Source organism: Phalacrocorax carbo, chromosome 1, assembly GCF_963921805.1.
Source record: "Phalacrocorax carbo chromosome 1, bPhaCar2.1, whole genome shotgun sequence".
Classification (NCBI taxonomy): Eukaryota; Metazoa; Chordata; class Aves; order Suliformes; family Phalacrocoracidae; genus Phalacrocorax; species Phalacrocorax carbo.
The window spans coordinates 213,016,147-213,088,235 of record NC_087513.1 but is presented as its reverse complement, the minus strand read 5'-3'; positions in this window follow the sequence as shown (position 1 = coordinate 213,088,235).

Below are 72,089 nucleotides of genomic sequence, written 5' to 3'. Positions count from 1 at the left end.
GCTTTCCAGGGAAGGGAAAAACAGGCAGTGACATAGTGAGGTTTTGTTATTGTCCACACTTGTGCGTACCTGTGTGATCTCCAAGAAGACCTTGGTAACTTGCCTGAGAGGTGTAAAGGTAGTGGGCTTCATGAGGTATCTACACAGGTTATGTTCTGGTCCAGGTGAGGAGCCAGCAATCTTCTCTTGTACAAGTACGTACTCTATAGGCACATAATTATACCTACTGCTCTTAATACTCTGACGACTTAATTTTTTTAAAGGTCTTTGATGAGGAAACTTGATGAATGACAGGTGATACTGAATTTCTATGCTTGCCAAGCACCTGCAATCACTATACTAGTGGAGTTGGAAGGTATATCTGTGCTTATTCCCCTTAATGTCTGTTCATGGACCTCATGCCAATTTGTCCAGTCCCTTTTTGATCCTGCTGACGCTATCTTCCTCCACAACCTGCCATGAAGAAAGTTACAGCAATTTCCTGAGTGGGGGCCCAAGAAGGGCTTTTATCTGTGCTAAACCCATCGTCTTCATGTCCTGGTTAAGTGTTCCCTGGTTCCTGTATTGCTAGATTGCAGCACGTCTAAATTCACTGTACCCACTGTCTTCATGACTTCAAGCAGTCACTTGATCCCCATGATCATTTTAGTTGCCCTTTTCTGTTTCTAGTCCACATCCATTATACCCTTCCTGACCTGGGGAAATGAGACCTGCACATAATATTCACAACGTGGGTGCACACCAACTTTATAAAGCAGTGAAGTAATGCCCTCTGCCTTCTCTTCTGTCCCCTTCCTGATGACACAAAAAATTTCATTGACTGTTTTGAGTGTCACTGCCTGGTGAAATGATTATTTCAGGGAAACGTCAATAGTGACTCCAAGATCTCCTTCCTGCAACCGTTTTTTCTGACTTCACATCATGTCTCTGTGCTTTAGATTATTTTCTCTAGATTTGTTCGTTACCTTGTACTTTTTACAAAGATCATCTGCCAACTTTCAGGCCCTTTGCTTAGTTTTGTTAGGTTCTTCTGCAGTTCCTCATTAAAGCTGCAGCATTTTTCTACCTGGTAGAGCTTAATATAATTTTTAAGCATAAAGATTTTACTGTTCTTTGCTTTCTCAAGGGCATTGATGACAACATCAAATAAAACTGACGCTTACACCAGTCCTGGGGGCATCTCAGTGCTGGCACTTCTCCATCCTGAAAAGCAACTAATAACCCTTTAATTCCTATCTTTTACTTAGCTTTCAGAAATTCTTTCCTCCATTCCCATAGCAATTTTCTTTAATAATGTTTGGCACAAAGATTAGCCAAATGCTTTTTCTTTTTTCAAAATCTGAATACATTATGACCACTCTATTCTTTCTACTGAGGTGCCTACAAATTCATTGTAAAACTCCAGTACTGAGACAAGATTTCCCTTTACAAAAGCTATGCTAAGTCTTTCCCAACAGGTGATGCTTATCTGTACGCTCAGTGTTTTTATTCTTTATTTCAAATTAACATCTTACTAGGGATGGTGGTCAGACTTATCAGCCTGTAGCTTTCAGGATCTCCTCTAGAGCTGTTTTTATAGATGGGTGATATGTTTGCAACTCAGCAGTCGGCTCTCACAGTGGTTACTTGTAAAGAGACATGGTGTACTTGTATGTGGTCAGCAGCTGGAAGATGGACTCTGGAAGAGAGGTGATTGAGATGAAAAGTGGTATAGAACTGTGTAAAATATAGAGTGTCATGGAGAAGGTATGAACACCTATAATGTTTAATAATTCAAGATAAACAGGACATCACATAAAATGTATTCTTAAACTGCAGTGTCTCCCCAGCCAGACAGTCCCAGGAGTGCACTCAAGATATCTGCTACTCCAGGAAGAGCTACTGGTCTAAGGTGCCCCCCTTTTTCCTAATTGATTCAATATATGTTTATTTCTTTATGTGGGTGACAGAGGGAACACTCTCAGAGGGACAAAGATATATGGAATAGGGGAAAGAGGGAAAAAAAAAAAAGGTAAAACAAGGGCAAAAATCCCTTTATTTTCCCAGAGAATCATTAAGACTTGCTGCACTAGGCAGGAAATCTGCACCATAAAAGCATCCCTGGGACTCCAACCCAGGGACAACGCTGAGACTCCAGGCTAAAAGTTTATGGTTACCAGGAAACATGCAATCTAGAGAGTGTTCAAAACAAAGTACAGAGAAAGATCCACCTCAGGTTGTTATGACATGAGGAAACAACAGAACTGGTGATAAACTAGTCAGCCAGCTAAACTACGATATGAAAGAAATAACAGCTGTACTGAAAGAATGGTAGTATTATTATTTGCTTAGTATAGTTTTGGATCTTTTAGTAATTTAGATGGAAAAAACTCCAAACTTGCTACTGAAAATCAATTAATTTCAGATTTATTAGATACAAAACGTAGCTCTGCTATTTCAAACCATTTCAGATTAAAAGTATGGCTGTTAATGAGTAATAAAACATGACCTTTATTTTATCCCCTTAGGAGTAGGTGAAAACTCCTTGATTGGATAAAGACTGAGATGTTTTTTTATGACTTTATGACAACCAAACCAGTCCTAAATCTGAAGTAGTTTGTTTATCATTATTTAGTGCACCTGTGAAATTTCCTTGTCAACAGTTTCTGCTTTAAAAGATGATACTACATCTTAGTTGTGAATTTAGATATAGCTCATCTCAGAGGAAGATTATATTCAGAACTGAGGACACTTTACATCTGAATAAGAGTTTCCACATGGGGTTTTAAGATACTTGAACTGCGATGCTCTAAGTTCACACCTCCAATTAATTTGAATTAATTTTCCTAAGTGTGTAGATGTCAGCTGGCTCCAGAACTCTAGATATAAACAACTTCACACTCTGGCAAAGCCTAGATGTAAACTTGACAGCTTGGATGCATTTCTATTGACTTGAAGCCAGGACTTGAAGCAGACAGAACAAATTAACGTGTGAAATACCCTTAACCAGTATTTCAGAATTCTGAGAAATAAGTTTTACCAAAAACTGCTTGAGAAAGTCTGAACACTATTTCAACAGCTATTATGTTTTAATAAGGTTTATCTAAGCTCAGCCTCTGGAAACTCTGAAGTTTGCTGTGTCTTGATAAAACTTGTTTCATTCCGTATCTACACATTCTGTGCTTATATGGGCTTGGCACACTTCACATCAGTTAATGCTGCATTAAAGAGCAGTATATGGCACAAAAATGTCAAAGGCAGCTTTAAAATGTAATGAAAATGGTCTGAATGGAGACTTGGAAAAAGATTCTTTTGCCGTTACATATTGGTACATGTATTACTGCACCAAGAGATATCAGAGCTTTGATCTTACACGCACCTAAAAATATCCAACTTCAATAGAGCGCTCAAACAATTCTTCTCCCTCACAATGAACCCATATGTTCTTTCAGCACCAAAGAAAATTAGCTTTTACTGATCAAAATTAAATCCTGGAGAACAAGCCAAATATAGGTCATTCCTAGCAGGGTTGTGATCCTGTTAGATAACATACAGCTAAGAAGGCTCAGGTCCAGGCAGCATATGCATGGACGACAGCCAGAGGGTTAAAGAAAGCTGTAATTTGGTAAATAAATTGGAAATGAACCAAGCATTGTAATGCAGTATTGGACTGGGGCCTTCCAGTTGTGAAAGTCAACTTCTCAGTACGCAGGCAGGAGAGACTGTCATGACAGTTCATGGTCATTAATGATGCCATAGCACTTGTCCAAGAAGAGTTTTATTAGCCCTGGTGTCCCAGATAAATTTCAATTTCAGTAATGATATTCCACTGACCTACATTTCCCTTTCAGTATGAGCTGAATGAGGCTCTTCTCTCCGCTTGCGTCTCTGTGACAGTTCATTATTGCTGTGTTGACAAACAGATGTTATGCTCTACCCAGGAGATGGGTGTGCACCGTACATACCGTACAAAAGCTGTGATAGCTGTACGTGACACCCCACACCATTGTGGGCTGAATGTGTGACTCTGCACCTCTCTCAGCCACGGTGTCTTTTGTTAAGTTTGTACAGCACAATGTGGCCAAAACCCGTGTAAGGCTCTCTGGGTCCTGCTGGGACAGTGTGTTATGGGGACAATCCTGTTACTGACACATTTAAAATGACGGTAGGAAGAGCTTGTGTTGTTTGCTATAATTTATTTTGTATAAGAATTCCTGCACATACCTTAAAAAAAAAATTGCAAGGCAACATTTTGTTGGTAAGAATAATACTTTCACCCTTATTTTCTACACAGGTAAACAAACATCTTCCAACATCAGCTCACTGTTACACTCTGCTACCTTTCAAGCCAGCCCAGCAGTTAGGGTTAGACATGACAGACCATAACCCCCAGTGGTTATTGCCTGTGAAAGTGGTTTGAAATGGGCAACAAACCGATTGCCAAGGCAAAGGCGAAGCAAGGTACCCTCGGTGGCTTGAGAGCAATGAAGCATTACCAGGTAGGAAAAAGTGAGAATATAAAAGAGAACAGGAGACAAGAAAGATGAAAAAAAGGGCAAGGGGGTCTAATGAAAACTTAATGGGCTTGTGCTGGTGAGTGGTGTTTCTCTGTCACAGCAATCCTCGGTGTGAAGCAGCAAGACTTTTCTCTCTGCATGTCATCCTGCCAGGGAGAGCATGTAAGAAATAGGAAGAGACAAGGCTGTATGCCCTCACAATAAAGTCTCATTGTTTAATTTTCCCTTTGTGGAAAATATTAACTCAGAAGCTAAACTAAACTTATGGTAGGGCTGAGTTCAAACACCACGTGTAGCACTTGGCAGTGAGGAGCATGGAGCCACGGGGGCTTGGGTGGCTCAGCAAAATGATTCAGAAACTTTTACCTTTCTGTCAAGAGTTAAATGCTTTTCTACACTGGTTGAGGTGGTCCCAGGTGATTACTGTTAACAGGCTGTTTGGGGGCTGACATGAAATTAATTTGTCATCCTAAGCCAAGAGCAGGTCAATCGAATGTCTCCTTCCCATGGTGAATGATGCAAGACATTAGAGAAAGGAAAAATAAAAGGAATATGGAGCACCTGTCCCCACTACAGAAACGATGTCTCTTGTGGGACGTTTTCAGTGCCAAACGACTACATTTTCCACACATGCATACTTGGAAAGAGGCTTCAGTTTACAATGCTGCCATAACCAAGTAACTTCTAAAAGTACAGGGAAAGAAGGGAGGAAGAAATAACATAGGGTAAAAAATAAATATGGAGGTAACTCAGGATTATGCAGAAAACAGACTAGTTATCACCAGACCCTTGGTTTAGTTGAGGTATGTTTTCACTTGGGCTGCACTCTGGAGTATGACCTGCCTGCTCCTATTACATTGGTTTCTTCTAGGGAAATGAAATATTAGCCTATTTTCTTAACTTCTGTATTAAGAAGACAAGTTAATTTTTCACCCCTCTGGTGAATTATTGCATGATCGGTTTATATGAGTGATGTCCCAGGAGTGAGAAAATGAGTCATAACTCACGGGAGGTGAAGCTACAAGTGAGTAATGAAGAATATGAAGATCATTCTTTCCCCTCAGTGCCTGCGCAGGCTTGTTCTGCAATTAGAAGGGCAGGGGAATAGGTAAATACACAGCCGAGCCACGAGTCATCTCTATAAGCTGTGATCTTTGGGAAAAAGTCTTACGAAGTTTATTTTTGTTGGAAATGAGCATGTGCAGCTATAAAATACATTAAAAGCCCTTCACTTCCTACCTAAGATCTTCATTAAAGTGCCACGCTATGGAGCAGCTCTTAGAGGCAAGTTTCCTGAGGACATGACGGTAACTCAGCCCAGAGCTCTGTTCCTCCCCATTGCTGCATGCCCACCACCTCTTCCTTGCAAGGTTCAGAAAAAGTTTGCTCTGCAAAACCAGCTAAACAAGAAGCGAAGTGGAAAAGGCCTCTAAGCCCTCACCGTTACAGGTGTGATCTCTGTGATACACAAGGAGACTGCGGACTGGAGGGAAATATGTTTTTAAATGCCCTGACCTGCCTTAGTTCTCCACCACCTGCCCGCAGGCTGCCTATTTTCACTGCCTCAAACACCTTCCTTACCGATCTAGTTGCTCACAGCACATAGCAGTCAGGATCTGACCAGTTCTCGCTGAAAGTTTAATTCCACGAGATGCAAAGAGCCATTTGCTAGCTGCTAGTTGCAATGCTGTAAAGAAGAGCCTTCATCATCTTCTCAGCATGTCATTTTGTCATTTTTTTAGCATGGATAGAGGTATGCCAGCTTGTGCACCAAACCTGGTCTCTCATGGAAAAAGAGCGTAAGTGTCATGAATCTGCTTTTAGTGGAAAGCACACCTGAAGTGAATTTTGGCACCCGGGGATGAAGTGGGAAGCCCCTGGGTGGACAGTGGCTCATGCTGGTGAGCAGATAGTATTTGGAAGCCCTCAAAGCCTCAGAACTGCAGATATAAGGTGTATTCCCCTTGTTCATCAGGCATCTGCAAGATTTTTTTTTTTAATGTAACAAACTTGATGTTTTTTTTGCAGTCACATTGTCTTCGGGTGAAATTATCTTCTGACTAGGCCAAGGTAACCTCAAGGGCATCTATTTTTCTTGCTTTTACAGTGTTTGGGGTGAAAAAGTTGTGCTTTCTGAAATTCAGATATCGCTGAACCCTTGGAGAAATGTGCCTCCAGTTATCTTCAATTTCCACTTTGCCGAAGCTGTGTTTCTTAATAGACTTCTTGCTACCCGCATTGCTGTACTGGCTGTAAAGTTTACCATAAATATCAAGGAAAGATGTAGATGCAAATGGCCACTGAAAACTTATCTGCAGACTTAGACTGTCTTCAAAACTGAATCCAGTTCACTGAATATTCAGTAGAAGTCCATTTGCTCAGCCCATTTGATGACCTTTTATGTTCTGTGCCACGGTGTGACTGTGGGGGCAGGAGGAGGAAAAGGAGAAGTAATAAGACCTTCTGAAAGATAAGACCCTGATTGGCAGCAAATCTCAAGAAAGCTAGAAACCTCACATCTGCTAACGTCACCACCTAAATACACAGTTTGGTCCTTCATGCTGTGAAAGCCAGCAGCAGCTGCCCCCCCACTGTGAGTATGGAATGAAACAATTTATTAGAAAAGGGACCTCTCTGAATCAATCTAAAAATCGCTACCAGAGGCCTGGAAACAAACGTGACATGCAAAACTCAACACCATCAGGTGTACAAGGATTTGTTTGTTCTAACAATGCCTGGTGGATTCTTCCTCAACGTTTGTAAAGGTGCCCGAACACACTTTAAATGGCAACATTCAAAATCACCAGTCACACAAGGCAGTTTCCTTCTCTTCCTTTAATATGTTGGGCGCTTGGCAAGTCTTTGAGACACAAGCAAGTAATACGTTAAAGTATTTTCCCTTGTTCTGCAGACTTGGACTAACTCTACGCTAATACATCTACATGTGCACTTGGATGTTTTGTCTTCTGCCCACTCACACAGAGGGTGCCTGAAGGTCATATATGGACCCCCTGATTTCACAGATGCCTACTGTTTGCTAAACATATTTTTGCTATTATATGCTACTGATTTCAATTGTATTCCACAACAATTGCCCCTTGAGGTTAACACATACAATAAAAACCACCTACTTAAATCAACCTGAATTTTGAAGGCTCCTAGCAGCACTTTCCTCCTGACTATATGTTCCTATCTGTATGATTGCATCCTCTCAAAGGCATGCTTTTCCCTTTCAAACAGACATATTTTAACCTTGCATTTGAAGATAATGCAAACAAAAAGGTAGGGAACAAGCAGCCCTCCACCTGTTCTTCAGTAGGGTCATCATACCCATCTCAGAGGCCTCATGCAGTGACATCTGTAGTTCTAGTTTATGCTGGGGGAAGGGTTGTATTAAAATATTAAACAATATAAGCAAGAATATTCCAATCATTCAAAATAAAAGATGGGATACAGAACTCCAAAGTATCAGTCTTCTGAAATGAATACATGTTATCGGGAAATGATATATATTTAATTGAAGGAAAAATTACAGTTCCTCTAAGAACATTATACATACAGATTTTTTTTTTAGGGTACAATCCAGCTAAAATCTGTAATGACTACTCACATTTTGTGGCATTCCTTGTAATTGTGGAGGCTGGTTGTTTTATGGGGCGATGTGAATGACAAGTTTGTTACCAGGCAGCACCCTGGAAGTGGAGCCTTGCAAAGTCAGAGCAAAACAAGGCACTCTGACTGGGGAACAACTCATCCAGCTTTAGCAGCCAGGCACAGGCATGGCTATGATGCAGCAGGGCTGTAGCTCAGGTTAGATAGCATCATGGGTAACAAAAATTTTGCCAGAAAATCTGGTAATTCTGTTTGACATCATGCATTGGGACTATGCTCCTAGTGACATGGGCGTTTCAAACTTTTTACATTGTCAAGCATAATACGGTCAAAATCTTGCTTGCACACTCCCTGATGATCATGTGCCATCTAAGTCCGGTCAGGGAGCGCTAGCAAACCACACCAAGCCACAGCGTGAAACCTCCCGTCATGTTAGTTATTAAACAATCTAAATGGGAAAAAGCTATTCTGAAGGTCTCACTACTACAAAAGTTCTGCTCATATTTTTGTGCTGTCTCAAGCATGAGATCAGATTCCATATATTCACTGACAAGTAATAAGATGCAAATTCTGCTAAGTCTTTCCCTATCAGATCATTTGTAACACACTTGTGGATTTTCTAGTTTCTAATATGAGGTTGACCTAAAAGCACAGCCTTCCTCTCAGCAGGGGGATTTTTAGGGCATCTCTCCATTACATAGCTATTTATTTGCATGAATCTTATTAAAAAAATAAGGCTTATCCTTTATCTCTGTGCCAAACTTGTCTCAGTTAAGCCAGTCTGTTCAGAAGCTACTAGAAAGCAGACTGAAGGAAGGAGGAGCTGACATGCACTGTAACTACGGCGGGCCCTTTCCTGAAAAACCAGACTAATACTCCCCCCTAACTTGCAGACACTGTCTGGTTTACATCACGATGCTCTGAATTAGCTCATTAGTGTGTGGGACGCCGTGACACAGAGCTCAGCGCTGCAGCTGAGATGGTGCTTCCTGCCCCAGAGAGATTACTGGGGGTCCAGTACAAGAGCAACTCGTTGAAATTTTATGGCTTGTATTATAAAGGAGGCAAGGCTTATGGCTTTGGCACAGGACGGAGTTATAGGAGCCTAATAGGTTACTGTCTCTTAGATGAGATGTATTTTTGCATGGTAACTGCCCTTGTGCACGCTCATAATCCATCCCAATTGGAAGGTAATGTGACTTAGCTTAAACCTCTTTCAATGAAGTTTAAACTTCAGTGCATTACATCACTTTTGGGGTGGGCCAAGAGCATGCCCCACAACCATTCCTGTGGCTCACAGTCAGGGATAATTTGTTAAACCATGGTAATTTGGCTGCGGAGCTGCGAGTCCGCAGCCTGTGATCTAACAGTTCCTTCCAGCAACAAAGCCCATGAATCAAGTCTCCAACAGACAATGTAAAGGGAAAGGGATAATAGAAAAACAGGGTGAACAGCAATGGCTTGCCAGTATTACAGCTCTAACCTTTTATTTTTAATTTTTTATGGATGATTGAAGTAATTTTTTGCAGCAGGAGTCGGTTTTTAGAACACTCTTACTAGGCAGTGCAAGCTCCTGATTTAACTACCATTAGCATCAGTTTTCCTCAGTTGAAGCTGTTGCTTACCTTTGCCAAGGCAATTCAAGCAAGGGTTAAAATGTACCTAAATGCGCCTGGTCTGCACTACTGGGCTAGCTCAGTTTCAAATTGATTTAGTTAAACCAAAGCAAGTTTTCTGGTCTTCACAGGCTCTTAACTAATTGAATATACATGTAACTGAGACTGTACAGTCTTACTTCTACCTAACCTTTTTGCAAATTAGAGCCACACTTTCGATAGCCAAAGGACTCTATATTGTAAGATGATATTTAGCATTTTCCTTTATTTTTGGTTCTTCTAAATGGAAAGTCACCTTGGGACATGAAGGAGGCAAATATACTCTGAACACTAATAAATTCTAATTCAGTCCATTCATTTTTTTAAGCACTCAGAGCATCCATTCTGGCATCAGAGGGTTGCAGACACAGCTAAAACCTTCATGGGAGGATAGGTGTTGTCTAGGTGGACTGTCAAGAGATTCGGCTTCAACATGGGAATAGCTTAGATCTGCTCAGATGAATCATTCTTGGAGTTAACCTTTGTACACACCTTTTCCCCTCCTTACAAACACTACTTTTTATGAAAAGAGTAGTTTATTTCATAACCACTGTTGCTCATGCAAGTGGTTCTTTACTGGATAAAAAGAGTTGTGCCTAATCCGTATAGACCGCAAAAGCTTTAAAGTTTGTAAAGTTTTATTTTAAAAAAATAAATCCAGATGTGTGGAAGAATTTACTGAGGACACTGCAATGATAATTCACTGTAAAACATAATGAACATAACAAGATCATCCTCTGTGTTTTATTCAGAACATCTACAAATGCTCATCAGAAGATAAGGTAACTGTCTTCTACCCAATTATACTAGCCATACACAGAGAAAAAAAAAAAGAGAGAAAAAAAAAAAGAAAGAAAAAACAGAAATCCCATTATTAGACATTTCCAAATCAACGAAGGCAAAGTTAATCAGGATTCATTAATCCTGCAGTTCTGTGCCTCATTCCCGTGCAGATAAGAGAAAGACAATGTGTCTGACTGATGATGCAGACTCAGATGTGATCAACCATGCAGAGAGGAGAAGAATGGGAAGTGCTTGGTGAACCTTACTAATGTGGGGCTTTTTGGGGAACAATGTGAAATTAAAGGAACGGATAGAATCCGGAAAGTGGTATCCTACTGAGCAACATTTCAACAGGAGGAAATTTGCACAACGAGCACCTAACTGTCTATGCAGGTCATTCTGCCATGAAAAGAAAAAAAAAGTCCCATAAAATTTAATAGGGCTAGAATGAATAGAAATGTCTAGAAGAGATTAAGACAAAATTAAGACAGAAGACTTTAAGACAAAAAAGATGGAATAATCCCCTTTACATGGAATACTTAATGAGTGAGATCCTTTCTGTGCAATTTTAAGTTGGTCAAAGGAATTTAATAAAGATTACATCCTTCAAATAAGATTTCTGTAAGGAAGCTTAATTTTCCATAAGAAAGTTAACATTCTCTTGTTACAGTCCATACTGCATTTCCAGAGGGGTTATCAGAACCCCATTGTTAAAGTAACAGAAAATGTCATTGTTTGGCTTTGCAAAGTGATTAGATGTAGCTCACATATACAACGTAGTTAAGCTGAGTAAGCAAAGCCTTGTATATAAGGCTTTTACAGAACACACAGAGAGAAACCAAAATTGCATTCTAGGCCTTTAACACCCCACCAGGCAAACGTAGGTAACTACAGTAAAGAGGGCAAAGTCAAAAGTTTGGCCGGTGAGGAAATTAGGCCGGGGAGGTTGCAAGTTTAAGTACAATGAATATTGCTGCAGTCACCTATTTCATTAAGCCAGATAAATCAGCTCCCCATAATCTCTCCTGGAGCCCATCAGCTGGTGATTTTGGTAATCTTTTGGGTTTATTTTGGCACCAGGTGTGTTGGCTTCCTAAAATTTTGCCCAACTGCAGGAAGGATGTGGAAAAACACCCACCACATTTATGATTAAAAAAAAAATATATTCTTAGGGAAACTGTTCTTATTCTCTGTTTGTTCTAATTGTACTTAGAGTGTAGAATTGTTGAATTAGGAAATCAAAATAATTCAGAAGATATCACGTCTCTCATATTGTAGCTCGTATCTTTATTTCCTTTGTTGTAATATCAGTAACTTCTCTGTTTTACTACTTCATGTTACACTAGAGTCACTCATAAGGAGAAAAAGCAGCACAACAAAACAAGTAGATACCAATAATCTACAGACTTTGTAGGTCTAATGCCTACCAAATGTAGGAGTTTGAAAACACTGATAGGAAAAAGAAACGTTAGGAGAAGTAGCAATGTGGCTTTTTTATTCCTGAATGGACTTCATACCAGCTCATGGCAATCGGACTTATCAGCTGTGTAAGTTAAAATATCTACAATATTAGTTTCCAGCTGAGAAGACAGAAGAGACAGGTGCAAAATTAGTGAGGCCTGATAATATGAGTGGTGCCAGAAATGAATGGCAGCGCGCACACTTTGCGTGATTTGCCCAAATAATTATATTGGCGTTCAATAACACTATCTAGTTAAGGACCTGTCAACATTTCCCCCAGAAAAAACTTATTTGCAGGTTTTTATAACATAGCTGTAAGGAAATCAATCCTAGGCTGAGTCTTGACACACACGGCTAAGTACTTAAGAAGTATTGGCTTCTATCAAACAACAGACAAATTGCACTCAGCATTTAAAGAGTCAACACTGGCCAACACAGCAAGATTAGAATAACGGAGCATTTTGTTCTGTTTAGGGCAGGAGATAACTGCATTAACTTAGCTATCCTATTGTGATTTTTAATGGAGGAAAGCATCAGGTAAATAAAAGAGTTTTTATAGGCCATTTTTCATTCATATGATAAGTAAATATCCTTTATATCTTTTTTTTATTTATTTATTTTTCCTGGATGCAGGAATTAATCTAGATCATTTTTCATTTTCCTGCCCTTTCCCTTCTCCTCATATCCTCCCTTATCATGGCTTTAAATTTTCAAATCTAATAACAAAACACGCTATGTAAAATGCTGGTTAATGTGCTGGCAAAACGATACTGAAGTTAGGCTCACAAAGTTAAATTTCGAAATTCATGCCTGCTGATAAAAAAGGCTTAGCCTGGAAGAAAACACCAAGTGCAGACCGTATCGTCCTCTTGTTGCTACCAATCTGTTCAAATCTACATCTATAAGCACTTAAGGCAAATGCCAAACATAGGAAAAAGCAAGTGAAAACAGCAATGTTTCAAACACGTGATAATGAAGAACCACGAGAGAAAATGTTAGCTAGTTTAGTAACAGGTGCTGTCCCTGTTCTGTTTTACATTTCAGAAGCTTAACTCTTAATTGTCTCTCACTGGTACTTATGCTATTTATTGAACAAATTCATATTTCTGTATGCTTAGAAAATATATTAGTTGCATTATTCATGGCAAGCAAAGCAAGAGAGCCTTGTTACTCTGGTGTTCAGTATCAATCACCAGAAGAAAAATGATATTTTTCACATGATTTTGAAGTGACAGTCAGTGATATCTGCTTATCTATATTCATGCTTGTTCCTAACAATGTATTTTTCAGTGATTTCTATTATTTACTTTCATTATTTTTTTGAGTTTAAGTGCATTCCTTTTTAATTTTCTGTGGCAGTTATTTCCAGTGCCATGAATTTATTCACTTCACTACGAAATGAATCCAAGATATCATGCTTTGAACTCTTGCTTTGGAGAGGCAGCAAGACCCCTTTCCATCTGGACTACTTGCTGTATGTGGAACACATTCTTACTGTAGCAAAGAAAAACAGTGTTAATTTTTACATACAGCTTCATGCAATGGCAGAAATGGAAACACACCCCAGGTAGCAATGCTCACAACAGCATTTACAAGTTACCTTTCTCAGTAGATGGTAATTGCTAGAGCTAGATGAAAGTATTACATGTTTTTGACAAATCGTATTTGAAATATTTCTTTTTCATGGACTCACTGACTTTTCAATGACAGGAAATCCAAAATAGCCTTCACTTTTCAAAGCTGAAGAAGTATTTCCTTATTTATCTTTTTTCTTCCCCTTGCTTGTTGTCTTACAAAGGAAGTATGGGGAAGGATTCGCAGACACAAGCAGGGAGTCAAAACTTTGACCCTGAACAGTGTCGCCTTTAAGAAAGCAAAGCTACCACCTTAAATTAATAACATGTTCATTCCAGGGTCTGAATGTAACCTTTTCTCTTAGATTCTAAAACTGGAACCAACAATATAGATGTCTCATTCTTGCAAATTTCCTTAAGGTTTTTGAATGATTTTATCTCTTCAGGAAGCGTTTCTCAGACGTTCCATCAGTTTTACCCCCTGGCTCCCTGGAGATTGAAGAGCTAATTGCTATATGCACTTTCAGCAAGGCTTGTGCTGTTCTCCTGGCATCACGGTTGTGAAGTCTTATTACAATTCTTGTTCTTTTCTCTGAGACTATCCCAATGGTCCCCAATGGGCAGGTAATGAATGATAATACACCCAGGTTACAGCCAGCCTGCGCGTGTATATATACATAAATAGAAGACAGCTTGCGGTACAGACGATTTAATAACATTCACATTGCTCTGACTTCTCCTTTGACCCATGACCTTGAGAAGAAGTTACCTTCAAAATTGCATTCCTAATTCTTCCTGTCTCTGTTGTTTGGCAACTTCTGCTCTAACATGCAGAAACATGATGCGTTCAAAGTCAAGGTTGATGGAAATGTTGGAGATTTTCAGTCAAAGTGGCTGTAATGTCTCAAAGAATGTTCCCACCTATAAAGGTCTTTAACACTATTTCAGGGAGTGAAGCACATTTACATAAAAATTTGAAGGAATTTTGCCTAGAGTTTCTGCAGAATACATATGATTTAGTGTCTAGGCTCTAGTCTAGCTGAAGAGAAAGTTATGTTGATACCTTTAATTTTCTTAATCCCTGATATTAATAAATAAAATATTTTTACAAATAAGTAAATAATCTGGAATAAATACTAACAATACTAGACAATTTAAATGACTGTATTCTCTGCGTTAGGTATGTCCAAAATTGCCAAACAGCTAAAGCTGTGATACAGAGATTGATGGTTTTGCCCCCTTCTTTCTGCACAGTTCTGTTTCCACCGTTAAAGTGTGTTTTATCATTCCCACAGCTGTGCTTAAAGGACTGCTAGAGGAAATGAACACCATTTTTGCTTGAGTGGGAGGTCCCTGAGCTGCTGCCTACTGTCTCTTGCCAGAGACGGGTTACAGGGCTAAAGGGACAGGTGGTTTGACCCTGTATGACCATTCTTACAATGACATAACTTGGCTGGAAATGTATTCAGTAAACCGTTCTGGATACTGGAGGCTCACTTTTGACCTGGGTCATGCGAGGGATGTGGTTTATAGTGCTCTGCTGATGCAGCTGCGTTAGCAGAAGCACAGGGTGGGGTGGATAAGCAGAGATGAAGGGAAGAGGAGGAATCTGTATGGGTGTGAGGGTAGAGAAATGTCATAACTTTTTTGTGGTCTCGATGACGATATCTCACATACCTTCAACATTAATTCATGGCTTCATCATAAAAAATGCTTCATGGCAAAAAAAGTATAACCTTGCTCCCTCCCATCTCTGCTATACCTTTGTGTTTCTCTACCATGGTAAAGCACTTCTCTCCCATACACCACCACCTCTGATGGTAACTGGGATGGGTAAGTGATTCTGCTTTTAGAAAACAAACTAATGAAAATCAGTTTTGCTGGACTTTTCTTTTTTTTTTAATTTAACTGAATAAGAAGCATGCTTGGGTTCCCACTTAGAGCAGCCCCACAGTGGTTCTGACACAGCTGAGAGGATAATATGCTTCAATGTGTGCATGGGAAATATTTTAAGATCATATTGAGACAAAACCTTTTGCAAGGTGAAACCATGGCTCCTGCCGTATACATCTAACCTTGAACAGTCCCATTTACTTCTGTAACCAATAATGGAAATAAAAATGGAAAATCATATACTTCTGATTACTAAAAAGGCTAGATAAATTTTACTTGATACCTGCCTGCCCCTCCAACTTCTGAATCCATACTGGCTGCCTCCTTGCATTCACTCAGCACCCTGTGATCACCACAGCTGAAGAGCAAAAAATAAAGTAGCATCTGGCAAATTCCAGTTATTCTTTAATGGAATCCCAATAACGTCTGTTACCCAGAGCCTTGTGGTTTGGCTTGTATGTGCTCTGTTTGAATTCAGACCTAACCTACAAGCCCAATCTTGGAGAAAAAACAGGGAAATCACCTCATCCAACACTGAGTACACTGTTCGGTACTCGGTGAAGGTGTAGAGCTGAAGTAGGTCACCCAAGATTTCTTGTGCCATTTCACATGTCCTAGGGCATCCAAAGTGTACACCGAATTTTGGTGGACATGACACAGACCTTGTGGAAGAGTTGTGTCTGCTGGAGGTGTAGCTGGAAGCCCAATGAGACTCTCAGGGATATCACAGCCAGTGTGAGATCTCTACGCATGGAGCTGAATGAAGCCTCTAATGTACACATGGATACCTACAAGCAGCAATATAAGTATGTTTATTTTAATCTGGAGCTGGGTCACACCCTAGATGTCTGCAAGGGAAATATCTATGTATGAAATAAAGCATACACTGAGACTTGTCTAGGTCCCAACTTCAAAAAACAGAGAACAACATACCAGTAGACTTCACCAAGGTGAAGCTCCAGGCTGAAAACTAGGTCACGCTCAAAGTATAAATACAATCTATTTCATATGTGGTACGGAATTTGTCTCAGAAATTTTCTACATTTGATAAACTTGTGACTATTTTTATCCTGTTATGTGTCAGAAGCAGATCAAAATCATTCCTCTGCAAGAAGGGTGAAAACTATTTCCTGTGCACAGAGTCAGAAAAAGGCCTGTGCACTACTATCTCATCCCACTAAAAACTTTGAATTGGGGATTTCAAATGTGAAAATATTTCCTGGGTCTTGTTCTGGCTTTCGCATGGAGTTGAGCAGTCAAACAGGAAGGAGGAAAGCTCCATCTGTGAAGAGTGCCTTCTTAAGCACTAGGATTCTTGGCTACTCTTAGACAATAAAAACTGACTTAAAATCCTTATAACGGATGTCTTATTTGTTCACTGCTCCCATAAAACAATACCTCCTTAAAAGCAGTTCATAGCCTTTCTTTTTCACACAGTCATTCTCCATTCCACTAAGATCAATGACAAAATTTCTGCAGCTTTTAAAAGTGGAATTAGCACAATCTAAAGATATCTCCTCTCATTTCTGTCTGGTCAAGCAACACAAATCTATTACAAAGCTTTTTCAAAACATTTTTCATCCTGGTCTAAATACTTTAGCTATGATATCACAGCTCTTAAAACAGAACAGGCTCAACATTACTCCCTCCTCACACATAAAAGCTCAAGTATATTCATCATTGCATTTGAGCCATTTCTTGGTACCTATTATTTAAACATTCTGTTCTTTGGCCACTCTATTCTTCATGCAATCAAGAAACCTTTTCCTAGCACAATATCCGTGGTTTTATATAACCAAGCCCTATTCAGACAAGCCAACATATTAGACCCCTTTTACTGCAGCTGCAGTAAACTGGATACGATACAGAATATAAAACACTAGCCAAGGCACTGAAAAAAAAAAGCTATTTTGAGTGTCCAACTTGACACAAGGATCCAAAATTGAGAGGATGGGTGGATGCTCTATTGTTTTTTTGAAAGATGGACAGTCTTTAAGGTATCCCAGGCTGAATGTCAGATGTGAATTGTCAGATACTTTTTGTATTTCATGATAGTTATTGTGCTCTCTGAACTCTAGAGCATTTGGGTAATAACTGAACATCTCCTATATTCAAGTACATTTCAACTGATAAAGCAGTTTGCCAATGCAAACTCAGTGCTTCATCTAGTAAGACATGCCTTTACTAAAGCTAAGTCTAATTTCAGACTTCGCACAAAATGAAGGGCTCATATAGAAGTCGGGGCTGAGCAGTGGTGGGAGAAGGAATGGGGACGGATCATATACAAAGGATCCAATGGTAATAACCTTTCTGGTTGTGTAAGAGTTAATCATCTGCTTGTTTTGTCTGAATTCTATTTTGGGGCAACTGACCCAATTACCCTCCCTAAGTACAGACCTCTTGTTGTGCATGTGAAAATGGGGACAGGAACTGATTCAGTCACAGTGGGAGACATCTAGGTTTCTGATAGCAAATGATTAGGTTTTTTTCCCTGTTTTATTTATACAGTATGTATGCTATTCTTCCTTTTCCTGCATGGGTGGGGAGGACTTGCAATGGGTGTACAAACTCCTACCATGAGCACTTGAAGGATTACATATGGTGACATCAAGAAATATAGTTTACAGTTTCCCTACTCTCTCTGTAATCTTTTCAGCAAAATCCCAGGAAAACAGTTGCTCCAGGGGCAATATGGAAGCATCAATCCTCCAATTACTGTTTTTGATCAAAGGGATATATCAGATTCCTTGTGGTTTGTGGGTTTGATTTACTGTCTTGAGGACTGTGGTCTAGAGACTTTTTTATACCTTACACAGTATTTTTTCCTAGTCACATAATCCTTAAAAAGCTAATGGCTAGTTTACTCCTAAGATAAATATGGTAGGTGAATAAGCTTAGTTTTGTATTGTGTCAAAAATGTAAGTCTCATCTGGTTATGGCAGTGAATGGAGCTAATTAAAACAGTGATAGACCATGCATGACTAAGCTGACTAAAAGCCAGGATATTAGGCTGGAAAATGAATAAGAGAATTAGAGAAAGACGATCTCTATGACCAAGGAAGAAAAGATGATCTTCTTTTATGCAGTGGAAGCTATGTGTGCCCACAAGTTGTACCATATTTGACTGATCCTGTCTTGATGCAATGTTGGAACATTTGCTGTGCAGGAGGCTCTTGTTAATGGCTGTGTCTCAGCACTGCCCCAGTGGGTGAGATGCTGTACACAAAGACTCAATTCCTGCCTCAAAATGTAGTTAAAGAGAGAATGAACAAGGAGTACAACAGGTATGCACTGAAGGCAAATTTTGGTGCCCTATTCCCTGATCCATTTTTCTTCCCCGCTCGTGTTAGAAGCCCAGCATCATCTGTTTGGATAAAGACTGCACTAATAGCTGTCTTTACATGTCACATGAGAAGCAGGAGGTGTTAGGTAATGAGTTTCCTTGGGCTGTCTGTCCCAGAGTTCAAAGCCCGTCTGTGAAGAGGATGTCCACCATGCTTTCTCACAATCAAGCTGCCAGGAGATGGCATTTTGTTCCTGGCCATGACATGCCCACCCAGCTGCTCCCTTCCAGTAGAAAGCTGACTGCACGCGACAGAGGAAATGAGAGCTGTATTCAGGAAATACCGAGACAAGCTCTGAGTGACTCAACTAGACTCATTTTTTTGGTATTTTAGTTAGAAAGCAATAAAACACAGTTTCCTTTAGTCTCTCTCCTCTGGCTTCTCACCAAAGAAACAAAGTCAGTTCAAAATGGTTTCCGGATCTTAACTCCATTTTGACCTCGATGCACAGTGAACAGCACTAGTGCAGGTCTCCAGCAGCTTCTAACCCACTGCAGTACTGACATGCTGAGAGGAAGAAGCCACACGGTGACACAATTGCTCCAGTATAACGTGACCTACAGCTCACACTGCACCACGCAGTAGCCACTAACTTGTGTCTTACTGGTAGGTGTTACTTTGTGAAGTGTATCATGTCTAGCAGAACTAGGCTTCAGCCTTGTGCTTTGCTGTGGGCTCTTATGGGTTCAGTTGTCTCGGGACAGTTAGTACAGAATACTTTTTTTTCTTCCACTTCACATAAGCAAATTTAGGCTGCTTTTTCTCCTGGTTACCACTTTCTCCTGCTCTGTCAGGGTCTTCACCATAACACAGTCTGTGTTTCCAGCCTATTCAGCAAGCCTTGAGAGCATCTTTACTACCATAAAACAAGCCTTTTGGGCTTTTGTGAAAATCTAAGATGGTATCCAGTGCAAAGAAAAGACATACCCACTAGTCTGTTGACCAAAAGCTTTCAGACTAGCTGTGATTGTCTGTTATAATGTTCACTACTTCAAGGAATAGGTGTGTTCTCTTTGTGTCTGTAGGGGTGACGTAGAAGTGGTGGCCACTAATGTACAAAGATATGTTGCTTATCCTTTCTGTTCATGTGTTTGACTCATGCCAAAGCACCTTGGAACCCTTGGCAATAAAGTACAATCTTTCAGAAGATCACATTTCATAAAGAAAAATACCTTGAGTACCTCAGAAAACCCATATGGCATTTTGGGGAAAGCATGTGTCCTATAGAGAATGTTGAATTTACACAGACATGAAGTCTGTTTTTCTAAGAACGCCTGCTGAGTCCTAATAAACATAACAGGTCAAACAAAGGAATAATATTTTTATTATTATTTTAATTCTTTTAGTGAGGCACAGGTTTTCCTCCCTCTGAAGTAACAGGTGCACCTTTCCTCTTCAGCCATTCTTAGTGCAAACAAGCCTAAGTATCTCCTTTTTTAACTCTCACTTTTTATATAAGGACAACTCACCACACGGCATGAAGATTAGGCCCTTTTAGCTACATTTATCATGCTAACGGCCTACCTATTCCCAGAAATACACGTTTTAAAACTCTTCTCAATTCTAATCTTCAACAAAGGTAGTTTTATTGAGAACATCAGTAGGATGCACTTTCAACCCAAAATGATTTTCCTCTATTCTAGTACTATTACAGATTGCATCTTTTCTGGTTTTTATGTACACATACAGCTAAGACACATATGCCTTTAAGGAATAGAAGCTTTCACTCACATTTGACTTATTTACCCTTCTAATATCTGTAGCTTTTCTATTAAAGTTTCCAGAATGCTTCTATCAACAGAATGGCTTCTATATTAACATCCATCTTAAAAGTTTAAATGTCCCATTTAATTTCTGGCAGTTGATTCAGCTTGTGTCACAGCTCTACCTCCTTACAGGGCACTACCTTAACATTGTGCTATCCACAGCCAAATACAACATGGTGACTGAAACTTTTGAAAAGTGGCAAAATCTTATTGCAGCTTCTTCCATTTTCCCAATACACCTGACGTTGTCTCAGCTCGTGCTGGTCCTCAGCATTTTCTCCATGTTCTGTTCTTGTTTTTCTCTAAATTTCCCAAGATTTTCCAGCTCTCAGCAATATGGATTCTCATCCACTTTTATGCAACTATTGTCAATAACCTTCATATGCTTCCTTCTGAACTGAGTCACTTCTTTTTCTTGGAAAATTAACTCAGTCTCTTGTAGCAGTTTCTGAGTGTTTTTGTTCCAGCCATAATCCAATTTCTTATCAGAAACCAATCAAAAAACTGCAAGACAGGTTCTTCAGCTTCATATTTAACAGGTTTGTTCAAGTAAGCTCACAGTCCTTTTTAAATCCTTTGAAAATATTACATGTTTACATAGAGTACGATGCATTCTATTCACTTCTGAAGTACATTTTCGTAGTTAATAGTTGAGTTAGAAGGATGCCAGAAAACTCAATTTGGAAAAACAAAACCTTTGAATTGCTTTTACTGTGGCCAGTGATTGCTTGCAGCAAATGTTTGCAGACGAAATATTTCATGTATTTCTATCAGTTTCCATATTTCTAGACAGTTTTAATTCAGGTTCATGCAGTTATAGAAGACTTTGAAGATAGGTCAGTTTGCTCAGGTCTTACTGAGCTTTAAATACCTCAAATGTTGGAGATTCTGCAAGAGTTCTGGGACCTTTTCCAATATTTTTCTATCCTCACAGTGCAAAACTTTTTCTATATATCTAATCATGATTTGCCATGTTGTGACTTGCTTCCATAGGCTCTGATCCTGTCCCTGTACATCTCCCAGAAGAGTCTCTCTCTGTCTCCTATACGTCTTCCTATTAAGTACTTCTAGATAGATATGAGATGTCCCCTTTATCTCCTCTTTTTAAGGCTGAAGAACCTCAGTTCTCTTAAGATCTTCTTGTGTCTCATGTCCTCTAGCACTCTAAACATCTATGTGGCCTCCACTGGAATCACTCTACTATGTCCATGTCTTTCTTGTACTGCAGAGCCACAAACTGGACACACTCCAAAAGGAGTCCTGCAAGTGTTGAATAGAGAGAACTTTCCTCAACCTGCTGACCACACTGTTGTTAATACATCTCAATACACTGTCAATTTTCTTCACTACAAGAACATATCATTGGCTCACACTCAATGTGTTGTCCACCAGGACCCCCAGGCCCTTTTCTGAAAAATTTCTTTCTATCCAGTCAGCCCCAAAAGTCTGTTGTGTTTTGTCCTGGTCCCCTCTGAAATTCAGGGCAGCCTCCCATGGGATCCTGTCAACTAGTCCCCCAAACAAGCTCAAATCTGTTGTCCTGAAGTTTAGAGCTGTAATTCTGCCATCTGTCTTGTTCACTTATCTGTTACGATAATTTTAGCAAAAGCTGATGTCAGCTTTCATGTCCTGTGAGAATTCTTGCTTTTTGGTGAAAAGCACACCCAGCAGAGTGTCTCCGCTAGTCAGATCACTGATCTCCCATGTCAAAAGATTTTCTTTGATGCTCTCTGAAAACACCCTACGTTGCAAATGGTTTCTAGGCAATGTCAGGATGGCCGACTAGGGCCAGTGATGCTTTTTCTGTTTGTCTAAAGGAAGCTTTATCTATGCGCTCTTCTTGATCAGGTGATCTGGAGTAGGAGTCCTCCATGGTATTACCCTTGTTGGTCTCTCCTCTGATCCTTACCCATAAGCCCCTAATCATCTTGTCATAAATTCGAAGGCAAAACACATGCATTCGAGGTGCTTTTCACATGGAGGTGGGCATGATGTCTTTTTCACAGAACCACAGAATCACAGAATGGCAGGGGTTGGAAGGGCCCTCTGGAGATCATCCCGTCCCACCCCCTGCTGGAGCAGGCACACCCAGAGCAGGGGCACAGGGCTGCGTCCAGGCGGGGGGTGAATGTCTCCAGGGAAGGGACCCCACAGCCTCCCTGGGCAGCCTGTGCCCCTGCTCTGGCACCCGCACAGGAAAGGGGTTTCTCCTCGTGTTCAGGTGGAACTTCCCATGTTCCAGCTTGTGCCCGTGGCCCCTTGGCCTGGCGTTGGGCACCACTGAAAAGAGCCCGGCCCCATCCTCCTGACACCCACCCTTCAGATATTTATAGGCATTGATGAGATCCCCCCTCAGTCTTCTCTTGTCCAGGCTGAACAAACCCAAGTCTTTTTTCTTCTTGGCTTTCTGCCTGTCCATTTAGGAAGGTGTTACCCAGCCATTTCAGTTTTCCAGCCATGAGACCTATCCCCCCACATTTGTGATGCCACAGACCTGCAGCCTGCAGCCTAGCAACTTCTATTATTTCCCATGCTGCATGTGTTCATGTACAGGCAATTGAGATAGATCCATCATGGGTCTTTTTCAAGGGAATTGTAAGACCCATGACTCCTGCCATCAGGCTGTCCCTTTGCGGTTCCCTATACCTTTATTTCTGTGGTCATCATTCCCTGATATATTCCTCCTGAAGCCCTCCTCACTGCGTCAGCAAGCAGACTTGCAAAGATGCTTTTGCCTGATTTTGTCATAGAATCATAGAATTATTAAAGTTGGAAAAGACGTCTAGGATCAAGTCCAACTGTCAATCCAACACTACCCTGTCTCCTAAACCATGCCCTGGGGTCCCACATCTACACATTTTTTTAATACCTCCAGGGACGGTGACTCCCCCACCTCTCTGGGCAGCCTGTTCCAATGTCTGACTGCTCTTGCAGTGAAGACATTTTTCCTAATATCCAATCAAAACCTCCCCTGATGCAGCTTGAGGCCATTTCCGCTCGTCAGATGGATGTCATCTCTCCCCAGAAGTCCTTTTTCCTCCCAGTGCATCCCATGGTAATTAGGCTAAGGTCCTTCCTGAAACACCAGCTATACAACCAGGTGTTTTTCTGAAAGATAACATCCGCTCCTACCTGTCTTGCCTCTTGACTGACATGACTAAATAGAACAGCCCTGGGCCCCTATGCTCCCTTCTAGAGGCTTGTAGTTACTCTTTATATACTCAAGGTCACTTGATACTCAGCAGTATCAGCCCACAAGGACGAGCAGCAACAGGTAATCATCTAAAGTCTGGATGGATTTCAGCAGTCTGTGCAACATCCCAGATTCAAGCCTCAACAAGCGACGAACCCCCTGAGATAGCAAGCCTGGTTGGCAGATGAGTGTTTCTGTCTTCTGCAGAAGTTTGTAGCCATGACCATTCACTCTTTCCTCTGGGTGCCAACATGTAGATCAGTGTCTGCTGGCCCAGATGCCTCCCCCGAGGGAGTTTGCTCCTTCTCACTTGTTACAGGCACATCTGTAAGTGCACATTGACATCTGCAGGCAGAGAAAAAGCCTTCTCTCCTTTACTAAAAGTCACAAAGTTCCATCCTTCAACCTGGCAGTCTCAGTCCTCCTCTCATTTAGGCATAGCCTCTAACTATTCCTCCTTCCATGCAATATGGGGTTTGGATCCTGTCTCTCCACAGTCTTTGCAAACAATCGGTTATTCTTTTTTCATTCTACTTGATACTGCACAGTTTGATCTGCTCACCTCCTCCAACAACCCTTTCACCTGGTAGCTCAGCACCTCACCGGAGATCACCTCTTACCTGCTATACTGAGACCCTGTAAAGTGCTGGGGCAGTCAGACCAGACCCTGTGACATCTCATCACCTTGTTTCACCAGCTGGCAGTTCAGCACACTCCTGAGCGGCACCTCTGGGCCATCTTTCACAGCTTTGTCCATGTAAACTACTGGGACATTTCCATACCTAAATTTATGTGTATACGGCAATTTAAAACTTTGCGGTACAGGAGCCACCTCCTCATCAGCTATATTGGCTTTTCTTATAGAAAGGAGTTTGTTCTGATTTTTGTTATCTAGTGATATCCGGGAAGCCACAACTGCTCTACCGGGATATGGGTATTCTTCACATTTTACAACTTCTTAGCTGTAGTCCAGAAGCAACTGATGTGGTCTGTCTGGGGGTAACTCTCATAAACTTCAAAAGAGTGCAGAATACAGCTGATCACCTCTTGCAGTTACTTGGTGACAGTGTGCTGTGCTCTGCTCTGATGATAAAACCAGGTGATAGTACCAGCCCCTTAAACATAAAATAGTCTGGAGTCCAACCAGCATAGGTTCCCCCCTCCCCACTGTGTATTGGGAGAGCATTTAAGATTTTTTACTTTTCCTTTGATGACTAAAATTTCACTCAACAATAGGAGCAGATGAAAATTCCCACAGCCCACAATTGTCCATATTTGCAAGACTTTAAGCACAATACAGAGCATACATGATGAATTGCTTGATACTGACAGTGTTAGATAGCATCTTATAGTTTGGATCATGAGCTGATGAGCTATGACTGCAGTTTATCTCACTGATTATAATTTCACTACTACCTTCTGCTTCCCCAGCTGTTGTATTCACTGGTTGCTGCTTACCTTGGACTGTAAGATCCTTGGGGCATGAAGCACCTTTCAGGTACTGCTGTATAATGTGGGATCAATCTGTGCTATGAGTTACCCACTCGGTAGGGGTAACTAGCAGAATGTAGCAGAAGATAAGTGATCATATTAGCACCTAACATTCCATGTTAGCTGTCCTCAAAATCTAAATTTATTATTTACTGAAGGACCTTTCTCCTGAAAGCATGGATCTTGCAGAGAGTAAGACCCTGATCTTACAAAGTCCATCACAAGTTCCAGACCGCAGGTATAACAGGTTGAAGTGGAATGGCCCAAAAGCCCAACAAGTTTAAAGAAGTGAGAGGAGCCCAAGGAATTCAGATAATCTCAAACGGATTCTTTCAAATGAGGTTCAACACTATGCATAACATGCAAAAATCTCAAGCACATTCATGCATAGACCAGTTTCAAAAGTCAGGATTTCAAAATACCACAAGAATTTCTCTAATACATCTTTGAGTGCACTTTTCTAAATACGCAGCGTATATTTCCGTTTTCTTTTCACCCTTCCAGGACTATGAACATTTTTCCCTCTCGTCTTTCTTTCCCTCATCCATACATACGTCAAGATCTTTAAAATTTCTTGGGCATTACTGTGGATCCCTACTTCAGAAACTTTACATGTCGTTGCCATAGTTTAACCCCAGCCAGCAACCAAGCATCACACAGCCCCTCACTCACGCTTCCCCCCTCCCATGGGATGAGGAGAGAATTGGAAGGGGGCAAAAGTAAGAAAGTTCATGGATTGAGATAAGAACAATCTAATGATTGAAATAAAATAATAATGATGATGATGATGATGATGATGATGATGATGATGATGATGATGATGATGATGATGATGATGATGATGATGATGATGATGCAGTGAAAATGAAAACAACAAAAAGAGAGAGAGAAACAAAACCCAGGAAAAACAAATGATGCAACTGCTCACCACCTGCGGACTGACACCCAACCGGTCCCTGAGCAGCGACTGCTGACCCCTGACCAATTCCCTCCAGTGTATGTAATGGTTATGACATCATATGGTGTAGAATATCCTTTTGGCCAGTTTGGGTCAGCTGTCCTGGCTATGATCTCTCCCAATTTCTTGTGCACCCGGCAGAGCATGGGAAGCTGAAAAAATCCTTGACTTAGTATAAGCACTACTTAGCAACAAATATAACATCAGTGTGTTATCAACACTGTTGTCACACTAAATCCAAAACACAGTACCATACTGGCTACCAGGAAGAAAATTAACTCCATCCCAGCTGAAACTAGGACAGTAATTTTTCTAAAATTGTCTTTTTCTCTGGCTGATTTAAAGCTTCATTTCTACTCTCATCTCTTGTAAGAATCCATAATGTACAATAACTTTCTATGCCTCAAGGCTTTTAAGACTTCTATTTAAATAACTTTCTGGTGATGGACTTGGTTATTGAAAGTTCTGGAATTAAAAAGATGCACTTTCCTGTCAGAGAAGCAAGGTTGGGCACAACTCGCTGAAGCTCTTAGCGCTCTAAAACCGGTCTCACTAATTGATGACCTAATATACCATCAGATTTTCCAGAGCATGTTTCTATTTGAATTTCAGACACAGTCAAAGTTCATTTTAGGCGTATCAAGCTGAAACATGCCCTACTAGAATCAAATTCTGCAGGCAAGGAAATTGCTTACTGAAGTTCTCATCAGCACATGTTGCAGATATCTACAGGGTCATCAGTAATATAAATAAAGGTTATATGGAATATGCTCAGTGGCCACAAATATTCATATTTCAGTGATATTATACTGTTTATGACAATATTCACAGTTACAATAGAGACATTTAACCTAGAAGAGGGATATATACTAAATGTAAGCCAACAGATAACTGGTGGGAATTCGGATTAAATTTGCTTAATAGTTTATTACATGATTGCAGATTATACATTGTTGATATTTTTAATGTCCAGTATTAGCTATGAAAACAGCTGGTACTAGCCACTGTTGCAGAAAAAATATAAAATATTGCGTTAAATAGATTAATCATCTGATCCAATGTATTTGTCCTTATATCCCTATATCTTCTGACTTAAACTGCGTCACTCTTCTGAGTCATGTTAAAAAGGGATGGGGTTGCCTGGTCTTATAATGGCAGACTTAGAGTGAAATATTTTGTAATGGACAAAATCTTGTTGCTATCCAGCATTTTACAGAACATTATGAAAGAATAAACTGTTGCAGGAATTACTGGGTTTTTTTTTAGTTAAAATTGTAACACTGGCTTGGAGTGACAATCTGCCTTCCTAAATTCCATCTGGAGTTTCCCCTGAATAAATATTCCTTTCTTCTCAAATTTGTGATCTAAATTATTCAATGATATTGCTTTGTGATGTTAAACAGCTGTTGTGTTTCACCCCTAAAAGCTCATTTCATTGATGGGTGAAGCAATTCTTTCATTTAAGTTTTATTTTAAAAATGTCTTAGGTATCTTGGATTAAATGCAATATATGTATACAAGAAAATACTATATATTTTATCACCTGTAATGAAAGTAAGGTCTTTGTAGATGACAGATATTATTAATCCCATAGAATGCCGCTGAAAAGGTTTTTAATATAGCAGTGTTCTGGAAAAGATTAAACCGAAAACGACTATACTAGGATCCCAGAGATATAAATAAAGTTGTTTTTCTGGGAAAGCACCTGCTTTTATATATTGATGAGAAATTTCTCAGGGGCATATTTTGCCCTCAGACACTCATGCATAAATCAAATTGATTTCAATAGAAATTGTGAGTTCTTCTTTGGTTGCTTTTACTGGAGCAGCAGTATTGCAGAGGCTTCTGTAGAGATTCCACAGCTAGATTTGCCTTTAACCTTAAAATCCCCATTTTACACTTGAATTGGCAATTTTAGCTTCCAGATCTGACAAAATCATCCAGAGGGAAATATAATCTCCCATGAAGAGCTGGAGCCTGGCAGAGTGTCCTAGAAAGAGTATCAGCTTGCTCTGTTCCTATACCCTTCCCCAGGCATCTGCTCCAGGCCGCTTTCAGAGCCAGGATGCTGGGACAGAGGGACTTTTGTTTTAACCTGATACAGTCATTCTTATTTCAGCATGCAACGAAGATTTTTTAAAATGAGTATATTCTTTTAAACTTTTATGGATAAAACATCGTGCTCTCCTTCCTTTTTTAAACTTTGTTTTGTCACTCTCAATTTCTTGTTTTCTGGACTGTGAGACACCACAGTCTATAGGTACCTCCTTTAACAAGTAACACACAGATCTTTATACCACGGCCAGACCTCGTCCACTGCTGTTTTTGTACTGTGCTGTCCCTAACTTTCCTCCTTCTGCATACAGACCCTCGCCACTTCACACTGTCTGATGTATCCATTATCAAATTAGAGAGTGTGGGTATAACTTCTCACCTCAGCACACTCTTCAGCTTGCCCTCTCCAAGCTTACAGCTGAGGTCATCACAGTGAAGTCACGTACAGGACTTAATTACAGCAATTGTACAAAAAATTTTAAAAAGGCTGAAAAAAACCCAAAACGTAACTTTACATATCTCAGTTTAAACTACTCTTACAGCAATTTTGGCTTAGTACAAAGGTTAAAAAGAAAACTGAAAGACTTATCTGTTCCTGCTGTTTGATGATCTCTCAGTTCTATTTTCTTTGAACAAGATCAGTTAAAACCACCTAGTCTGACTTTCTTCACACACCCTGGCCTTGGATACTATCCCCCAGACCCCACTCCACTCCCGGTGTATTCTTTGGAATGGTGCCTGCTTTAGGCATATTCAAAATCTTGACTGTAAGCTGAACACAGTGGTTCAGCGAGACCACACCACCTGAGTACTTCTTTGGTAGCACTCTTCTCAACAGAATCAAACTACCCACTGTGACCCCCATCCCCCAGCAACTGCACCTCAAATTCAATGCACTGCAGAACACAACAGGTCATTTGAGGTGGAATATTGACAGCCCGTGGCTTAACGCGCTCATTTGGCTCTGCAAAACTAAAGACGAAGACTGTAATAACACTTTGTTTCTATGAGCTCTTCATATAAAACAATCAAGAATGCTCTGAGGGTGCTGCTTGTCCCTCGCTTTATGCCTCTTGATAGTGTAACTAGCATGATTTTTAACACACTAATTTTTATCAGTGACCAATCCATTGCAGCCAAGAACTGACCTCTGGAGAATCCTTATCTTTCTAAAATATCCCATTGAAGGCTACCACATATTAAAAAAAAAAAAGTCAAATCCATCATTTGACTAGATTTAAATTCACTTTTATATGTGTATTTTTCAATGTGGAGTTACTTAGACCTTTACAGAAATCTGAGTAAGTTCACCAATTCAAATTCATCAGTTTGTGTATTTTTTTGTAGTGTTCACTGACCTCTCACTTACTGAAGTATCATCTTAGATAATAAAGACTGTTTAAAGACTATAATCACCTCTTTATTGTGTGGATCTAGACATTTTGCTCCAAAACCTGTCCTTACAAGATCATTTTTTCTATCAGCCATTGACGGATGTCTCAGCTCACTCCGCCGTTGGACTCGATTTTAAAGGTCTTCTCCAACTCAAACGATTCTATGACTGAATCCATTCACCTTCTCAACTTCAAGAAATTATTGGCTGACATTCAAACTAGGTTAAATTTTAAGCTCTTCCGTGCTTTGTACACTCCCTCCTGGTAATGATGGTGGATTAAATTTGTCAATCAGTTTGTACAGGGAGTATTCTACCTACTTGACTTCCCTAGCTGCATCAGCAGACGCGCTGGAACTTTACTGGCAAAGGTCAAATGTCTTGTTACAGTCATCTGCTGTATCTTGGCTCTCATGGGCTACTTTGATGGAATTTGAACAGAAAAAGATCTAGCCTGAAATATATCCATGGTGAGAGTGAATTACTGACATTTACTATAATTGATCTTAGCTTCAGGATTAGTGAGTCAGAGAACAATGAAGGGAACCATCAGTTTCCTCCTTTTGCTTATAGTTATTATTCCTCATAAGATACTGACATTGTAAAGTCCTAGTATTAGATCTTACTCCTCCTAAATACAAGAACTTCAGTGATGAGAAGGACAAGGCCAGTGTTAAGATCTGTCCATATAAAACTTTCAGTCAATGATCATACCAGATGATTTGACCTCCATCAAGTATCTGGTTAGGAAAAATAAGCTAGATGTGAGGCATGACTCCCGTGTTCTCCTAGTCACTGTGAGCTATTGTTTTGCTCCAATTGTTTCTGCTTTAAGAAAGGAGATTAACCTGTGCACTTTCCTGGATTTTTCTTTAGTATTCTGGCACTGTTTCAGTGGCAGGAATTACCTTTTACCTAAAACTATGTACTCTTGGACTCACAATATCCTTTCCTACTTCTCCCTAACTTTTACAGCAGCATCATCGCATGCCTGTACCTAGCTGCCATCTTTGGAGCCAAGCACCACCAATGTGAGCAGGACCCCAAAATTATTCGAGACAGGAAATGAGACTCCCCTTTATATCAAATTGGAAAGGGAAGAAAATGAAATGTTCTACAGTTTTGTGTCTAGACACCATTACTTTACATTCAAGAAGTTTCACACAGTGAATGCAATGTACTATCTAGCAGGTGAGTAAAAGGAACGGAAATGAGGTTTACTGTGTTCTCTGCTGTTTCCAATAGCACTGATGTTGAAGGTATTGATGAGAACTTTGTTAAGACTCTCTGTGCCATGGTCTATCCATACTAGTGTTTGCAAATATCTCTGAAAACTTCATATGTAAGCCCCAGGATCGTAACCAGGGGACTATTATTACAGCGACTGTTGCTTAGACACATCACTGTGGTCCCCAAGCAGCTCCAAGCTGAATTCCCCTTCACATACTACTGAGTCTTTCTTTTCAACTTCTAATGACTCTGAAAGAGTCATGCATAATAAATACATGATTCACAGACAGCTACTTAGCCTGCTGTCTAACAAATCTCTAATTTGTTATCTAGTAAATATAGTAACACTTAAAATACAGAGACTCAATCAATGAATCTCTCTCCCTGTATCTGGAATACACAAAATGCAGTACACTGCTGCTACCCATGGGCCAGCCACCTCTGATTACAGTATATATACATGAACCATCATTAAAAAAATGTAGCAAGAGCACTAAAATGCTAAGCACACAGCCATTTAAACAGGTTGTTAGCTTTCCTCTTCCTGCATCCTCTCCTGTGATGTGCTCTTATGACTGTCCCCAAAAAGGGAAAAAATGAGAGTTATTTATCTGCAGAAAAACATGGATTTAGGCCAGATTTCAGTGTGTGATCCTTTCGTTTATTACAATAAGACCAGGTAACCCTGCTTCAGATTGGCAGGACACAGTGCCACGCAACATGTATAAATATTGTAGATCTCTGTGACAGACATTGTCAGCTACAAGTTAAAAGCGAGAAGCTACAAAAGCTAGTAATCCCAAATGGGGATATGTGAAGATTATTCAGTCTGTGTATGGAATTCAGCAGAAATGTTCTTCTATATTCCTCAGAGTATTAGAAAACCCAAAATATGTTCATTTTGGGGACTGGACAAAGCAACCTCTAGTGGTACCTTTCAGCATCAACCATTCTGTGATCTGTGTGGTAGCATCTGCCTTGAGTTTCCAGTGATAGACTGAGACTACAGTAATTTTTTATGTAACTGGGACACCAAAATCAAGAAATCTGAATCTTGCAGGTGCTGACTACCCCTATCAATGAGTTTCTTCTGTAGGAGTTGTGCTGTTCTCTGCTTGTGGCAAAGAAGACACTGTACAGTACCTGTTAAAGCAGGGTAAAGTTAGAACATGCTGCCTTAAGTCCATTGCAGAGATGTTCTTAGGGCTGATAGTTTTATCTCACTATTTAGTTTCATTACATTGAACCAGTTTTCTCCAGGGGGTTGGTTTTAGACAGCTCAGAAATTTCTGCTTTCAGGAGTACATGTGAATATTTCGCAGGGTTTTAATCTGCATGGGTCCGTGACCCTTTCCCTCTGTTTTGTTTGAGTTTTGGAACTGAAAATAAGAAAGCTTGTCAAAGCCTTTGTTTTGCCTGGCTTCATGTCAAAACCATGTAGAATTGTGCATTCAGCATATATTTTCATAAGATGACCTGGGTTTCATGAAATTAAAAAGATTTGTCTGCTTTCGGAAGATGTGCAGCTGAGCTACAGTTTGTAATTATATCTGAAACGTGGTAGTCAGTTGAGCTCACGTTTCATTGAAAATATTTTTCTCAGCATTGTGCTTTTAAAACAGTATGTTTTGCCAAAGAATGCTGCAAATGGTCTGTTTCAGATTAAAAAGCAAACCAAAACAAATTAAATGAAAAATCCAACACAACTACCCAGCCTAATCAAACTTTTCTCAGTGCTGTTTTTACCATGATTCTCTAAATATTCAACAGCTTTCTGCAATGACACCAGTCACCTCTTCAGTGGTCAGTTCTTCACAATTGTCTTTCAAACCACTGGAAAGGACTAACTATAAAGAGGAAAAATGTAATTGAGAATAATAATTAAAAAAATAGCCCCAAACCGGGCATGCCTTTCAGGTGCTTGGTTGTTGGGATTTGGGATAAAGAATAATTATAGATCGGGTAGACAACTTGGAAACACTATGTTCACTTGCTGTCAACTCTCAGAGAAGAGATTTCTTTTTTCAAAAGGACACCAATCCTACTGATAATGAATAAAGTTCAGTTCCAAAATTCTTTAGCTGTTCTGTTTTGTTTTGTTTTTTTTTTTCTTCCATTTTTGTTTGGGTTTCTTTTAAGCTCTTCAGAGAAGCTAGAGAGAGAAATCTTCTCTGATGATTCTGTTATAAATAAATCATTAAATGATAAAAGCATGATTACAAAGAAATATTTAAGATAGCAATGAGATCCAGAGGGTGGATGGTGGCTAAAACATTTCTGAAGCTCTGAAGTGAGACCACAAATTTTTGAGGCGGTAAGGAGAAGGTTTGTGTTTGTCATATGCTACCAAAGAGCAAAGGGCTGTTTGCTTGGCTGCAACAGTTTTTCCAGGGTTTATATAAGTGTCTTTGCATCAAATCCAGATCCACCTATAAATGACACGACTCAGAATTTCTACATTTGGAGAAGTTCATTAGTTATATTTAACAGGAAGTAAGCTTAGCGGGATTGTTGTTTCCACGGGCAGAAAGGATTTTCCCCAAAGCAGAGCACAGCTATAAACAATGAAGTGTTTTAATGCTGATGTGATGAGATTAGAGAGTTGTTAGTGAAATCCCCACTTTAGAGTACTTTGTGCATGAATTCTGTGTGGTGGGAATCTCTGTACCTCAGAGAAAACTAGTTAGCATAGAGTTAAATACACACATATATATAGTTGTGATACAAGCACACACACTCACACACACACATATATATATATGGATCAGTTCTCTGATAGACAAAATGAAGCCAAACTAGAATGCAAATGTAACTTTTGGCACAGAGACCATGTCAACCCAAACAGACTAAAATTAGTTGATGATTTTCCAAGTACAAATTTACATATAAAAAGAACAAAGCAGTTCAATTCTACATTTGCCGACTGGAGACCAATTTACCCCAGAGAGAAGAGAAATTCATGAGTATGGCTGTTGTCCAAATTATTATGATTAGGAGAAACTAAATGAGATTTTACTTTGGTCATGCAAAAAGAGCTATTTTTCTGTTAGGTTTTTACCTGATGAGTAAGTTGCAAATTCTGTATCCAGTCGACTTAAAAGAGTAAGGATCCATTAACAAGATTTAAAGTGACAAAGCCATGCTGTTTCTTATCAGAAAACGTGTTTGGGGTTGATTTAAATTCTATTTTAGCCATTAAGTTTATGCTGGCTAGCAACCATGATAGAGAGTTGTGTTTGACATCCGTGCTGTTCTTTATTGCCACTAAAGAGACCTTTCTTCATCAACGGCTGTGTGATACAACCCTGAAGGTTGTATGCTTTGGTCAGGTATATGGCAAGGTACAGCGTTTTCAGTGTTCGGACTTTTCTTCTTTTTGTGAAAACCAGTTTACAGGGGAAAAAAAAAACCCAAACAAAAAACAAACTCCAAAAATTACTTCCCCTGGATTAGACAAAAGCAAAATAAAGAATGAGAGAAAGGGTCATATTCTTTTTTCTTTTAAAAGGTTTCATGTGGTTTCAGGCAATTGCTTCCCACTACAGAAATGGATCAGGAAATTCTGTTAGGAGTGATTTTTAAGGATCAGCCTGTTTTCTTCAGCACCCTTGAATCAAAAGATGAAAACATCATATGACTTGCAATGAGAAGGAATAATTGTGGATGTGGATGTTCCACTTTATCCACACTAGATATTAATTGTAAATCCTCTCTGATCTAACATTGACTGAAGTCTATGAAAGAGCTGCCATTGACTTCAGAAATTATTAAGGCAACATGTAATTGCAGCACACGATAAGGAAAGAGTATACTTCAAATACCAGTTTTTTATTAACCTTGGGGAGACAATTAGACTTCTCATGCCCATGTCTGCAATGGCGAAAAACAAAGGATTTGAATCAGTCTTCCCGTGCTAGAAATGACATTTCTTCTATTCCTAATTACAGTTAGGAGAGGAAACATGCTCTCCTGTTCTCAGCTTCTGTCTCTAATTTACTACATTTTCTTGCGAAAGTACTTCAGCGTGTCTCACCTTGGTTTATTTGTTATTTAAGAAACGAAGCACCATACTCTTATGCACCTTCTGTGTAAGTGTCATGAAATCTTTCACTGAAAATCCTACTTAATGTAAAACAAGAAAACAAGCCTCCTTGGAATTGTCCCAGCAATATGTCAAAAGCAGAGGACAGCTGAGGAGAAGGGTGTTGTGTATGTGAAGGAGAAGCTACAGTTTTGGCTTTTTTTCCTCTATATTACTTACACAAAAACACACACGCACAAGCACAGACTTGGGAGGGCATCACAGAGGAAGTGAGAGAACTTACGTTTGACATGACTGCCTCAGAAGAATATAACTGGGCAAATCAAAGTAATTTAAAATTGAAAAAAAAAATTCCAAAACATAAACAGTAACCCCTTTGATAGGTCCATTCTAGTGCACAGCTAAAATCAAGTCAAGGGAAAAAATGTTAGGCAGCAAACCCCTAAATACAAATTGGCTGATAATGAGTTACTTAAATAGAGCTTCTAAAGTACTTCCTTTTGCTTTTTAACGGAAATTTCACTCAGAAGCACTGTACATATAGAGAATTCTTCCTGACCTCAGTGTTAGAAATAAAACAAATTATTTTACTGCAGAGAGTAATTAGACAGAGAATCATTAGTAAAATCCTGCTATAAACTGTATGCTTGCTGGAGGAACAGTCAGAGTCTCTACAGTGTTTTGCAGAATTGCTTTTTCCTGTCCTTTTTAAATAGGCATTACCCATTTTCTTCATCCATCTATCAGAAAGATTCCCATGAACATACTGAGTGGATGTTTACTCTAGTCTGTCAAACCTCAGAGCTCAGCTCATGGGAAGTGCACATCTGCTTGCTGAATATGAGGATGCTCAAGCGATGATGGGGTTCTTGACACAGGGAAATAAAATAGTGATCTGCTTTGTCAAAGCATCCCATAAATACCATGCTACAAGCAACTGAGCACTAACTTAATAAGAGAATCAAGGAACGGCCCTACACAAATTTTCCCTGATTCCAGCCTTTGAGTGCAAATATGTAATTTTGGCTGTATCACACAACAAAAATACATTGATTTATGCAGACTTTTACTTTCCAAACCCCAAAGCACTTTATGAGCTGTGCAACATACACAGGAGCAGTTTCACTTATGACTAAATGTAGCAATCTCTGCAGCGGAGCTCTGCATCTGTTAATTAAGGTACATGTGTAGCCCAAATTTGTTTTTACAATACCCTTGTGTGCCATCTCCATATCTCAGACTGGGAACTAAGGCAGTGAGGTTGCCATTAATCTCCACAGGCTCAGGATTTCTCCCAGAGATATTGTGAAACTAGATTAAATCTATATAGAGATCTCATGGCAGTGCAAATAGTAGACACAGGTCAAAGTCCTGTACTGGGAAGCCTCCCCTTCCCTATGAGGACACCAAAAATGGTGCTGGTGAGTGGTATTAAACCTCGAACCTGCAACAACGATTTCCTGTATTCTTCTAGGAGACAAGAGTGGCATTTGGCCTCTAAAAATGTTCATTGAGTACTAGGGAGGTAGGGCTTTTCAAGCATCATAATTGATAGATTTGTAATTAACAAGCTATGCAGCAGGAAGAAAATCATTGCGTGATGACTAGATTACAAACCCAGTCCTTTCATCCTGCTGCTTGTGATTTTGCAATGGCTCTGATTGTAGCTTCTCTTCCATTTGCATATCTCCCTAAGTGTTTGAGGTGCATGCTGATTTTATATTTTATCTCATTTTGATGTGTTGCAGGTGCTTGTCAGTGACTACCAGAATTTCTATTACAGTCAGCTTTTATTTTATTGAAATATTTGTGCAGAATAATACAACACTGAAGCATGACATGATTCCATCTTAATCCTAATATGTGGAAAGACTTACAGAAGGCATTGAATGCACTATACAAGGGAGGAGTTTTGGTCTGATGGTTACAGGTAGATGGGTGGGGAAATTTTTTACTGCAGCTAGTGTATGGGAGAGAATTTAAGAGTGGTTTGCATCCATTTGTATTCAGCAGGCTATTTATGCATATGATTAATGTTGCCTCCTTTTCTCCCTTGGTTGCTGCCTTTTCCTCGTGATTAACACCAATCTTGTATCTTGTCACCACTGAGGCATCAGTGGGACTTCGATATGACAGATGCCCTCGTGGCAAACACGCTCAAGACTGGAACTAACAGCCCTGCAAAGTTAGGAAGTGTTGACAGCTGTGGAAAGGTATCATGGGGTACCATGTGCTATTAGGTTATTTGATCTTGTGCTTCGAGGCAACATTTTGGTCTGATGACTTAGGACTATTACTCCAACTCATTATTCATCAGGTTTCTTCACTTTCTGGAACCTGGGTTTCTTCACCAACACTGACGATAAGATCAAAATATCCAACCATTTGACGTATGAAGCTTTATTAATTCAAGTGTTTGTAGAAATTTAGGATCTTTCCATGAGGATACTTGTAGAAAATGACTAGCAGGTGTGTAAGTATTTTCACATAACTGTAAGTACAGCAAGCATCACATACTATTTATTAATGGTGCTTTCAGCTTGGATTCCCTTCACTCATTTCTATTTGTTATTTTAGGGCTCAGTTCTGCAGTGACAAATAGATAGCCAATTCACTCAGACAGAAATCATACAGAATGGCCTGTTTAGATCTTTTGGGACAGAACTTGGCACAGAGTGCTGATAAGTGGGAATTGATGTAGTATAAAAGAACCTGTGTAAAAGAAATGCTACACTATGACTGAAAAAGTGATCAAGTATGCTCAGAATTTTGACTGTCCAGCTTGCACCATGTTAATAAAAAACGTTGCTAGCATATTCTTCAGGTTAAAGGAGTCATGAAAGCACTCCTATTCCCTTTCTTTTTTTCCCTTTTGACTAATATCATGGAACAAAATGTGAATTATCAACCCTTAGTACTATAATTTGTAGTCTTGCTCAGCCCTAGAGGGTCTTTGGATAGCAACAGGGCGGTGACTTCAAGAAGGAACAAGATTCAAGTCACCTTCAGCCATCTCAAACTCTAGGATGTGGTTAGTGCATACAGGAGGATCGCAATAACGAATTCGACACAGATTATGCTACTGTGTGCAGTAACCAGTGGTATGCTACCACTGTTTTTTTTACTTTTTCACTATTTTTTGAGGCTGGGAGAGGGTTGTAGTTATTTTTCCGTGTGCAATAACTACCTACAAAGCCACTGCTTCCACACACAGGCATACTTGGAAATTTTATGGGCTTTTTTACTTTTTTAAAGTATCAGTTCAGTTTGGTTATCCCAGTAAGGACACTTGCTTTACAAAAACTGGCATTATCTGATTAATTTTAAGATAAAAAAAATCTTTCAGGATTTTAAAATTTTTTTCTTGTGTGTCAATAAAAAGTTACATTCAAATCAGCAGTTCAAATTGCCAATCACTTTTAGGAATATTACTCTTTTTTTTTTTTTTCTATTTTATTGTGTTTCCTCACCATAGCAGAGTGAATTTAATTATAATTATACCATTTTTATTATTAACTAAGTAGAAGACATTGAATATTCATATTTCAAATGCAAAGCCAATCTCAGGAAACTATAAATAATGCTTAAATCTTTTTATTTCAGTAATGATAACAAATATCTCAGAAATATGGCTTCTTTATAAGAAATGGCTACATTTGAAAGGACAGGATTATATGTTTTTCCTGAAGAAACTTTCTGTGATATAAAAATAAACCCTTGCTTTTTTTTATGCTCTACATTAATAACTGTACCTCGAAATAATACAGGCAGTTGTGGTAGAATATATATCATGCAAACTCATTTATAAACAAATCTAACTTTATATATGGGAATTATGACAAAAGGGAGGTCTTTTGCAAGATAACTCATTTTTATAGAGGAAATGGCTCAGATGCACTTGACAGTTTTTTGAAAACAACAGAATCAAGCTTTGTCCACTGGCTCAACAGGGATTTTTGGCAAGCCTGGTTTTATAATTTGCCAGGACCAGCTACTCCCTCTGCCACATGCACTGCACAAGGAACAGTGAATGAGTTGGGGAGGACCTTTGTTTGCAGGAAGCAATGGCAGTGCCAGGACGACTGCATTTTTATACAGAAGAAGAAAAGTGTGCCTTCTTTGCCCCTGCTTTATCGTGCTGATGTGCCAGCATCACTTTAACAGATTAACAAAATAGGGTTCGCAGATACTGAAGCTGCCTTTTATATGCTCAGCGATACATTTTCAGTCACCCGCTCCTAGCATTCCTCTTCATTTGCCTGCAGAATTTAATCTCACACACATACAGTAAATTTGATGGGCAACTTATGCTGGATTCTCTCCCTAACAGGGCATTGCGTTAGCCAGCGAAATTCAGAGAATTATGATTTGTTGTCCTGCATCTCACAAGGAATTGTTATACCCGCAGAGACACTTTCACAGGTGATGCTCCCCATAACGTCTTGGTGCAACCTTTCTGTCCTTCCTCTTCATTTGACTGACACATACTTATAATTTCCTTGCCATCTTCCTCCTGAAATCTTCCATTCCCTTTTGTTTCCCTGTAGGTACTTCCCTCTGGAGCTAACGTCCCTTTGAAAATATCCCTGTCTTCATATTTTGAGTCTAAAATGGTGTGTATGAAGGGGATCATGGTCATCTTCAAGTGTGCATTCATAGACTGCCTTATTGTTGACAACCACAATACGTTATTTCTCCCCTTCCTATTCTCACTCTTTGGCTGTATTTTCCAGAAGGTTCATCCTTTTAGGGAACCAGTTTCTATTACTAACTTTGGCCACAGTCCTCTGAGGCAGGAAAGCATCATAGTACCGTTGAATTATGAACTTCAGGCACCAAGTTTGAGTGTCTTGTTGAATGTCACAGAAATGATCCCTGCAAGAACATGGTTAATACTCAGACGTGTGTGACCTTTTTGCAGTCAGAAAAAGCTTGACTTCTTTTTTTCCTGTCTAAGATTATAAAGGTAAGGAAATAAGAAGATGAGGTAAATTGCATATTTATGCTCATTTCCATCTCCCACAAGGAATCTGAGAGGTACTTAAAATGCAATTATTTGGTTCAGATATTCTGTCCAGGAAAATGTTTCCACAAGCATTTTACAAACTTACTGTAAATAATACAATCACACGCTTCAATCATAAATAAGCAAGAAGGAGCAGGAGAGAGAGAAGTGAGGCATAAGCAGAGATTTGAAGCCTGCTGCTGAGTCTACAAGACAGAAGAATGCAGAGTGGCTGCTCCAGGTGACAGAGGGGAAACCAGGTCTACCAGCGATGACTAGGCTGGGTGAAAGAGGGAGTGGAGAAGCTTGAAGCGAGACAAAGCCCATGAAGAAACCTCTAGCAGCTCTAATTATTTTGCTTTATTTTTAATTGTTTTTTTTGGTGGTGGTGGTAATTCTGCACTTTGTGTCCTACTTTTTAGCAATGTCTTAAAGGAATATGCAAGACAACAATGTCTTTTTTGTCATTGATTGCATGATGAAGTGAAGCTGAGTCATTTTATAGCAACAACAAAAAATTATTTTGAGTATTCTCGAGTGCCATGAACATGTTTCTTGTTACGCAGAAGGAAGACAAGGATCAGCAGGCCACAGATGGAGAAATAGGGACAAATGTTCATGGCTTTGTTAGAGTCAGAGGATCCTGAATGGTGATCTCCAGGGTGCTGCCACTTATTGTGGTCCTAGTGATGGAGATGGGTGAGAAGTCTTTGGAGAACAAGATGGAGAAAATGGGTGGCTGTTCTAGGGTGACACCTAAGGGAAGCATGAAGACTTGTTTAGAGAAAGTATAGGTGTGCATAAATACACAACAGTAACTCCTGATGAAACTATGCACTTTAAAGAGGAGATAAATGCTGTTCCATTATTATCTTCCTTGTGCTGACTCAAACCTAATGATCACTGGAAAAAAAAAAAAGCTGTGGAGATACATGCATTGCCACCATTGCACATCAAGACTCATCTAGATTTGTCCAGGAGTGACCCTTGGTTCGGACGCCAACTGGAACATAAGAGCACATGTTTGTGTTGTTAGGTCTTCTCAGCCTCCAGAAAAGGATAGCTGTATGCAATCTGCCTGTGGCCCCAGATGCATAATAAATCCTGAACCATGCCCAGAAACAGTTTGGGGAAACAACAGTGTGCTTAGATCCCAGTCTAACTGTTGTATAATAGGACAGCTGAAGTCCAGTGCCCAAGAATATTTTTCCTTTACAGTTTGTTGGTATACATGTGGCTATCATGATCTGCCCTAGTGCAAGGCAGCTCAAGAGCACCAGATGACTTTTGAAAGCATGTACTATATTAGCTCCAAACCAACCATCTACATGCATTTCCATAGCCTTATAGGATTTTCTATGTCATATCTGAGCAAGATATTATCTACCAATCTCAGACCAAGACACTGAGAATTACAGGCTTCAATCCTCTGTGTGACACCAATAATTTTCTAACCTCTGACAAGCCTCTGACTCAGCTTCTCTCTTTATGGCTGTTTGTAAAAATTAAGTCATTACAGCAAAGCTCTTTGAAGATAAGAATCCTTTGTAATGGTTATATACAATTATCCTTTCTTATTTTAAGCAGAGTTGATGACATCCTGTCTGTATGTCTGCTAAGTGAACCTGGTTACAGCAAGCAACGTTTTGGCCCAATGTCACCCTTTTGCCTAACTGTAAAATACGCCAAAAAAATGTGCCAAATGGAATTTTGGTGACTATTACATGTAATGATTTTGAGTCTTATGTCATAATTAAGCCTTCATAAAAATATGAAATATTAAGAACTAGGTTTGATATTTGATTAACTACTGAAAAGGCTCCAGATAATATATCCTGAAAATTTCATTAAAGTATCTTATAGGCTTCTGGCCACAGATGGCTTACATAGGCATCAGTTTTCCTCATATGACACCCATTTCTATACCTTCCTTACTTACTCTTCCATCCTTCAGTTTCCCATTTATCTGCCTGTCTCGGCTCTGTCATCTCTTGGCTACACCATAACTTTTTCCTACTGAATCCTTCAAAGCCTGAGGACATAATATGGATAAAGACTTATTGCTGTCTGATGTCTGTAGCCCTGCGACTGTCATTCTTCACTTTGCTTTCAGGGATGGAAATTCCAGGATTTGCCCTTGACTCTGAGGTTATTTTTTCCTCTTACAGCTTTTCAGCCTGTTCCATGCACAGAGCTTTCTCTGGAGTTCTGCCAGAAGTTATCTTTATCCCATCACCCTTCTGCTGTTGCCAAAACCCTTACTCATATGCCAACTGCAATTCAATCATTTATAATCTCTCTTAATTTCTTGTACATGCATTTTACAAGGTAATGCCAAGCTACTGTCAAAGAACATCCATTTCCAATCCATAAGCACCATGAATGCTATCCTCATGATCTTAAAGCCACCCTCTTGCTGTCATACAATAACCAGAATGCCCACTGACTGAAATGCAGGAACCAGGCACAAGTGTTAAACAGAGGAAATGAAAGGAACTTTTTGATCAAATACTAAATGAATGGACTTTCAGACTTCAGGCTCCATGATTACTTCATAACTATAAGTTTCTACCTTATCCACAAGCCAATTTTCTTGGAGATCACCAGGTCTTAACCAGTTAGGTTCCCCACCTCCTTCTAAAAGCCATTTTCAGTTCAATTGTATACAGAGCAGTTTAAAACCACAACAAAAGTATTCCACAAGTTGAAAATATGAGACTTAAAAATAGCAATGCCTGATGCTGAAACCATCCTAGTGTCTGATACTTCCTGCCACCTGGTAGAAAGGTTTGTTAGCTGCACTTTTCTCTTGGTTGAGCTCATTAAAGTGAGGATTTCTGGGAGAATTCCCAGTTTTTTAATGTGCAGTGCTGCCCAGAAAGGCTAGATATACCCAACTGACTAGCTGAGTTACCTTCCAGTCCATAACAATGAGATCCCAGCAGAGCACAGACTGGGAAATCTGCCCAAGGTCCAGGAAATCTGATGGTTACTCACAGTAGGCTTCATGGTGCCATCACTACTCTGAAGCTTGGGTCGTCTTAGGGCTGGCTTGAGCCTGTTTCCATGAGTCAGTGACCACATTTTAGACTTACTATAAGATCTGTCATGTGCTAATTTAAAAGAGATTGTCCTGTGGCTGTTTAAATTATGACAACAGTGAGTGTAATGTCCTTATTGAATTTAGCACTGTCATTTGCCCTGTTTGTGCTCTATTGCATAAAATAGGCAGGATGGCAAGGAAAGTGAAGGTCTTTTTCAGTCTACACTGTATATTCTCTTCTGTGCTTGCTCCACAGTGAATACCATGGTGAACAATTGCCACTGCTATGTAAAGATGCTACATAAAGATGAAGGTCTATTGAGAATGAAGGTCATGCTCCATCTTGAAAAGTTGACTTCAGGCCTCAAGGCAGATGAGGGGCTTAGAGATTTCAGGCTCTAGTTACTATGTTCCATTATGTCTAAAAAAAGGTTTTATAGCTGATTGTGAGCCATACAGATATGAGAGAGATACAGCTTGAGGCAAGGGCGTTTTTAGTTTCTGGATTGTGGTAAGGACATTTTTAGAAACACACTAAATATACAAATTCTGCATTACATCCAGTGACTCCTGAAGCTAAAACATAGATGCTGTTATGAGAGCAGACACCAAAACTCAAGACTGACATTTTCCAGGCAAGTATTTCCTATCTTTGGGATTTAAAACTATGCTTCATCTTGTCTTCTCATATTTGACCTATTGCATTCCTGATGGCACTGTGGTACAGATTAAACAGCAGAGATAGAAGATGTTCCTCTTTTCCTACCTCGGTCCCAATCTCAGTTTTATCTCTAACCTAAAATTAATGCTTCCTTTTGGACTGTAAGGACCTGAGATTTATTTTGGAAAGGAACTAGCTAAGCTGTGATGAAAAAGATGAGATACACCTCCTCTTCTTGATCTTACCCTACTAATACTACTGACACCAATGATAGTGACATTACTACTACCAAAAGTTTCTTGTTCATGTGCCTAAATCACTAGAAAACTTGGTACTTTCAATTCGCAGTGGCTGGAGAAAGCTGTTGTACTGCATAAACTTCAGATATTTAGACAAATAGGTGGAGGTAGGACTCCTTACAGAGTAGGTCCAGGTAGCTACCGAACTTCACTGGAGTCCAGAATTTTATTTGAGATAATGTCAAGGGCAGTCTAAATCAACTTGCTGGAGCCAGAAACCAAGTTTGTAGGCATTAAAACAATTGACAGACTTCAGAATCTTAAAAAAATGTGTTTCCACTAAGACCTATGAATCCAAAAGAAAATTATGCACCTAAATCCTATGTAAGATCAGGGTTGAAAGTGGTGGGAATGCAGTGCTGAAGAGCAGAATTGGATCTTGGCCCAAGTTTCAGGCCAGAGACATAGCAAGATACCTCCCTCCCCAGATACATTCTGAGGTGAAGACATCCAAAGTCTGTCACAACACTGCAACCCATAAGTTAAAAGCAAGGGTTTTTTTTATGTTGCACCCACTCAAATGTCAATCAGGAAGCTTCTTGTGAAACAGCTCTACCATCCTACACTGAAAAGAGGTGTCATGCAGCAGTGCTTTGCTATATAGGGTTGTTCATTTTTTCAGCAGTTTTCCTTGATTGTGAACAAACAAAAAACCCCTTTTTAACTTCCTGATTTGTTGCAAATATACTACAACTAAAACAAAAATTGTCTTCTTCAGCCATTGAATGTTGAAATATTTGTGAGGTTATTTATGCTACAAAGCGACACTCTCCAGCCTTGAATGCTCCTCAGCTGAGATATATGTCATCTATCTTTATTTTGGTTTTTAATTTTAGGTAGGGAAAAAAGGGAGAAAAAACCCTATATATGAAAAAGAAAAATCCGAAACTAATTTACAATGTTACCTAGAACTGCCTCATCCTGGCTAACCTTATCAATAAATATCTATCAGCTAAAGAGAACTATTGTTTATTTATCAACACAAAGGGATAAACATCTATATGCATGAAGAGTCTAACCGTGAAGAGTAAGATTTGCTTCCCAATGTCAGTTGGTTTCACTTAGTCTAAACTGTCCCTACAACTTAAATTATAATTTTTATTGATGTTTAAGATTCCTATTAGAAAAGAGTTGAAAGGAAAGCAGGAACACTCAAATAAATTCATTCTGATACAAGTTCCATCAAGCGTTTTTTATTGGTGAATCTGACCCTTTGTTTGATTGGCTCTTTACTCAGCCTTACAGAGAGGATAGTCAAAATTATTCCTCTATTGAGAAGATGGTTTAAATTTATCAGTTACATGCTACATTTGTTTGTTTGTTTGTTTCAACAGAGTGAGAATTTTTAGGGAAAGTGAAATGGGAAACTCTGCATACCTGAAAATGTCTGTGAATGGCAAGACCTATAGATCAGTAACTGCAGGTAACTCAAACTGTGTTCAGTTCAATCTCTCAGTCACTGACAACAGAAAAGTGCCTTGCTTCCTTGTGTTCTCTTGAAATAAGATTCTTCAAAAGCTGGGATAATTTGGTGTTATTTTTCCATGTTAATTATATATTGAGGAAACCACCTGATAGTGCAGCATGGGCATTTCTCTGTCATGGATGCAAACAGAGGCCTTGGGAGTGCAAGATTTCACCTTCATCCTTTCTGGATGGGCAGTTTCCCTATAGAAAGAGCTGTGTGTACCATTGCCGGAAAAATCAAAAGCGTCAGGTAAACACAGAGAGATTTTCCCTCGTCTTTATCATGGTTGTGAAGGTACAAATTTACAGCAAGATTTTCACAGCAGTGTACCTTCAGTATACAAATGGAAAACTCTCCAGAAAATGAAATGAGGGAGATGCCTTGTGCAAACAGACGTTTTCAGAGGTATGTATTAGTTTCCATTGACTTTGCAAAAAGTAGTTAACCTCTGCAGGAAGGCTTGGTTGCTGCTTCATTTGCATAACAGTTATCTAAAGTTCAGTTGAACCTCTGAATCTTCACATGATAAAGAGGAAAAAGGAGAGATGCAAGAAGCAAGAATATAGAGAATGTGTCTTGCATCTACCTGAAACAGGGAAAAACACTAAATAAATTTTAAAATTGCCTGGCAGCTGGCTGCTCTACTTACTCAGAAAGCCAACAGCTGTAGAACCAGGTTGGTTATTAAGCTGTGTCTAAGACTGTTCAGCTGAAGTCAAAGCAAAGCTCAGTGTGACTTAGATCTTTGTGTATGGGATGACCGAAATCAAGAAGCAAAACATCACAAAAGGAACAAGTGCTTGATCTTCAGGAATGATGAATAACAACAAAACAGGCACATGGACTTATTCATTTAAGTCAACGGGACCGCCTGCACCTTGAAAAATTATGTCAAGTAAGAGAATAGCTCTGGGGAAAATCTGCAGAGCTTGACCTAAAGAAGGACAAAACAGAGGGCGTTAAAGAACAGACACAATGAAAACAGAGAAGAGTGCAGAACTGAGGACAAGATCCAAGCTAATTTTATTAGAACTGCCCTGGCGCTCCAGTTTCATCTCACTTATTAGGCAGTAGGCTCAAGGAAAGTGGTTTTGACTTCTTAAAAATTACCCAAGACTTTTATGACACCCTGCCCTTTGTTAAATCTGAAGTTATGCAATAAATATATTAGCTTAAAAATAAATTTTGTAATTTACTCTCTCTTTTCTCCTCTCTATGGTATCTTGGATGAGAACTGTCTACACTCATTTCTGTGTCATCTGTCAAACACATAGACAACTCTGTCAGGTCAGACTGGGGCCACAAAATGCAGCTTGATATAATTTCAACAAAGCCTAACAACTGTCTCACCTCTTGCTTGATGTCCTTCAAGAAAGACCTCTGCCAGTGCGCATCTGGTATAGCCAACCACCAGTCAAACAAATTTCTGAAACTGGGAGTGTTTTAAAATACAATTTGGTGATACAATAGGGGGAAGTAGAAACAGACTTGGATTTTCTTCTATTTATGAGCATTATTTCAATAAATAAAATTGCCCTGAAATGGTAAGGCTTTGGATATACATGTATTGGAAAACACATTTATCTGTTTTTCAGTGATGAACAACAGACACTTTTTCACATCTGGGTTTTGTGGAAGTCCAAATTTGTGTCTTTGGCTGATGTGGCTGATGGGTTTTTGCATGGTCTGTACTGAACTGGACACCTGTAAGGGTCAGCAGGATGATGTCCTCTGACCCTGAGTAGAGTGACTTAAAGCCTCTTTGTTTATATACCTATGGAAAAGGGGGAGAGAAAACTTATTTATGTTATGTAAAAACAGGCAAAATAAGTCCTGTCTGAACACTCCCCAACACAATGTTTACTCAGAAAGAGCAATGTTATTCATAAGACCTGAGTATTTTAACAAGCATTTGTTCCTGTAATACTGAGCACAAAGACCAATAACCTTGCACAACCCATAACACTGACATTTTGAAGATTGTGCTCTTCCTGCCTTGGTCTTACACAATCTGAAGTGGTAGTGAAATACAGTCAAATCATGGTTGTAGCAAGTCAATTCCATTTTGTGTGATTCCCAGATGCTAAACAACATGCAGTCCAAGCAAGGAAGAATCACAACCCTTTTCTCTATGGAAACCCTAACACCTTAAAAGCCAGGAGTAATCTTACCGATTGCTGACCATGTTTGCTAGTGCTATGTTGAGTTTCACCTACTGTCATGAAGTCACTCCCTTTCTTGGCGAAAACTACTGGCGAAAACACAGTATTTACGTTGCATGGTATAGGGTCTAACTCAGTAAGGTAGCAACAGTGAAGGCTACTATAGTACTGCAATATAGATGACGAGTGTTAATGCATTTGTATTTCTTAAGGGCACCAGATTCTCTTCATCCACAGGTACTTTTTACTAATCAAGACAGCCTAGTGTCATGGGCTAATATTTCTCTTAGTCTTGTTCCATCCCTTACATCACCTGGACCTATGAAAGCGATCCAGGGTGATTGAAACACAAGAATCCTTCTCCTCACAGCCATTCATTATGTTTTATTTCACTTAAGTTATATTTAATCGACTGCAAGACTATGCTTCTTACCCTGTGGAGATTTATACCCTTTGAGAGTTCCTTATAAAGAAGTATCAAAGTAAGTTATGTCTATTGAGTCACCTTTATGTACTGTTTTATTAACTTTTTCAAGGAATCTGAACAGGTCAGAGGTGTGCTATTTTTCTCTGAAGAGCTTATGACCCTGTTCTCCAAGTACCGTACTACTCTCTCCTTAATTAAGCCCTTACCATTTCCTTGTCCTTTTTATTTCCAATTTGCACCGTAGCTGAGGTAGTTTATATTCCAATATATTCACAGGTAGGATTTCCAAATCTTTAAAACAAGCTTTGTGGTTTGCTTTCCTTTCCATACCCAAAGATATGACATAATTTATATGCATTAACAATGGCAGGAATCTAATTTCACAGCAGGAAAATTCCAGCTTAAAAGGAATTATTGGCTTGGCTAGTTTTTCTACTGAGGTGCATGTATTCACTGGAGAAACATGACTTCATTAGATTCATAGAAAGGGTGTCTGGAGGAGACTTCTGGAGTTCTCTAATTCACATTCCTTCTTGAAAGAGTGCCAGTGTCCCCATCACTAGGCGTGGCCCACCCCGTGACTTCATCTAGGAGAGTCTTGAAGCTCTCCAAGGATGGAGGTTCCACAATCTCTCTGGATAACTTGTTCTAGTGCTGTACTATCTTCCCTGTGATTTCTTTTTTTTAACTAACATCTGATCTGAATCTCTTAAGACACAGTCTGTGGCCATTACACCTTGTTTAGCCATCTTTCACTTCCAAGAAGGGTTTGGCTTGATCTTCTCTGAAAATTCCCTCCACGTAGTTCCTGGCTGGTATTAGATTCACCTGTTGGCCTCTGCTGTGGGCCATGTGCCCTTGGCCTCTGCTGAACTTCACAGCCACTCTCTGTGTTACTTTAGAGTTGGACTGAGTACTACTCAGTGTGGTAGAAGCTGAGCAGAGAAAAATAGCTTACTTTGATCTGTTGACCATTCTTTTCAGTTGCCCAATACACAGTCTAGCCAGTTCCTAGTGAGATTCAGTGGCTCAAATTCCATCTTGGAGACGACTGTAATCACTAAACTCTTTTCAAAAGATTTATTACTTTACTAGACTCTTCCCATCCTGTGCTGATGCTTGGGATTATTCTGCCATAAGCGTACAACTTTCCAGTTTTCCGTGCTGAAACTAATAACGTTTGTGTTATATCATTCCTCAAGTTTTTCTAGGCCACTCTGGAGGGAAGCTCTGTCATTTTTTACAAGACACTCTCCAAGTTTATAGTAACCAGCAAATGTGTGGAAGATACACTTGATTGCTGTCTACGTCTTTGATGAAGACATTGAACAGTATGAGTGCCAGCACTGAACTTTGGGATACTCATTACTGTCAGCCAGCTGGATGGGGAGCCATTGATCACCACTCTTCAGGTCTGGTGATCCGGCTAATTTTTTCCCCACATTACAGTCTGTCCATCCACCCTATATGTCCTTAGTTTCCAAATGAAAATGCAGTGGGAAACAACATCAAAGAAGGCTTTCAGACTGCATAACTGAAATAAAACCAAGTTCCCTGGCATCACTTCCTATAAACCTCAATAGCTGGCATTTATTTTTGTTATGCATTCTCAGGAGACTATTAACTATTTTTCTAAGTTTAACATTCTGAAGATTACTAAACCAAATCTGTATCTATTTTTGTTGAGAATCAGATCCTAGCCACAAAAGTTATTGCACTTCTTTTCACACACTAACTCCTGTGTGAAGATTTACACAAGTTTCTCAGTGAACAGTGGGACTAATGAAGCTTGGATTCCTCCAGATATGTGCCAGTAACTCTCAACATGCCAATCGCTCAGCTGCCTTCCCTATACTTTCAGAGAACTATTGCAGGATGTAGAGGGTCAGTTCCCCACAGAGTCCTTGATAACTTCTCGCCATGATAAAAACTCCCTCCCCCTTCCATGGCTGACGGGTTAGGAAGCAGGTGCTGTGGCTAGTTCAGATAGTCGATGGGTCTCCACAAGGACATGTAATAGGCACTCACTGAATTTACCCCAGAGCCTTTCTTTTGTAAGAACCTTCTTAAACTTTCCTTTCTATACCCAGCCACCAGTTTTCACTAAAGCTGATGACTTGGCATCTATTCCTCCCTCTCTGGAGATCCTGTTTAGATTGATCACTGTGTCTGGAATTAGTGTGGGGAAGTGGAGGTGATGGAAAATACAAGTAGCGAGACACAGTAAAACTTATTCCTCTAAGTAACCACCCTAAAATACTTTTAAACTGCATCTCCCCTAGAAAAAAAATCAATTGACTAAATTGTCTCCATTTTGGGTTTGTTGTTTGTTGTTTTTTTTTTTTTCTCCTAATACAAACCATTTAAACTTCTACTTAAACAGAGGAGTCATATCCATTAATCTAGACAAAAAATGTTTGCATCATGCTTTGCTTGCTCTCTCTGTCATACCTCTGACCTTGAAACTGTAAGCTCATCATGGGAGGCAGGCAGATACCATTTCTGATTTTCTGCAATACTGGACAAAATACTACTTATGCTGAACATTAAATCCTCCTTTCAAATGTTAAACCACTTTGCTCATAAATGGCATCAAAATTTCTGTGAAGGATGTCTCAGTCACAGCCACTGTGTTATCCCTGTTTCAGGAGACGGGCAGTTTTCTCAGGGTGAAAGTGATTTTACAGGAAAGAAATACCAAGACCAAATATCTGAGATGGAACCAGATTTTTCCAGGAACACTTATCCAAGCACAAATGTTGGTAGATCTCATAGCCATTTTAATAAGCTGCCTAGTATGTAATAGCTGACAAACTAAGGCTTCACTCATTCTCCACCAAATTGCAAGCATGATAATATGGTCCCTGTACAATGTAGTCTCTTCACCTTTTCCTGACTGTGTTGGTAAAGGGAAGTAAAGGCATGTAAAGGACAAAAGACCCTTGCTTCCCTATTAACTGGAAAAAGGATTTTGGGGGAAGAAAATCTTGCTCCTGGTATATATGCTCTCCAAAGCCTAGTATTCAAAGCTTGTCTCAGTTCCTGAACATACATTTTGCTTACATGGCTTCACTATTTCTGCACACAGATCCACAGCGGTCCAGCCCCAGCGGTAGCGTTATCTCTGTGAGCTGGAGCACAGCTTAGTATTCCAGCATTTGCAAGTGAAAAGTCATGAGTGTAATTAGTAGGAACAATACTTAGCAAATGCCCTATACATTCATAATCCTATGCAAACACTGCATCGCCACAGTAACTCTGATGACTTTAGTATACCGAGAATGGATTTAGCTCATCAAGAGAAATGCTAGACATGTCACACTCTAAATATATTCATTTCCCTTTGAAATTGATTTAATGAGGAGGCTGATTTGGCCTATACAATCAACAGAATCAGACTTTAAAAATGCATATTATATTACATTATGTATATGTATATGTATGCATGCCCAAGCACATACGCAGCTATATTTGTGTATAAATGTATATATAGAAAAACAGTCTGGTTCTGCTCTTTTGGTTCTTCTGATCATCTTTCTACAGAAAAGAGTTAAGACAACAAATCAAGAACCTTTCGTTCCCTAAAAAAAGAACAGAATATGGCATTGCTATTAATGGTTTATAGCACCTGAAGCCCTGAATGTTAGCAGGGATTTCTGCAGGAAATAAAAACAAACCTCTACAGCCTTTTATAACACGGTAGTTGTAAAAGGCAGCAGCAGGTATTATCTACTCATCAGATACTATATTATACTATAAACAAACAAAATAAATATTCTCTCATTTATTTCATCCATTGATACATTCCATTTTGTGTTTGAAAGAAAAGGTTAGCATCTAATGCAATGTGTCTGCAGAGTATTTAGAAACTGCCTACATTTTAGGGAACATTGTAGCAGCGTGTTTTCTCTACTTGCTCACTTTGGAATTTTACTTACTAAGACTGAATGATTTTAATTTCTTTCCAGGGGAATAAGAAATTTGTGGCAGCTGTAGATTTTGAGGCAAAGCAATTTAAATGCTATAATTACCGGGTAGTAAGGGGGGGGGGGGGGGGCAAAGTTCAGGAAGTCTTCATTTGAGGCAATGTGTGCAGATTAGGTCAGGACACAATTGCTGAGAGGCATTAGCTGGTTTCTATGGGATATGTGAAATTTTTATGCAGAAGATTTGTAAAATGAAATTTTTCATATTGTTACCATATAAATCACTGTTGTAAGCAATTATTTCTCTATTCTTACATTTTGCATAAGTGATCTCTTGTTTGCAACTCTAGTTTACATGTGGTAACCTAAAAAATAATCTAATACCCAAGATCTATCGTCACCAAACGACTGCTTTCCATTCCTGTTCTATTCACTGTTTTTAAGAATAGCAACATGCCTAGGGATGTGCAGAGGAAAATGATAACTGCCTACAGCTATTTGAAAGGTTTTAGTTAAAAAAAAGGGTAAGAATTAATTTAGTGCAATAACGGGTATGGTTGTGAGTTATGGGATAAAACTGAGAAATGGAAAATAACGGCTGAGTGTTGAGAGGAGAAGTAGGAAAAGAGGAGAAAGAAAGAGAGTGAGACCTATTTATCTGTAGACTAATTTCCAAAGGGGACTAATATATGCCCCATTTCTTGACATTTAAATGTAGTCTGAACAAAAGGTGAATAAATGTACATCAGGGAACAATACTGCATTATCAAAGAGATTAACGAAGTGATCTAATGGAGCTTTGCTGCCTGAGTGACTGTCTACCGATATATGCCAATAAACTTCTATAGAAAGATCTCTTTCAGTGCAAATATGGGAAAGTTAGGACTTTTCTTAGCTCTGATCAGAGGTATAGACCTCTCATTTTAATGAAAAATATTATAACCTTCCCCCAGTTCCCTTCTGCAGCCCCTCCCATTCCTCTACCACATCATTGTCTGCTGTGTGAGGAGCTGCATCACAACACATCAGGGGTACAGAAAGGAACCCACAACCCAGGGAGTCAACAACATCAACCATGCCTCTAGTGGATCTCAAATTCATACCCAGACCTCAGGACTGTAAGAGACCCTGCACATGGTAAAGCAGCATTTATGACAACACTACTGAAATCTCTCCTAACTATATTTATCTCACAAGAATTATCATATGAGTTTAGCGAATGGTCCATTCGTGCTATATTCCTTAGATAAACTGACAGGACATGTTACAGGAAGGATGCCAAACTCTTCAGTGAACTGTTAAGTGGAACATTAACTTCATTGAAGTATTTGATGTAGTTCCTTCAAAAGCGTAAGAAACGGGACTGGATTATCAAATTCATTTTTTTCCTGCTTTATCATGCTGCTGTACAATTCCTTTCACAAACACCTCAAACTTCTTAGATAAAACATAGACCAGTTTGGGTTGGAAGGGACCTTTAGAGGTCATCTAGTCCAACCCCTTGCAGCGAGCAGGGACATCTTCAACTTGATCAGTTCACTGAAAGCCCTGTCCAGCCTGACCTGGAATGTTTCCAGGCATGCGGCATTGACCACCTCTCTGGGCAACCCGGGACAGGGTTTCACCACCTTCATTGCAAAAAAAAATTTCCTTATATCCAGTCTAAATCTACCCTCTTTCAGTTTAAAACCATCCCCCCTTGGCCTGTCACAACAGGCCTTGCTAAAGAGGTTGCCCCCATCCTTCCTACAGCCCCCCTTTAAGCCCTGGGAGGCTGCAATAAGGTCTCCCCGCAGCCTTCTCTTCCCCAGGCTGAACCACCCCAGCTCTCCCAGCCTGGCCTCGCAGCAGAGGGGCTCCAGCCCCCGGAGCATTTCTGTGCCCCCTCTGGCCCCGCTCCAACAGCCCCATGTCTGTCCCGTGCTGAGGAGCCCCGAGCTGGAGGCGGCGCTGCAGGGGGGTCTCACAGAGCGGGGCAGGGGGGCAGAATCACTTCCCTCACCCTGCTGCCCACGCTGCTGGGGATGCAGGCCAGGGCATGTTTGGCTTTCTGGGCTGAGAGAACACATGGCCAGCTCATGTCACGCTTTTCACCCCCCATAACCCCCAGGTGCTCTCGGCAGGGTTGCGCTCAATCCCTTCATCCCCCAGCCTGTGTTGATATCGTGGGTTGCCCTGACATGGGTGCAGGACCTTCCACTTGGCCTTGTTGAACCTCAGGAAGTTCACATGGGCCCACACTGTGAGCTTGTCCAGGTCCTTCTTGATGTCATCCCATCCCTCAGGTGTATCAACCACACCACTCAGCTTGGTGTCATCTGCAAACTTGCTAAGGGTGCACTCAGTTCCACTGTCTACGTCATTGACGAAGATATTAAACAGCACTGGTCCCAGTACGGACCCCTGAGGGATACCACTTGTCACTGGTCTCCATTTGGACATTGAGCCATTGACCACTGCCCTCTGAATGCGACCATCCAGCCAGTTCCTTATCCACCGAACAGTCCACCCATCAAATCTGTATCTCTCCAATTTAGAGAGAAGGATGTTGCGGGGGACCATGTCGAAGGACTTACAGAAGTCCAGATAGATGACATCTATAACCCTTTCCTTGTCTACTAATGTAGTCACTCCATCATAGAAGACCACTAGGTTGGTCAGGCAGGACTTGCCCTTGGTAAAGCCGTGCCGACTGTCTCAAATCACCTCCCTGTCCTCCATGTGCCTTAGCATGGCTTCTAGGAGGATCTGCTCCATGATCTTCCCAGGCACAGAGGTGAGGCTGACAGGTCAGTAGTTCCCAGGGTCCTCCTTTCTATCCTTTCTAAAAATGGGTGCAATGTTTCCCTTCTTCCAGTCCCCAGGGACTTCACCTGACTGCTGTGACTTTTCAAATATGGAGAGTGGCTTGGCAACTACACCAGGCATTTCCCTCAGGACTCTCGGATGCATCTCCTCAGGTCCCGTAGACTTATGTATGTTCAGGTTCCTCAGGTGGTCACAAACTTGATCTTCTCTTACAGTGGAAAGGACTTTGCTTCCCCAGTCCTTGTCTTACTGTCCATCCACTCGGGAGGTGTGGGAAGAGAGGCTGCCAGTGAAGACTGAGTTATCTATTTTGGTTTTGCTACTCTGTCTGGAAGCTTTTCAGAGAGTTATTTTTTTCCTGAAGTTTAGTCAAAGTTAATTCATAAGCAGAAGATATTTACCCTCTCTTATCTTTCCCTGGTACTTTTGACATATTTGTAGGTAGAAACCATGACCCCTGTCAGCTTTCATTTTGGCAGACCAAATGATTCAAACTAATGTTTTCTCTGTTCCTCATATTGTTTGCATAGCCGTTTCTGCATCAATTCCAATTTGCATTGGAAATTATTAAATATGAATATCCTAACTGGGAACTATGCACAATATTCTAGGAGAGGAATACCTGTTGCAAATGTTGTTCACATTTTCAAATGGTGGTAGTGCAAATACTTTCCTTCATGTGATAGCATCACATTTAGTGTTTTTCATGGTCATATTACACATCTTACTGAAGGGTGTCCTGTGACTGACTGGCAGAAACAAGACTCTCCTTATCCCAATCAGATAAAAGTGTCCAGTTTAAAGTGGTACTTCATATTCCAAGTTCCTAAATGCTTGAATTGCAATTTTTGCTATTAAGTGTCCTCCAGCTTCTGTTTTCCCCATCCTCAAAATGTTCCAATTTGCCCTGCACAATATTCTGTCGATCCACTGAATTGATAATACCACTTCATCGACTGACTGGTCTTGTCATCAAATTTATCCATGAAATTAAAACCACCCCCTAAATCCTACTTACTCCATTAATATCTTCCTTCTAGGCCTATAGTCCCTTTTCCAACGTATTTTTTTATAACTAACCCAGCAGCCAGTTCCTTACCTACCTTAGTACTTCCACTAACTTCATCTTCACTGATTTAAGTAATGATTTCCCATGTGGTATTACATCCAGTCCTTCACAAAAATCCTCATAAGTTAAACCCTCCCATGAGTGACAAAGTTTTTTAAACTCAATCTGAATTAACCAAATATTAATAAACTTTTCTTTTTTTTTTCCAAGAGAAAGTAACAGTCCTATGACTTACATTCTGAACTATTCATCTGATGTACCCCTCCTGAAGTCATCTCAGCTCCAAACGGGGAAATACTTGTTTCATTATTTCCACTTGTCCTTGATCACGTTAATTGCCAATTTTTTTTTTCATATAGATCCTGCATTCTCTTGGATACTGAATAAACTGCCCTCAAAGCAATATGCTTGTGTATAAGCATGTGCAATGGCTTTCAGGATTTTGAACACCAAATCCAGTAGTGATAACCTAGGCCATGAAATTTAAACTGTTGGTTTTTGGTGATGCGGCACTGCCCATAAGTGAGAGATCACTTCTGTACAGGTTGATAGAGAGCAATAGATGAGATGACTAACTTCTATTTCCAGGATAAGAAGGAGATTAGGGGTACATTAATTTTTGAAAGGGAAATTTCTGCGTCACCAGCTTAATAGTTGCTCATGAGGAGATTATTGGCTTAAAGGATGAGGGGAGAGCAGTGGTGGTTGTTTCTCATGACTTTAGTAAGAGTTTTGGGCACTATATCCTGTAAAAAACCTCATGCAAAACCTAATGAAGTACAGGCTAGATAAGTGAACACTGAGGTGAATCAAAAACTGGCTAAATGGCCAGGCTCAGAGAGACGTGATCAATGGCAGAAAGTCTGGTTGGAGGCCAGTGACTAGTGGTGTCTCCCAGAGGTAGATACTGGCACCAACACTGTTCAGCATCTTCATTAATGACCTGGATGAGGCAGAGTGCACCTTGGCAAGTGTTCAGTGATACAAAACTAGGAAGAGTAGCTGATATGCCAGAAGTTTGTCCTGGCATCCACAGGGACCTGGAAAGGCTGAAGGAATGGTCTGACAGGAATCTCATGAAGTTCAGCAGAGGGAAATATCTAATCAGGCCCCTGAAGATGACTAACCCTATGCACCAGGATATGCTGGGGCCAACCATCTGGAAAGCAGGTCTGCAGAAAAGGGTCTGGGTGTCCCAGTGGGCATCAAGCTGAACATGAACTATCAGTGTGTCCTTCCAGCCTTCTGGATTGTATTAGAAGTGCCACCAGATGGTTGAGGGAGGTAATCTCTCCCCTATTCTCAGCACTGGTGCAGCCACATATTGAGTGCCCATCCAGGTCTGGGTCCCCCAATACAAGAGAGATATGGACATATTGGAGCGAGTCCAGCCAAGGACAAAGAAGGTAATTAAGGTATAAGACAATTTGAATTACGAGGAGAGGCTGAAAGAGCTGGGACTGTTCAGCGTGGAGTAGAGACAGCTCAGGAAAATCTTAGCAATGTGTATGAATACCTGGCCAGGGCAAGGAAGGGGGTAAAGAAGATGGAGCCAGGCTTTTCTCATTAGCTTCCAGTGACAGGAGGAGAGGCGAAAACTGAAAGACACACGATTCCATTTAAACACAAGAAAACACTATTTTTATTGTGTCAGTGGCTGAATATTAGAACAGGTTGCAGAAAGGCGTTGTGGCGTGTCCATGCTTGGAAATATTCAAACCCGGACTGGACACAGGCCCTGAGCAACCTGCTCTGGCTGTCCCTGCTTTGAGCAGAAGGGTTGGACTATATAACCTCCAGAGGTTCCTTCCAACATCAGAAGTTCTGTGATTCATGATTTTGTGGTCCAAATAATTAATATTTCTGTTGTTGAGAAAGGAAGCTTCCTGGCAGAGTGTTATTCACCAGGGTAACTGTGAAGTTCTCTCTTTCACTTTGCGCTGTGAGGGGCTCTAACATACTAGCTATAAGACATTTATAGTGTTGTCATTTTGAGCAACTCTTTTTGAGTTTTGAAATGTGTATAAGATTGATATGTAAAATATGATTTCTTCTCCTTCTGCAGTCCTCTCTCAGAGGAATGCAGATGGATAAATTCAGTATTCTAGACAGGTTTACTTCTGTGGAAAGAGTGAAACAGCCTTTCTGCCCCACTTTTGGGCAATATTCTTGGTAAAATCTAGGACAGTTTGAACAACAACAAAGGGTAGTAAAATATAGATATCTTGTTAATAGCCTTTATTTAAATAGATATTATTTTGTGTGCAGCTTTTGCAGCCACGGGCCTGTAGCTGAGGTCTGGCCCTTACCCCTCCCTAAGGCAGCATCCATAGTCATATAACTTCTTATCAAAGGGTGGCAGGACTGGAGAGATGCTAACACAGGGGGCTGACCTAGGGAATTGGTACTGCTGCTCCCACAGTTCAAGGCAGTCACGGCAGTGAATTGAACACAGTTGATTTAACTGTAGCCACGTGGGCTTAGGTTCACACCCTTTTCATCAGTTCACGGAAATGCTCAGACTGAATAGCCTTTGCACTTTTTTTTTTAATTATTACTATCATTTAAGAAATTTTTTCTTGAGTTGGTGAGGTTTTTAAAAGTTTTTTTCTTATTACATTGATCATCTGGAATAACCAAAATGTATAGACAATGGCCATATAATTCTGATTCGACAACAAAGTTTTTGGTAGAGTTTGTTCATGCCTGGGAATGGCTTGGTTGATTCAGAGAGCTTCATTTCCAGCTACGTTTTGAGGAGGGAAAGAAAAATCTACACAGAGACAGACAGACAGGTGTGAACACATGCGCAAACACACATATTAGAGTCAGAAGAGAAAACAACACTTTTTTTCCCAATAATAATAATTATGTATATTTTGGTAAAGAGATAGGTCTCTTAAACAGAGGTCTGCAACAGGATAATGGCTTTACACAATGTGACTGACAGTTACTGCACTACCTCTTTTATCATGTTTTTATTTCTATCAAGAATGTCTTATACTTTCATCACATTTCAAACACACATTAGAGGTGAATGTTCTACTGAATCTTCAAAGCAATGAATAAACAGAGGGTTTGTGTAGAGCTAAATGGTCTGATATGTTTAGTGAACACATGAAAAAAAGGAACATCCTATATCATACAGTTACACCACTAGAAAGGGCTTCTTTATCTTCTGTTGCTGGTGTTCCCAGAAACAGCCTGCATTATAAGTGATGTTTTAAGTTGAATTTATTACTTTTGGGTTTCTATGCCGAATATCTGCTGTAATTATTTACGCAACTAATGTATTCGACCATGTTTTTGCTGTAACTAGTGTGGTATGTTTTCCTTTGGACAACAGCAGCCTCAGACCTCAGGAGATCTTTCTGTTATGCTCAAGGAAATCAGAAATTACTAAATTAGGACTAAGACTAATAGGAACCTGTGACTATTACTGTCCAAGTGAGGAGTCTGTGGATATCATAAGTTTGGTAGCAAACTCTGCTTCCCCGAGCACTAGGGTCATCCAGCTCCAGTCTTCAGGAGATTCCCATCCCAACATATTTCTATTTCTTTGTTATTGGTTGTAGATATATGAAGCAGAGGTACATCAGGCATATGTGCATTAGTTGCTCTCTAACAGTTCAGTCCGACTTCTACTGTGGATAGAGGAGACTTGAGCCTTATTAGCTCTAATTTCCTACAATGGAATTGCTTTCAGCTCACCACTTGTGTCACTTTTGCATGATCTACACCCCCATATTTCTTTTCTTGCATTGAAGGGACTACAGAGCCCTCTCTGGAACTAGGATTCCAAGTCCTTCAGCTGGAACTGGGAACATAAATAACTTAGTGGTTTTGGCTTAATAAAAGTTCTGAATTTTGGTGTCCAAAATTAAAGCAAAGCTAAATCCCATTATTTAAAAAAACTGGAAATGTACATATAAATCATCTAAACTACTGCTTATGGGATGTGTGTGAATACTTAAAGTGATGCCTCTTCACAACCATACAGTAATCATCAGCACGGAAAGTGTTAATGATTCCCCAATGACAGATTTAACTGAACATTCAGCAAGACTTTGAAAGAGATTAGAACTTGTCAAAATTGGCTTTGATAATCACAGTGAAATAAGAAAAGTCCAACATGGAAGATTGCATTGAAATTTAGGACTTCCACATTTTTAAGAACTGTTTTAATTGGGCAGTGGTCATCTTGAAGGTGGGTCTTGTGTTCTGTTACATTGGCTTCATCTACAACATAATTTGCAGTTGGGGTCCCCATGCCCTCCAGTCTACAGATCACACTTAAATTTATTCCCTAGCAATACACTTCTATTTTCTTCCAAAGGAAGGTAGGAATATGGAAAGTTGTTTGTGTATCCAGGTCCCATCCCCACAGGGAGCTGGGCTATGAACAGCGATGCAGCCATTAAAGCAAGAAAAAATAACAGGAATTCTGAAGAGGTCGTTCGTAATGAAATTCTCTTTAAAAATGTTATTCATCACCCTCTGTCAAAGGACCTAGAGCAATGGCAAAAATATACCATCAACCTTAAAACAATTTATTCAAATGCAATCACTGCACAAAGTAGTGTATTTTAGCTATACAGGAAATTGAAAAGACCCACATTGTTACAATGATAGAAGACAAAATATGAAACATGGCTGTGCTTTGTGAAGATTAACTTGCAGAGATTCAGAAGGTTTTTGTGTGTATGAAATAAGATTTGTAATTCTGGGAAGGTACACTATATTTTTCATATCTAACACAGTGTTTGAATTTCAAAGAATAAAATTCAAATCAAGCTTAGTTATGGAATTCTGACCTGTGCTTATGGTAGAAAATAATCCTTCCTCTGAAATTTATTTATAAATAGAAAGCTTTGGAGAACGTAATCTTTGCCAACATGTTCTAATGCAACAGGAAATGAAGAAAATGCTGAGCATTTCAACAGAAAGGCAGTCTTAATTTCTACAATGGAGAATGAGTGTCCATCCACGGTTATAGCAGAGGTATCAAAACAGAGCAGATCCATCATGATATTTCCAACTCATCCCCCAATAAGCTCCCAGTTTCTAGCAATTTGCTCTTCAGAGACTTCTGAGGCCTTTTTGTCCCTGCAACATGGCCAAGGATATCTCAGTAAAATTGGGTCAGTCAGGTGGTGCCTTCGGAGGTTATCAAAAGGCAAATGTAATTTCCTCCCTGTGCTCCAAATTTTGAAAGAGAAAACCCTGTGTTAGGAGGTTCATTTTCTAATAATTTTTAAAAAAGCTTCATTTTTATAATTTATCCCATAAAACACAAGAAAGCCTAGTTTCCAAGCATTGGTACATCTTTAATACTTTTCACACTAAATAAGACTCGTTTACATGTGGTCTTGAAAGTATCATTTTCTTTCACCAGTTCATTCCTTATTTAGCATGCTTATGAATGTAACTAGACCAGCTGGCCAAATATAATAGTAAGTAGTCCCTTTCTTCCTGACAATTTCTTTCTTCTTTCCATGTTTGCCTGCCAGCAGCTTATGGATTTCTTAAATAATTTTCAGCTAATGATATTCACAAAAAATTAGAATAGAACTTGCATTACTATGTTGGCTCTAGTACTCATTTATTCAGCACCTGTTCACCAGTAGGATGTGTCTTTATCTTTTTTCCTGATAAAGATAACATTTCCTGCTACATATGAAAATACTGTAATATATTGTTTCCTGAAATGTCCTCTTTAAATTGGCATGTTATATAGAACTCAAAAGCTTTCATTTGGTTTGGGTTTTTATTTTTTGGGGGGGGAAGTCAGGTAAGCTTGATGAGTGGATTAGAGACATGATGTGGAAGATAGTAGGCACACTCAATTGTCTGAATACCTCTTGTAAACTTTGTTGGTTTAGAACATGCCAAAATCCTCCTCTCCCTCCCCAGTCTTGGTTGTATTGACACAGACTTCATTTTTGAACAAAATTCTTTCAGTCATACTTAAAGGCATGCAAAATTATGGGTAAAATAATGTTTATTTTGTACACAGTTCCTACCAGCTAACTACACATCCATAGTTCAGTGTGAAGCAGATTGGTCTTTTTCTATATGATTAGATTCTTTTTTTCAGCCCTTGAGTGTTGGCTGTACTTTGCAGACGTGTAAATGTGTAGAAATGCATCATATATAAATTAGTAAAGCCAGAAAATAACAGACCCACTTGGAATTCTTTTGCTCTTACAAATCAGCAATCTAAAATCTCCAGTCTAGGAGACATACAGGAGTTCAAACAGCATATTACTCTGTATAAACACCTTTTTACTACATTCTGACAGCTTTTGACAAATGTAACACCGAGCAAAATCATTTGCAATGGCTGCATCTGCCTTTTTAGAATCCATGATGAGAACTGCAAAGACTGGTTATTTATTTAAAAGCCAAGTCTACGTTCAGCAGATTTTGTGAAGTGTGAACAGTGAAATCACTTCAGTGCCACCTTTTTCTGTGTCTAAGTGGAATGCAGCTTCTAACTTCCTAACCTGTACCTTTGGTATTTTAGCTTATTCTCAAAGAACATTTGGCAAGTAACTTTTGGTAACAAAGCCTAGAGAATTAATTCACAGCATCCCCTCTGAGATGAGAATGTGCTGGCTTGTTTTGCCTGGGTAACGCTGTTACACCCTGACTGTATAACAGTGCTCGGGATCTCTTACATGGTGAATACTTCAATCAATACAAGTGTTTCAATATTTTTTCTAAACTCACTATTTGACTGTTTCTTCCCGTGATACCTCAACACAGAACTTCTTACGTTCTCCTGGTGCTGAAAAACTGTAAAAAATATTTGCCCTGGCTGGCCAGCTCGTGTCCAGTGTGGGTTATTATGGCAAAATCAGTGAGAGTCAGTTACAGGGAGAAAACCAATGGATTCACACTTCCAGGCTTTGACATAACACTAAGCACAGAGATGTCTCTAGCAAGGCCGATGAATTAAATTTTCAAAAACCACCTGGTTTTCTCTATGTAAGGACTGAACTGGGTTCTTTCTTGTCAATAACCATTATTAGCATCTGATGAGCAACCAATTCTAAGAATAAAAACTTCAGGCTCTTTGAAATTAGGTTGCTGCGAGATGGAAGCAACACAGCTTTTATCCAGGCTACTAGTGTTAATGTAGTACTTTTGCTTATTTCCCTTTTCCTACTATTTGCAAAATGGACCTTAAACTGCAAGAAACAAATCATATTATCTGATCCAATATCCTCAGCCAAGTTGCTATTAGAGACAGAACAACAGAATTTTCTCTATTATCTGCTAATTTAATCATATTGACCTCCTTTCCCCCTGCTTCTTGCCAAGGAGTCTAACATTTAAGAGTCTACATGAGTGGATGCGTGTGTGTTTTATGCAACAATTCCCAGCTCCAGAGAACTATACCTGGATGAGATGATTCCCTGTTCTGTTTTCCCAGGAGACTATCTCCCTCGCAGTCTTAAGATTTTTTGTGAGGTTGAATTCCTGAGCATACTGCAGGCATCATTCCCTGCATTTTATACTATCTGCAAAAAAAAAAAACCCAACCCCAAAACTATTCTCCCTGGTAGGCAGAAACACAAACCCTTATTCATTATCTCCAAAGTCAGCATGTTTATCTCCAGAGTTTGCTCTTCCCTATCTTTCACAGCTCTGCAGTACATAGGAACAGTTCTTCCTCTACCTGAGAGCAGAAAGTCGTCTTTTACTGATTTGTTTCAATATTTTCTTTTGCTTTCTGGAAAGCATGAAAGTCTAATTGCCTGGGTTTTGATCCTGCAATCAAAATCACACGTGTTACAGGATAGATAAAGAAAAGCCTTGAGTTTAAAGTAGAGAAAAGAAATTTGGCTAGTGGATAGAACATGGGAATGGAAGGCAGGAGGTCTGGGATTTATTCTTGTCATTACTATTTCCTTTTACATGATCATTGTCAAGTCATTTAACCTCTGTGTCTCAATTTTCTCTATATACAGAAGGAAAAAACCAACATTTCTCTATTCCAGGTGGATATTGCATGGAGTGAGGCCTAATTAAAGCCAGTAAAGAGTTTTGAGATCCTTGGATAAAAGGTGCTATAAAAAGTTCCAACTATTAATTGCTTCGTGCTCCCTAGTAGATTTTAAGTCACCTATCTCATTGAATCATGGATCTCTATTAAATGAAGATTGCTAACAGTGTGGAATCCTGCAGTTGTTGGCTTTTTAACTTCAGAAGCAGATGTCTTGTGAGATTGAGCCATCCTTCCTTATGAACGAACCTAAAATCTCAGCTAATATCTTCAGACTTCTGAAATGATGCAGAAAAACAACACACTGCTTACACACTTCACTTTCATAATTTTCTGCACATTCTTCTGGCTTTCTGTGTTAAATCCACTACCTTAGAATATATGTTTTCTTTCCCAGGTAGATTAGATCTAATCTAAAATAGTTTTTCTTTTTTTTTCTCCCCCCTCATTCTGGTTAGAGGATTTTCAGGAGTTGGGAGTTGTATAAAATCTTCTGCTTCTCAGACTACCAAGCTAAATGGTGGTACTTGAATCAGCAGTGTCTTACATGAATTCTGAGCAGTCAAATAGTTTCTTCTAAGTGGGTACATGGATGTGAACCACGGTGTGATGCAATCACCACTCCTTTGGTTACTTTTCTTCCTACAGGGTTACAACGGGTAAAACACTCAACAGACAATGACCCAAACCGGGTTATTTCACTTCTCCTTAAACAAATGTTCCAATTTCTTGCAACTCTGACAAAAAAAATGACCTATTTTATTTTTAAGAGAGCCAGGAAATCCACAGACTGCCACTTTCTAGACTCTGTTGGAAGGTATTTGGTTAATCCCTGTATTGCTTTGAGCTGAATTAACTATTGCTTTCTGAGAAGACCCAAATACAAATCCAAACACACCTTTTGAAAAAAAAAAAGAGCATTCTGGCATTGTACCATACACCCATCATCTTAGACTGACAACAGTCGGGTTTTTTTATACATAACACATGTCCAGGAACAGTTAGCTTCACTATCACTTGGCAAAAAAATTCTACATAAATATATAAAATTCTAATTTTCTTCAAGGTGAATTAAAACTCTTTGATGAGTGGATTTATGTGATTAAACATGAGGCTGGTAAAAAGCAAAAAATACAATAAAAGTTTATTTTAAAAATAAGAGAAACCATGTTTCTGCTTAGTTTTGAACCCAGCATTGATACTGTCAGCCGTCTTTGTCTGCCTGAAGAAAATTTATATTCACATTTGTACTGAAATATTCCACAGGGTCATGCAGTGTTGCTTTAAATGGTATCTGTTATTTTCCCCACTAATCCCAACTAAAGAAACACAGCTTGCACTTTGTGTACATGTACAGAGAGCAGAACATTTCACTGGTTGGCAATATGGGATGTGCAATGCCAAAACCATAAAGAGCTTCCCAGCTTGATCTAAACCTTGCAATGGTACCGCAAGGGAGCTGCAAAGAGTCAAACTGCAAAGAAATTGTCATGTAAGATGGACTTCTACAGGTGAGTCTGGACTGGTTCCTCACCAAGTGACAAATTCTGACAGTCATGTCAGAATGCAACTTTTCTAAAGTAAAACTGCAGACACTCCAGAAGGGAGAGCTTCTGCAGGGAGATCTGGATAGGCTGGAGGAGTGGGCCAGCAAGAACCTTATGAATTTCAACAAGGACAAGTGTAAGATCATGCACCTGGGAAAACATAATCCAGGAGTGCAGCACAGACTGGGATCCACCTGGCTGGAGAGCAGCTCTGTGGGAAGGGACCTGGGGGTCCTGGTGGGCAGGAAGCTCAGCATGAGCCAACAGTGGCTGCTGCAGCCAAGAAGGCCAATGAGATGCTCGGTTGCATCAAAAAGGGCATCGCCAGCAGAGAGAAAGAAGTCATCATCCTCCTCTACTCAGCGCTTGTCAGGCCACACCTGGAGCACTGTGTACAGTTCTGGTCCCCGCTGTACAAAAAGGATGTGGCCAGGCGGGAAGGGGTCCAGAGAAGGGCCACCAGGATGATCAGAGGACTGGGAAGCTGCCATACGAGGATAGGCTGGGAGAGCTGGGTTTGCTCAGCCTTGAGAAAAGGAGGCTCAGAGGGGATCTCATCACCATGTACCAGTACTTAAGGGGCAGCTACAAAGAAGATGGAGACTCCCTTTTTACACGGAGTCACATGGAGAGGACAAGGGGGATGGACACAAGTTGCCCTTGGGGAGGTTCTGATTGGACATGAGAGGGAGATTTTTCACAGTGAGGACAGTCACCACTGGAATAATCTCCCCAGGGAAGGGGTTGACTTGGCCACGTTGGACACCTTCAAGAGTCATCTGGGCAGGGTGCTGGGCCATCTTGTCTAGACTGTGCTCTTCCTAGAAAGGTTGGGCTAGATGATCCCTGAGGTCCCTTCCAACCTGGGATTGTGGGATTCTGTGAAAACTATACCTTTCTTTCCAGCAAAAACAGAATTTACCACTTCCTCTTGACCTGGGTTCTGCTATAAAATAGAAACCAGCTTGTAGCATCCAAGTACTGGGGAGAAGTCCCAGCCTCTGCTTTGGGTTGTACTTAACTCTTTATTTATTGGAAATGCTCCAGCTGAAGCTGTTGAATATTTATTATTGTTTAACCCATAAGGAAATGGGAGTGCTAAATTTTTGATCAATAGATTCAATCTTGAGAGGCATTCAGGTGTGGCTGACTGTGATTTCTGCAGAGTGAATCTACTTTTAACTCCACTCTCCAATCATTTACAACTCAAGAAAATATTTTCTGAAAGGATATCTGAATTTTTATTTTCTTTTTTAGTACTACTGCTACAGTAGTCAGAGAGTGAAAGACCAGAACATGATACATATGCAATCTTATACCTGCATTACCTAACATAATGGTAATGTTTTCAAGGTTACCAGTTCTATTTCACTGTTGTATTTCAAGCTGTTACCAGTAATTACATAGTAGAGCACCTGTGCTGGATGAGCATCAAGGGTATTAAGGCCAGAAATTTCTCAGACAAAAAGAACTCTTATTTTTATCTTAAATTGATTTTTTTTTAGTCAAACAATCAAGCAGAACAGTCAAAATCCAAATCTGTGAGTATGTTAAGGCATGAGAAGCAGAAAATTAAAAGGTGACTGTACAGCAGTAGCTTTAATTGGCATTGTTCAAGCTGGCAAGATACAGATAAAGAGTGCAAAAATGAAAAACTGGAGCTCAGTTCTAAAAAGCCCTTTCAAAGAGGTTTTAGATTTTACTAGTAACAGAGTAAAGGACTATTATAACTACTTGTACTTCTATACAATTGAGATATCGAGAGAAGTGTGTCATCTGTCAGTTCATACATCTAAGAGTAAGGCATATAAAACATGATTATTTGCTAAAGAGATTATGATTCCTAGTGTTTGGAAACAGAGATGCTACTTCTTGTAATTGATCTATTGAATTACTCATAGTTTTGTTTCCAGCCGTGGAACTAATTTCTTGTACATCCCAAACAGTATTATGCCCACATATGTAGTACAGTTGCTGTGCATATTTATCACAGCTATTTCATGGTGTGTTCAGAAGTCTTAAGATCCCCAGTATGGCAGTGGTTTGCTGCTAAACGCACCGGTCTGCAACCTAAATCAATGGATACATCAAGTGTGATAATTTATGGAATACAGGGGCAGTTGATTTTGGATGGGGTGTTTAAGCCACACCATTTTAAAGTAAACACGGTAACTAGATATTATCTTTGTATTTTCAACTCATTGAGAGTGCAGCCTGAGAAATCTTTATGGTTGTAAATGAGAGACTCCTGTCAGGGATTCAGTTTCCACTGAACACAAGTTGATATTGTTTACTCCTTATTTAAGCAATACAGATTTTACCTGGTGTAAATTGCATTGATTGCCCACTATAATGTACGTTATAGAGGTGAGTTTATCCACAGCTTCCCTTCCCCCTGCCCCCCCCCCTTCTACACAACTATTCCCTTTAAGAATAGCTATTTTTCATCTGATAATTTGTGCTCCAGAACTAGGGGCAGCCAATTAGGGATTAGCAGGGCTGGGAGAGACCCCAGGAGATGACTTAATCCACACCTTTATCCCAGCGAGGATGAATTATACCTGACAGAAGTTTCTTCAACCTATTCTGAAAGCCCTCCAGTGACCATCTCCACAACACATCCAAGCAGTTTATTGCAGCACTCTGTTTTCCCAGCCTATTCAAGCTTTCTGCTCCTACCTGCCTTGAATTAACTTCAGTTTAAATTTCCTACATTTTGCTCTCTCCAGTATTAATAGAGTGGAGGGAAGAAAGTACCTATTTCTTTTTCTAACAGCCTATCATGTATTTGAAGCTCATCAAGCCCCTTTCACCATAAATCATCTCAGACACTTCCACCTTTCTTTTAGGTCTTGCTTGTGAACTCTCATAGCTCATCCTTGTTTCTCCTCTGAGGTCTATGTCCAGCTGGTCCATAGTGTTCTTGAAATGTATGGACACTCCCTGAGGTTGTACCAATACTAAGCCGTGCAGAGCAGAAGGACTATTTCACATTTTGCACACTGTACTTTTACTCACACGGTAAAATGGCATTTGTCCTTTTTACAGCAACATAGTATTCTTCACTCGTATTCACCTGTGGTGTTTTATAAACCCCTGCTAGGGAGACTGGACGCAGAGTTCCCTCTGTAAAATCAGTCATGATTCCCCAACTGAGCTTAAGTTTTGCCCAGCATGTAAAAATCTGTACCCTCCAGTGATCAAAGTAGTCAGTGATCACACAGACTTCTGAGAGCAAGTCATACTCTAAAACAAAAGCATTTAAAAGAAAATCTGAAAACCACAGGCCAAATTATATGCACACCTATGGTATTAGGTACCTAATTATCTCCCACAGTTGGATCCTAACCTTACTAAAGAAATCCCTCTTCCTTTTTTTCTGGCTCCCCATCTTCCCTCAGTGTCTTTAGAGTTCAGTTGGTCTCATCCATTGGATATTAAATCATGTAATCTCTCCTGAAGATTAAATAAAGTACCTTGGAGTGTATAAATAATATAAGAGTTTTCTGATCATTGTACATGTTACCTAATTACACAGACTGCCAGTCCCACAAAGTAAGTTAGGTTGGAAGGGACCCCACTGGATGTCTAATCCAACCCTTGCTCAAAAGCAAGTCTAACTGGATGAGGTTGCTGTGGGACTGTCCACTTGAGTTTTGAACACTATCTGCGGAAATAAATGTCCTCTTCCAAGAAAAGATTTTCATCCCTTCCTCCTGGTACCTATCCAGGTAACACGGAGGGCCACAAAAATGATCAGAGGGATGGAACACCTCTCCTACAAGGAAAGGCTGAGAAAGTTGGAATTATTCAGCTTGGAGAAGACAACGTTCCAGGGAGACCTTATAGCAACCCTTCAGTACTTAAAGGGGGCTTATAAGAAAGGTGGGAACAAACTTTTTAGCAGGGATAGGCAATGGTTTTAAACTAAAAGAGGGTGAATTCAGACTAGATGTAAGGAAGAAATTTTTTCCCAGTGAGGGTGGTGAAACCCTGTCCCAGGTTGCCCAGAGAGGTGGCAGGTGCCCCATCCCTGGAAACATTCCAGGTCAGGCTGGCCGGGGCTCTGAGCAACTTGATTTAGTTGAAGATGTCCCTGCTCACTGCAGGGGGGTTGGACTAGATGGCCTCTGAAGGTCCCTTCCAACCCAAACCATTCTATGGTTCTATGATGTGAAAATACAGCATAAATACACTTCCCAGATATTTTCTCTCTTTCTTGTAAAGACTTAACAGAGAAGACCCATTTGTTTTTAATTAGTGACATTTCAAAGTAGCAAGTATTTCAGCCACTGTGGCTACCATCAAATAAAATGTCCATTCTGTTTCATCAGTCTCTAGAATATGTGTCTCCTTATACAGCAATCTGGCAAGTGAAATCTGGTGATTTCACCTTGGGCTTCTTTACTTCAAATCCTTAAGCTTTGCCTTGTTATCAGATACAAAATCCCCAACAACATTTCAAGTACAGATTTTACAGCCAGTTGATGGAAGTAGCAATCAGCAGTGAGGACAGTATTGGAAATGCAAGAGTTAAAGCAACTCTATTACAAACTAAAATCATATTTTATATTATTTCATTTTTGTTAAGTTTTTTTTGAAGAAATAAGTCTTATCAGGCTTAATGGGTTTTAGTCATTCTTAACAGCTACCTAATGAGCTCTCCAATTATATAAAGAAGAGTAATTCAATTCATACATTACTCTATCCCCTCACAGAAACACAGTTCCCCCTCTTCAGAAATGACTCACTCAAGGTCATACAGTAAACCAGAGGTAGTGATAGGACTAGAGCTCAGGTGTTCCTGGCTAGTGACCTTATAACTAATCCTTTAAATGACATGTGATTTTCTTGATTCTCTGTATTTAAATACTTTTAATGGCTGACATACATTAATCAGCTATGAATAAAAACTGCACTGACATTTATAGCTCCACAAACACTCTTTAGCAGCAACAACAAACCAAAACCACAACATTACAATGAGTACAGCCAGAACACTCCAAAAATAAAGAACAGAAAAAAGGGAGGAAAAAATAGAGAGAAGTTTTCTGACTCTTGCACAAGCCTATGAAGCTGAACTCTGCACATTTCTTAGGAGGGAACACCTGTAGATAAAACAGCCTATAAAGCCTCATGATGCCCAATCACACAAAATGGAAACTGAAAATGTTTCTCTCAAGGGAGGGCAGAAACATAATCTAGTGAGTCTCAAGTTATTTCGTAAAGGGAAAGGGAACTGTAAATATTTAAAATACCCTTTGTATTTAGTAAACATCTAATTGAACATGATATAAGCCTTCCTTTGCGTAGCTTGACTTGAAATATTGCAAAAGGGAAGAATGAATATACAAACTGCTTACCAGCAAGGCTGTTTGCTAGGTAGATATTTCATCCAATACTTGTATGATACTCTATCTTCAACAGAATCCATAAATTATTACCAGAGTCCTATAAAATGATAAAGACAAAATAAGCTATAATTCTTTGAAGAGCATTGTAAATAAGAAATGCAAGTACAGTATTAGTAAGAAATACTGTATGTTACCAAATTTTCACATCTTATCTACTAGAAGAGCATAGCTATTATTGCAAGGCATTTTAACTTAGATAACTATTGGGGGAAATGACATTTGAGAATAACACAGGGAAATTACTGACAGCTGGGTAGGTTTTGCTTCATCAAAATAGGTTGATTAATCTATTATAAAAAAGCCCCACGATATAAAATGGATAAAACAGGCATTGTGTCCATCTACTTCAGTGCAGAGATTTTTCTGATACTGCTTGAAAATCCAATGGCAATATCACTAGAAAACTCAAAATTATTTGAAAAGGAAAAAAAAAAAGGTATGATTCGTTTTGCTGTGCTTTACTTCCTTACCACTTAGTCTAAGCTAGTTATTTAACTCTCTTCTGAAGATGGTAGAGAAAGAGAAGCACCTCTGACAGCAAATCAGGTCACCTGTGGTGATGCTCCTCTCTTCACAGAAGTTATTCAGACTAGCTTGTCAGCTAGCTAACTTAGACCGCACGAATCCCACCCAGAAAATGTAGGGGAAACAAGAACAACAAATAAATACAAATTAAATTGTCTATTTCTATTTCAACTATGTTTTGCTGTCTCCCATTCATGTATTCTGTGACATGGCAGTGGTTCAGAAGGGAAGACTCCTGCGTGCTTGTGAAGTTCTGCTCTCAGGTGAGAGTTCAGGCTTTAACAAAATTAACTACCCCTGAACAAACACGTCTTTGGATCAGGAAACTACTGCAGATGAGCCTTCAGACACCTTTCCCAAGGCCTCCACTGAGATGATGGGAAAAGTAAATGGGCCAACCTTAAGGCTGCTGTTTCAGGGTGAGGGATCAGGGTGCACAAACCCCTGTTCAAGACCCCTATTTGGATACACTTTTCATATCTTAAGCATTAGTAGGACACATAAAACTTTTACATAAAAGTTTACAAAGAAACTGCAGTACAAGCAGGGTAAACGTAGATATTTTACAAGTGTATGGGACCTGCTAAAAAAGATCTTCTTTCACTTTTATTAATGCATCCTTCATACCAATAACAACCCTAGCACGTGTAACTACTTTATGTAAAAGGAATAATCTTGCCAAATATGAGACGGTTGCTGAGATACGGCCTGATCTGCCCGACGATGAACAAATACTACATTTCAATCTGCTTTTAGTGAGTCCAGGAACATCCTCAGC